This window comes from Pseudoliparis swirei, chromosome 23 (assembly GCF_029220125.1).
Source record: "Pseudoliparis swirei isolate HS2019 ecotype Mariana Trench chromosome 23, NWPU_hadal_v1, whole genome shotgun sequence".
Lineage (NCBI taxonomy): Eukaryota > Metazoa > Chordata > Actinopteri > Perciformes > Liparidae > Pseudoliparis > Pseudoliparis swirei.
Window position 1 is genome coordinate 9,768,292 of NC_079410.1, and position 65,547 is coordinate 9,833,838.

The following is a 65,547-nucleotide window of genomic DNA, read 5'->3' on the forward strand; positions in this document are numbered from 1 at the left end:
TAAATCTAATTGCATCTATATTATGGAAATTAAATCAACACTTTGTCTGACCCCTACAACTATGAACTGAGACTTGTGGATGCAAAACAAGATTTGACGGCGCATACTCAGATATGCAAATGTGTTCTGAGAAATGTAAATGTATACTCAAGCTGCAATCCATTTTGATCTTCACTAAGCCCAGATATAGCTGCCGTGGTGTTGTGGATAAGTCCTCTCGACGAATCTCCTTTGAAAACACATACATCAACAGGACGGCGTGGAGAGATCAAAGCTTTTTGGTGTTGTTTCTTGGTAGTGGGTCGCATTTAAGTGGCCACATTTTGCAGATCGTACACACTAAAAGTGTACCAGCGGAGAACCCAAAGTATACCCACTCAATATTCAACATTCAATGATAAGGAGAGAGCGGACAGTAAAATCACATGAACTAAAGTACACGATGTGTAACTTTGACAGTGCTGTACTCCACAAAAGCAGTTTACCTAAACACATGGCCAGGTGACACACAGCTTTCTGTATCTCATATTCCTCATATTTACTATGTCTTTGAAGAATTTGCACATAGGTCTGGTTCCAATAGATAGAAAAGATGGACGTAATAGCATGAACACCAGTACAGTATGCAGTCCAAAAGCACTGAAACCAATAATGTTTTATTAAAACATGTAGTATTAATTTATGTTTAAGATGGCAAGTTAGCCTGAGGGGGACTTTGTGTTTTGTGCTAATAAATGTTAGCATGCTAACTTTCTAAACTAAGATGGCGGACAGCTAAACTAACTTACATCAGCATGTTAGCGTTGTCATACTGAGAGTGTTAACATTTAGCTCAAAGCTCCTCAGTAGGCCTACTGCTTCACAGAGCTGGTAACCAGCACGGTGGACTGTTATTTTAATGCTAAATGAACTCCACTTACATACTTATATGCAGACAAAGCACTTTACAGGTTGCCTCTCATTCACATGCAGTTGACAGCAGATCTGTCATGCATGGAGCTAGAAATCAGAAGCATTTTGGGATTCACATGTGGAGAGAATGACCCCGACATCACCAGCTGTCCTGAGCCACAGGTGTCGTTATTTTGTGATTTAATTACATTGTAAAATTGACCAAATATTGTTTTACTCATTTTAGAATACATGTCATAATACACACAGTCATAATATAAAACAGTCATAATATATTTTTTAGACTTCCATTCAACAGGTTTTCAGCGGTGGCTGAAACTAGCTCCTGATTATGACAATTCTTTCCATTAACAAAGCCATTTCCTCTGGTAACAGCAGGGGCCTTTTGCAGATATGTACATCATCTGAAGCAACTTTGACTTATAAAAAACAATTTTCCTAAAATAGTTACAAACGCTTTTCAATAATTGTTTTTGCACAGACCAAGAAAAAAAGAGAGATTGGGGGTATAAACCGGGCTAAACTCTTCATTCCTGGGAGTTGTAGCACACTGGTACATCCAATCAATGCATGTGAACAATAAACTTGTTTTCAATCACAACTAGAATGGGCACTCGGTAGAGCGCATACCTTCGCATATCACAAGATTGGGCATTGAATTATGAACATTTTGGCATTAGTTGCATGCCAATTGGACAAAAATGTATCGTGCTATGGTAAAAAATGAGTTTGACCTTTCCATGACCTTGACCTTGACCTTTGACCCGATTGATCCCAAAATCTAATCAAATGGTCCCCGGATAATAACCAATCATCCCACCAAATTTCATGCGATTCAAGAACATTTTGACCTGTTCATGACCTTTGACCTTGACCCAAAATCTAATCAACTGGTCCCCGGATAATAAACAATCATCCCGCCAAATTTCATGCGATTCGGTTCAATACTTTTTGAGTTCTGCGAAAGATTTTGACCTGTTCATGACCTTTGACCTTGACCTTTGACCCGATCGATCCCAAAATCTAATCAACTGATAATAAACAATCATCCCACCAAATTTCATGCGATTCAGTTCAATACTTTTTGAGTTTTGCGAATAACACGCATACAAATAAATACATAAATAAATACACGGCGATCAAAACATAACCTTAAATATTCAGGTACTCGTTCTAGTAATCACGATACAAGCTATTATGTGCAGAGCCTATTTTGTTACCATACTATAAAATGTTCCTTGTATGATTTACAAAGATTCTAAGTTCTGTTTTAAAAGAATGTCAAAGAGCCGAAGCAAAATACAAATAAACGACACAAGCGAATGTACTAATGGTGTATTATCTATATATGTGTGAATATATAGTCTGAATGGAATTGCACTGTCAATAGCAGTGACCCACAGTAGATGCATATAACCTGATGCAGAAGGCTGGTACAATGTGCCATGTGTGCTTTCAAAAGGTCAATTTCACACCGTCCTTCAGAAGGCATTGAAATGCCTCGGAGATTCTCAAAGCGTGCCGTTGCTGCGTATCTTCAATGCTGTTGAACAAGGAGGCTGAATGCCATTTGTCACAGACACATGTTCACCAGTTGTGACTCGACTTATTTGCCCTAATTATCTGTTCACTTTGGTTTTGTACATCAGTAATCCATCTGATACCCGACGACACAGCTGGGGCAGGAATGAAAGAAAGGGTGTTCATGTTTCACAATGTTTGCAATAGTTACAACGATGTGAAGGTCTTTGTTGTCTGCACAAGCTGTACAGCCTGTGTTCCTGCAAGAGGCTGCCATGAACTGCAGTAGTCATGGAGAGTGTTGACATCACCGGTGATGTTTCAGCGTAGGTTATGTGTTTGGTTTCCTGATTAGAATGACAACCAGGCAAAGCTGCAAGGGAGGAAATACAGCGGGGGTTCTAACTCACAGACTCAAAGGGTCTGGACTAAAAACGCCTTTTCAAGGTGATGGTGTTCATGTAGGTTCATAAACGTCATCCCTTTTATTGCAAACTTATTTTGTTGTGAAAAGATATTTCTCAAGTGTGTGACGCATGCGTTGCTAAGCGTTGCAAAGCCACTGTAACGGTTCTCTGGCCGTCACCCGTGGGTTTCCCCCCCCAAAGCAACCAGGATTTGCCACCAACACCATGCTTTGATTTGGTAATGCACTTTATTTCGCTCCAGCAGACCGCAAGACTGCGCCTCTGCTCACTCTCTCTCCAAACTCCAGCTCTGCTGCCCTTTTATATGAGCAGCAGCCGAGGCCAAATTGGAGACAGCTGCCACAGCCACCATGAGGCTTCTTGTTACTTCCTGTGCAGACTAAAACAAGAAAGATTTTGAACTGTGACTACTGGTGAATACAAATTAAGGTTACGTCTTCCTAGATTATTTAGTTTGCTGGATCTTAACTTCAGTCATACAGGACTGTCTCAGAAAATTAGAATATTGTGATAAAGTTCTTTCTTTTCTGTAATGCAATTAAAAAAACAAAAATGTCATGCATTCTGGATTCATTACAAATCAACTGAAATATTGCAAGCCTTTTATTCTTTTAATATTGCTGATTATGGCTTACAGCTTAAGAAAACTCAAATATCCTATTTCTAAATATTAGAATATCATGAAAAAGTATACTAGTAGGGTATTAAACAAATCACTTGAATCGTCTAATTAACTCGAAACACCTGGAAACACATTTTCAAATGTTTGATTTTGTTTTGCTGTTATAAATCTTTTTTTTACTTGGTCTGAGGAAATATTCAAATTTTATGAGATAGGATTTTAGAGTTTTCTTAAGCTGTAAGCCATAATCAGCAATATTAAAAGAATAAAAGGCTTGCAATATTTCAGTTGATTTGTAATGAATCCAGAATGCATGACATTTTTGTTTTTTTAATTGCATTACAGAAAATAAAGAACTTTATCACAATATTCTAATTTTCTGAGACAGTCCTGTATGTTGTGTCTTATAATTTAAAGACCTAAAAAATTAAACAAGTCTCATTAAAATGAAGTTGTGATCTGACTTCCTGCACTTTATCACATGTTTATTGTCCTTGGTGGGAATTAATCAACATGACTGCATTACATGAGTCAGCTGATGATAAAATACTCATTACAAACATCCAGGTTTGTCTTCGTCGAGGCTTTCCTGGTATATTTGGTCATTACCCTTTCATAAAGATTACATTCATTTAGATTGGCTAATAGACATGGCTCCAGAACTTTGAACATTGTTTGCAGAATAAAAAATAATGCAATAGTGTAAGGATATCTGCAAATATATTTTCTTTCTATTTATACAACCTTCCCCACAGTAGCCTTGAGGTGCTGTCAGAATGATGATTGGAATCAGAATAGCTTTTCACTTCAACATTACAATATATCAAACAAGCCTGCGTGAAAAGTAAAGCCATCATATAAATGTACAACTCTTATTCAATTCCGTATCAAATGATTATGAGATGGAGAGGCAGTGAATCAAGTTGTCAATGTAGATGTAGTTTCACAGCAGCAGAGCTAAAAAATAAAAAAAAGAATATATTGTAGTGAATGTGATAACATAATTCACCCTTGTTCCTGGTGTAGTTCGTTACACAGTGATTAATGTAATGAGGCACACACATCAGTGTGACTGTTCCGGGATCGCGGTCCCTTTAAGTGTTGTGTTGCTGTTGTGACGTTGAGCCCCATGCGGGTTTGGTACCTGGGCAGCGCCATCGTGTATTCATTCGTTTTTGTGTTACGGAATAAACGAGACACACACTTGTGTGCTCAACTTGAGGAATTGTGTTTTGCCTTTTAATGCAACTTCCACACTGGTGACCCTGACGCCTGTTTGCTGGACGTATTCGCAAACACGACTCGACCATGGCCGCGAACGCTGTTACCCTCAAACTCCCCGAATTCTGGGAATCTTCAGCGTCGTCATGGTTCGCTCAGACGGAAGCGCAGTTCGCGCTGCGGGACATTACCACAGATACAACACGGTACTACTACGTTGTGTCAGCTCTCGGTAACTCAACGGCGACCCGAGTGGTGAGTCTCCTGAAGCATCCTCCAGCTACGGAGAAATATGCGGCGCTCAAAGCCCACCTGCTAAAGACTTTTGAACTGTCCGACGCTGAGAGAGCTAGCAGGCTGTTCTCCCTTCAAGGGCTAGGTGACGGCAAACCGTCCGAGCTAATGGACCGCATGCTGGATCTCCTGGGTGAGCACAGACCCGATTTTCTTTTCACCCAACTTTTCCTGCGTCAGCTGCCTTCCCAAGTCAGAGCTGCACTGGCCAACACCGCCATCACTGACTGTCGAACACTGGCTGAAGAGGCTGATAAATTTTTGCTGGCGAGTCAAGAGCACTGCATCATGGCCGCGTTCTCCCCACGCACGGCGCTCCGGTGACAATGGCGGATTCCACACTTGTCGCAGCAACCTCTTCTCGTCGGCAGCAGTCTTCCGGCCCACAGCAGTCTTTTTCAGGCTTGTGCTTCTATCACGAGAAGTTTGGACCGAAGGCTCTTAAATGCCGCTCGCCATGCAGCTTCGGCGGGTTGGGAAACGCCAGGGCCGGCGCTCAGTAATGGCCATGAGCGTCGGCCGCGTAGGCAAGCTGCTTTTTATCCGTGACAGCATCTCCGGACGACGTTTCCTTTGCGACACGGGTGCACAGAGGAGCGTCCTGCCTGCTTCCCGTTTGGACATGGTGACCGACAGCCATGGCCCCCCGATGGAAGCGGCTAACGGGACCCCCATCCGCACGTATGGAACGAGGTACATTGACTTGTGTTTCGAAGGGCGTCGATTTGGCTGGGATTTTGTCACGGCAAAAATCGCCATTCCCCTCCTTGGTGCTGATTTTTTGTGTGCGCATGGACTGTTGGTGGATGTTAAGAACCGCCGTTTGATCGACGCTGTCACATTCTGCTCGTATACGTGCACGCTCAGCGGTGCTAACTCCATACAACTGTCTAGCATGCTCTCACCATCGGATGACTTCCACCGTTTACTGGCTAGTTTTCCAGCACTCACTCAGCCCACTTTCTCTGCGTCGGCCGTGAAGCATGGTGTGGAGCACCATATCGCCACTACTGGTCCACCCGTCTACGCCCGTGCTCGGCGCCTCGACCCGACCAAGCTTGCCGTTGCTAAGGCTGAGTTTTCCAACATGGAACGCCTCGGCATAGTCCGCCGATCCGACAGCCCGTGGGCGTCACCCCTTCACATCGTCCCCAAATCTGGTGGCGGCTGGCGCCCATGTGGCGACTACCGGAGGCTTAATGAGGCAACGACACCTGACCGATACCCAGTCCCGAACATACAGGATTTTTCAGCACACCTGGACGGTATGGTGATTTTTTCTAAAGTGGACCTCGTCCGGGGCTATCATCAGGTACCCATGCACTCACTGGACATTTCGAAAACAGCAGTGATTACGCCGTTTGGTCTTTTTGAGTTCTTGAGGATGCCGGTCGGCCTTAAAAACTCAGCCCAATCTTTCCAGCGCCTCATGGACTCTGTTTTACGTGACCTGCCTTTTCTTTTTGTGTATTTGGACGACATTCTGGTCACGAGCACGTCCAAAGCTCAGCACCTGTCGCACCTCCGAACACTTTTCGAGCGGCTCAACCAACATGGCCTGATTGTTAACCCTACCAAGTGCCAGTTTGGTCTCTCCACCATCGACTTCCTGGGACACAGAGTCACTAAGGACGGTGCAGTCCCTCTCCCATCAAAGGTGGAGGCGGTCACACAGTTTCCACGCCCGCTCACCGTGAAAGCCCTGCAGGAGTTCCTCGGCATGGTAAACTTTACCACCGTTTCATCCCTCGAGCCGCTCAGCTCATGCAGCCCTTGCACGAGGCCTTGAAAGGTAAACCCACGCACGCTGTGGACTGGACTGAGGGCAGGGACAAGGCTTTTGCTGACACTAAGGCAGCCCTGGCGCAGGCCACCATGCTGGCAAAAGGTCGACACTTCACCGCCTTTATACCACACAAGCCACTTTTTTTTCCCATGCCAAAGTGGCCGAGCCCGCCCGCCGCCAGCAGCACAGCAGCGTCATTACATTTCCGAGTTCACCACGGATACACAGCGTGGTGGTGGACAACAAGGCAGGTGGCGGACCTGTCGTCACGGGCGGCAGCGGCAGTCCCAGACCCAGACGTGCACATCCTGAAGACCTCGACCTACAGGTCTGAAAAGAGGATGTGGTTTGGAGAAGCACCACCACGCGTGTGTGTTCCACAGGCAGTCCTCGGCTGATCGTTCCCACGGGGTGAGACGACCGCGTTGATGCCATCCCACACACTCCTCCCACACCCGGTCGCGCGCGCTGGGGGCGGCGCGCGTTTTTGTTTTGTGCGCCCAAAAGGAAGGGAAGAAGACTGGGCTACCGCTTGCTGGTGCCAACGGCCAAAAAAAATACAGCCCACACTAAAGCTTGTTTCCGTTGTTGTTCGGCGTTTTGAGGCGTTTACGTTAACGTCTGATTGGCCCTCTCTCTCCCTCTCTCACCTACCTGTTCCTTGACCACACCCGTTGGCCCGGAGGCTGTGCCACTGACATGGTTCATCGTCGATGATGACACGGCATTTATCGCGGCCTGGTTTGCCCGTTTGGCACCCGGCAATGAAAGCTTCTTCGCCGGCCGGCCTCAAGACAGCAACTGGGTCGAAGCCGTGGTGGTGCTGGGCATCAGGACTGCACGGGCGAAGACCCACAGTCCTCATCCGCCAGCTCGCCTATGGCCCCACCACTGCGTTCCAGGGTTTTTGATCCACACCCCCCCCTGTTCTGCCACCCAGCTCCAGGCCGCCACACAATGGGACAATGCGCGGCGCCGTCCCTACTTCCCATCACGCCTCCCTCAGTCGCATCCTCCGCCGCTGGGCTGGCGGTTGAATACGTTTTTATTCGCCACGACGCTACAGGGGACCACAGCTCCTGGACCGCCATTCCGTGTTTGGTTTTGGAGGTGTTGTTTTAACATTTATGACATGGGTGGGGTGGGTAAACCGGTGACTCCATTGACACTCTCCTCAAACCAGCTCTGGCTGCTAGCTGAGCTTGGCTGGCCCCCCCCACCCAGCGTCCCAGCCCCCTCAGCCAGCACCCTCCAGCTCCTCTCTCCTCCTCTCCCCCCTCCCACCACCCAGTCCACACACCCACCCATCATATGGTGGTACCACCCCCTGTGTAGTGTCCCTCCCTGTGAAGCACAGCCGCACCTGCCCTTACTACGACTACCTTTTCCCCGCACCTTTTTCTTTTCTGGTGAATTCTGGGGGGCGTGTGTAGTGAATGTGATAACATAATTCACCCTTGTAGTGTAGTTTGTAATATAGGCACACACATCAGTGTGGACACATGTGTGTGTGTGTCGGATCGCGGTCCCTTTAAGTTGTTGTGTGTTGTTGCGCTGTTGTGATGCGGGTTGGCCGGCGTGGAGCCATCCTATGTATTCGTATTCATTTTGTTTTACGGAACAAACAATGACACATGTGTGTGTGCTCAACTGAGGTGTGTTTTTGCGCTTTTACAATCCACACAATATTCCACTTACAATGTGGTTAGAAATTGTGTTTGTGTGCTGATTTAAAAGTGTATAAAAAAAAAAATATAAAACGTAGACATCAAAAAAAACAGAGACACACTGTAAAGGACAACGCTGAGGGGCTGGGACAACACACCACACACCACACACACGCCAGCCGGCCAGGAGCCTGCTCGGATGGGAGCTGTGGAGCTGTTTTATCTCTCTGACATTTGCAATGACTTTTTCTCCAATGTTCCAGCTGCCAACATATGACAAATATTAGCGCTATAAATAATGAAATCACAAAAAAAAAAATTTCACCTTACAAGCTTTGTGCATTCAATGATAGGCAAGCTTTTCTACTATCTGCTTCTGCTTTGTGTGTGTGTGTTCTGCCACACAGAAGTCATGAGCTCCACTTTCAAATAATATCATGAGTTTGTATTGAAAGTTATAAAAGGAACCGCTGCAGGATTGCCTGGAATAACTTTTGGACCTTTTGAGACTGGAAGAAAATAGAGAACCGAAGTGCAATTTTAGCAATTTTGTCCACTCTACTAAAACCCCTGTAGCCATATTTGTGTCAGTATTTTTTAGCATCAACCCCTCAAATAAAGTCACAAATCGCTGGCGTGAATCGACATCACTATACAAAGTGTGTTTTGTTCCTTTTCGGTTTCCCTTCCATTCAGTTTCATTAGCCAACCTGTCAGTCATGTATCTGTTCAATCATTGAGAACTATATTTTTCTTTCTCCATCTGATAAAGATACCTTTATTTATGATGTGGAAACTGCAAAGACTAGGCTGTGAAATTGGACTGCCAGGCAGGCATTGACCTGGCTAGGTATGTACATATTAATATGCTCATTATCTGCAGCGTGGAGGGACACATGGTGTGTGGCACATCAATGACATTCAAGAGGAGACAATGCAAAAGGCACATGTGTTTGCACTGGGAAATATGTAGTGAGTGAATGCTCGAGGGTCTTTGGCCTAAACACACTCAAACAACAAAGTCCACATTCACACACACACACACATGCTCATCTTCACGTGTTTCCGTTAATTCCCACAACAGAAGGTCTAGGACAGCATTATTAAATGTGTGAGGTTTTTAGCAGAAAAAAGCCAGAGAAACAACCCTCAAGTAACAAACTGTGACATGTTTAAGGAGAAAATTAATTCTCTGTCATGCACATATTGTTTAAGAATTAAATAAATTAGCCTGGGGTGAAGACGTAACCATGGTGCGTGGTCGACCTTGTCCTGGTTCAAACTGTACAGGGTTTATATTAGACTAAAGACTAAATAAATGTGCAGCAGCACTAATACATTGTTTAGAGCGCACCACGGAGGGTTTATGGGGTACGGCAAAATAAAAACAAGCAAAACAATCGAACAAAAAATCTGTTTAATTGATCATCTCACATTTCTTAAAAACACATTTTTTTGTGCTGCTTCTGTTGAGCCTTGAGAGTTATCAAAATAGATTTGTTTTTTAGAGTAGCACATCAGACATATAATTGCAGCCTGTGGTAATATATTAGTCAATTCATCTTTTTGGGTTTCTGTAGTTTAACTTATGTTATCAGCTGCTGCTTCATCACGGTTAATGATTGACCTAAAGGTTAACGTGTCTATGTGACTTATGGAAACAACACTTTTTTGATATTGGTCCAGTATTAAGGGATAACGCTACAGAAGGGAGCTGCTAAAAATGCTGCATTATGACCATATTGGACTCAATATAAAAAAATGGTGTCCCTATTTACACAAAAACATGAGAAAATTGGCTCTAGATTGAAAAAAACAACAACAAATGTACACTTTAAAGCTTGAGCATACGTACGCTTTTTTTTTTTTTTTTTTTTCCTCCCACAGCAAAGAATTATGGAAGTTTTAAAGAGCATTTAGTTCACTCCCGCTTCATTCCCCTGTCATGAAACACCACTCATTGTGTGGCAGAGTTATATAAGTGCACACCGAAGGCTCCTGGATTAGCACAATGACCGACTGCAGACTTTAAAAAGCTGTAATCAAGTTCCTCAATGAATCTTACATGCTACTTAGACTCATTGAAGAAGAAAAAAACACAATCTAATGTGCCTTCCAGCAAAGTTTAAGTGTAGAGTGGAGGTGAGAAAATGAATCTGAGGAGGCCAAACACCTACTTACATGATATGTACTTCTTCATCGAGAAAGCATTACTCTGCAAAAATGTTATGGAATACTCTTGTGATTATATCTGTCCATTTAAAGGTCCCCGTTTCTATTCTCAGAGTGGACATAACGACATTTTCTTATGGCCAGACTCATTGTCCAGTCCATCACATTCACTCCCAGTGGATTGGTGAAACATTAGCACAGCTCACTTTGTGCCAGAGGCGGCGGGACGGGAGCAACGGGACACAGAGCAGAAGGACAGCCTCCAGTGCCGGTGAATAAAGGCATTTACGGCCACTCACGGAGGACACGCGTGGAGGATGTTTGTGGGTGGAGGGCATTTCCCATTCTGTCAGCAAGTTGCATAAAGCTAATTTGAGATGCATTAGTGAATGTAGTACATGAAATATGTATAATGCACAGCAATGTTTGAAATATTAACAATACACGTTATTAAAAGCCTATGTATCATGTCAAAAATAATATGGTGCAGCGGGTGATAACATAGTTTGCTGCATGCTGCTATCATATGTTGACCTTTACAGTTACACAAACAAAAGACAGTGCATTTATGGGAAAAGAGATGTCGTCATATGATCCCTCCAAGTGGCCATAAGGCTGAGGTTGTAGCTTCAGCAGAAATTGCTCACAGGGAACATTATTATTATTAATAGTAGTCGTGGTAGTATTTGTATTTTTACTACACAATAAAGAAGAATAGGATATCTCTTGTTCAGTTACTCAGATATAACCGGGGTGATCACATCACCTCGGTTATATCTGTTATATCCTATATCTTCACTGGCTCCTCGTCCCACAACGGATTCAATACAAAATCCTTCTCCATAATCGGCCCCCTCCTCCTCCCTCACGACCTGCTCCACCACCACACTCCATCCCGTCGGCTCCGCTCCTCTGATGCCAATCTCCTATCCATCCCACATAGGACCAAGCAGCGCACATGGGGTGACGGAGCCTTCTCTTTTTCTGCCCCTCCCTCTGGAACTCTCTCCCCAAACTCATCCGATGTCACGAGTTCCCCGTCATATTAATTGTTTTCATTCCTGTTGCTGATTTAATGAACTCTCATGTCATTTCAGACCGTGCCAATCACACCTGATCATCACTCATTCCCTACACCTGGTTCTCACACCTGCAGCCCATCTCTTCGTTAGTGTGTCAGTATTTAGGTTCCCTCACTTGCTCTTGTCCTCTCCCAGATTGTCTTGTTTTATCGTGCCAAGTTCTTCAGCGTTGTTATTGTATATTCCTGACCTGCCTGTTCTGACCTCCGATTCTCCGCCTGCCACTTTTTGGACTTGTTTGCCCGATAGATTCATCCCCCAGTTTCGACCCTGCCTGTTTTAAAGAGATTCATCGTTAGTTACCCCGGTCTCAGAGTCGTGCTTTCGGGTTCCAGCTTGTTGATCCTTGACATCCGAGACTGCACCGACCTTTACATTTTCAAATCACGAATCAAAACCCACCTGTTCACAACTGCTTTTATTGTGTGCTCTATGTACTTATTGTTTTTATCTATTGTTTTATAGTAATTGTCGTTATTTATATTGCATAGCTTCTAGGGTGTTCTAATTATGTGATTTACAGTGGCTTTTTAGTACTTCGAAAAGCACTATATACATTTAATGCATTATTATTATTTTGCAGGAATATGAAAGGAGAAATAAAATGTTATTGCATGCTTCGCAGCTGTCTTTATGAATTAAAATGTAACGTGAGCAATGACAACACCAAATATAACTGGGGACATATAAATAATGTATCTTATGATTGTTCAATAATATGTTACTATCAGTAAGTTAAATCTTCTTTTTTTTAACACTTCTTCCTCCAAGATTTAGTCTACAGCACTACTGCTGAGACAAATACGTGGCCTGACATTCCTCTGCTATATCTTGATTTCAACTCCACACAATATCGTTTGTCTTTTAGGCTACATCAGTCCACACGTGCCAAGAAAACTGTAACAATCTGTCTTTATTGCCTCTAGAAAAGATAACTGATTCACAAATGTAAGAAGAAATGATAACACGTCTGACAACAGATGGTTAGATTATTTAAGGCGGAGATAGCACATTTGCTTTACATGTTGCTGCACTCTGTCATATTCATTGAATGTAGTTTAACTCTAAATCTGTCCTTCTGTACACATTACATCTATTGCACCTGTCCATCCTGGAGTAGTGCAAAAATGTCTGTGAAAACCTTGTGGAAAACATATAGACATGATGAAGAAGTCCAACAGGAAGTGCAAAAGTGTGGACAGTCAAGTGGAAGAAGACAACCTCCTTTGTTGCTCTGAAGGGTTATTTGGGAGTTTTTCCTGGTCCGATGCGAGGTTTTGGGGCAGGGATGTCTATGTGTACAGATTGTAAAGCACTCCGAGACAAATTTTTAATTTGTGAAATTGGGCTATACAAATAAACTGAATTGAATTGAATTGCGCTCCTATGATAACTGATATCTAATGTAGATGTGCAATAAACCAAGCAAAAGTTGGCGTGGGATATTTTGACAATTTGAGAAAGACAAAAATCAGCCAAGCCTGATATTTACCAAATATCAAGAGAAATGTGGGTAAGTGCTGAAAATAGAGCCCTCTGATTTCTGTGATTATGCATGTAAATACATTTCAATAAACAATTTAACTTAACTTAAGGCTCGATATTTGATTATTTATGCTATCATTTTGTTGTTTGTCATCAAATGTTTTTAACTATTTCCATTGCAAACTTCTTGATTTTTATGGAGTATTCGCGCTCGTGTTTAAAAGATTTATTTGAGATTGGGGAAATAAAATCTAAATATTCAGACTTCGATGGTGACAAAACGACACAGACCAAAGCAATATACCTCTATGCCACAATATGGACTATGGACTATGCACTATGGACTATGCTAAAACATACAATCCAATCCACTTTAATCAAGAATAAAATACACAAGTGTGTTTTCTTTGAATCCCTTCACACTGTGGCTTCATAATTTAAACGTGATGACTTTTCTTCTCAAAATATCCCAACTTAATTATCTACGTTGTCCTTAAGTAAGAATTAAAAGATATTGACTCTTTTACTACTTGCCTTTTCTCTGCATTTCTTTTTTTTCATTCATCTTTTGTGATTTGTACATAAACTCAAAACTGCTATAATTGTAATGTTGTCATTGCAAATATTGTTACAGAAAGCCCAACACATTTTCAGTCAGTCCTGGCGACATGAGATGAGGAAACCGTCACTCGAGCAAACAAAACACAGAGTGTTTATAACAGCTGCAACTTTAGAAAGAAAACCAGGCGAGACAATTCTATCTCTGCTGTGTTGTTTCAAAACGTAAAGCTTTGACTCATCACGTCCTGTCATATTGATGATGTGTAATATTAGAAGTTTATCTTGGGGTGGAATTTTCTTTTAAAAGCAAGACACACCACGGTTTTTATGATGTTGCAACAAACATCTTGATATAATCTGAAGTGGTTACATTTGTTTGAGCAGACACATTATGCAAATGCAGCATCATACAGTAATTCCTTAAATTGGCAGTGTCATACTTAAGCAGATTATATCAAAATCATTCTGTCTGTTTGAGTTGCATGTTAATTCGGTGACACCAAGCTCATTTTGTCTGTTGCTGTTGTGATAAACAAGCATGAATATGTATAAGGGACCGTTTATTTCAGTAATTTCTTCTGACGGTACACTAATGCCTGTCGGTGGCATTGCTGAGGAACGATATTGATGAGATGTGTTTAAACAGCCCTTCCACCCCCCGCCCCCCAGCACATACAGGCCTGATGATCTCCAAATACTGAATATTTCATCCTAACATGCGTTCCCACCTGAGACATGTAGCAGTCAACATTTTCTAAAAAAGCTCCAGGAGACAGCGAGCAACGGGCCCGACCAAACTTTTAAGACTACTTGGCACGTGCTCAGACACAACATGCCAAACAGACGCCCTTGTATTGGCCGCTCTGGGCCCCCGCCCCCTGACTAAAACCACTTGTTTACCTAGTGATTCCATGTTGGCTTCCAGACCACAGTGACCTGGGAGCAGGGTGACTTTCCACGGCCTTGCCTGCCCTGTAGCCACCGTCTCTGGCTGAAGATCAAGGTTGTCTGGGTTCACAAGCGGCGAGACGAGGACTGAAAGACTGGATGAGAAAGAGGGTGAACGGGCAGCGACACAAGGTGTCGGTGACGGCACAAATCTCATACGTAACTGCGGTTCCAAAAAGGGCCCGCTCTATTATTTCTGATGATTTATACACTTGTGGTATTTACTGGCGCAGTATAACATCCGCTGTCAGGATATGTTATGTGCTCTTTTGGTTTCCTGCTCTTTATTGTTTTTCTTTTTATCACGCATGAGTTGAGGTGTTTATTGTAAAACTGATTAGGCGTGGGATGATGAATATTGTGAGCAACAACAGTCAGCACAACACATATTTTACGAGTTAGCATAAGGTTTCGTTTATATTTCTTTACAGGAAGGTGGGAGATTGATGGACTGGTGGTGCAAGGGGAATTGAAAGGCAGTCAACAGTTCCCCGAGTTGACCCAAAGGTCACAAGGAAATCTATCGCTCATATTCAAACTCAAGCATAATTGGTTCGCATTGAAAAAACTGGAGGATGGATTGCATTCAATCTGTAGATATGCATCAGGAATAATGAGGAATACTTTACACAACGACTGAAAAAAAGTGTCAAATGATTTGCAGCGATACAGCTTGAAACAACTTTCAGAGCATTGAGGCTTAAACCGTTTCACGCCTGACACTCATCAGGGACCGGGCTCACCTCTGCCGTCAATAGGCAATTATTCTAATGCAATTAAACATGACTCTGCTCTGCCTCTTACAATCGATACTGATCATGTCCTCTAATCACAGGAAACGTGTCATCAAAGTCCAACGGGGGTGTCACTTCTGTAATTAAGCCTCGAAAGCTCCTCATAGTTTGTGAAAACAGGACACGACTCCCACTGCTAACCTCATCCTTCCTCACCAGCACCCAGTGCTGTCTAATTATGGGCTTCCAGGATGAAAAGTCAAGGCCAACACAACATATCCCACAAGCAGGAGCCGTTGCACACACACACACACACAAACCCACACAGCCTACACACAAACACACACGCTGGCACTGTAATGAGAAGAGAAATGTCCGCCTGTTGCTCACTCGACAAGCTCAGCTCAGCGTGTGCTTGTTTTCCTATATTTGTGTGTCTGCCATGTCTTTTTAAATCTGAATGTTTGGAAGCACAGCCAACGCCCTGCAATGACCTCTGTGTCAACAAGCGAGTGGGTGCCGAGCGGTAACAGGATGTGGCCCGTGAGGGGCGCAGCAGCAGAACTAGAGCCATGACAAACTCTTGGAACAAACAGCCCGTTGAATCAGCCAAGAGGAGGAAGTGAGAGCCAGTTGCTGCCCTGTTGCAGACAGATCCCGCGTGTACGGTGAAATCGCTAAAGAGGATTGCCACATCATCGCACTGGCCTTCTTTTGGTTGCCCTTTTTTGGTGACCCATAATATGTCAGGCTAACCAGGCACCGTACTGCATCTATTGTTTTTACAATGGGGGGTGTTTGTGTTGGTCAGTCCGCTCGGTTGTCTATTTACCTTTAACATCATTTAATAGATTACCTTTTTTCTCAGAATTAGAAATACCTTCTGATCTGATGCCACTATCGGCAGGACTACATCACAGTGACCTACCTGTTACACATCACGGTTGTGTGTGGCGTGACAACAGTATGGTTACGGTTGGGTGAGGTTTGGGCATAAAAAGTCCTTGGTTATGGTTACATTACATTACATGTCATTTAGCAGACACTTTTATCCAAAGCGACTTACAATAAGTGCATTCAACCAAGTGTACAAACTAAGAACAACAAGAATACAGGAAGTAACATTTCCTCAACATAGTCGAACTACAAAAGTACCACAATAAGAGCCATTCAAGTGTCACTGAAGTGCAAATCTGTGTTTTAATCCAGATATAGTTGGAAAAGATGTGTTTTCAGTCTCAGGCGGAAGATGTAGAGACTTTCTGCTGTCCTGATGTCAGTGGGGAGCTCGTTCCACCACTGAGGAACCAGGACAGCAAACAGTCTGGAATCGAGTGATTAGCTCGAGGTGCAGGAGGCACAAGACGATTGGCTGTTGCCTTTTGGTTAGCGAAACATTATAGTTTGGGTTAACATTAAGCTTAGGTTAGTTAGGTTATGGTTGTTACAATAATAACCACTTGTTCAATGTTATGCAACCTTCGCGGTCATGGTTGTGGAACCTTCGTGGTCATGTTTATGGAACCTTCGTAGTCAAGGTTATGGAACCTTCGTGGTCATGTTTATGGAACCTTCATTGTCAAGGTTATGGAACCTTCGTGGTCATGGTTGTGGAACCTTCATGGTCAAGGTTATGGAACCTTCGTAGTCAAGGTTATGGAACCTTCGTGGTCATGTTTATGGAACCTTCGTAGTCAAGGTTATGGAACCTTCGTGGTCATGGTTGTGGAACCTTCATGGTCAAGGTTATGGAACCTTCGTTGTCAAGGTTATGGAACCTTCGTTGTCAAGGTTATGGAACCTTCGTGGTCATGGTTGTGGAACCTTCGTGGTTATGGAACCTTCATGGTCATTGTTATGGAACCTTCGTGATCATGGTTATGGAACCTTTGTGGTCATGGAACCTTCGTGGTTATGGAACCTTCGTGGTTATGAAACCTTCGTGGTCATAGTTATGGAACCTTGGGGGTCATAGTTAGAAGAAACTAACGTTGGCTGTTGGTTGGAAACAGGAAACTAACAACAGACTCCTGCTGCAAAACGGCAGTATGTTGTTAGTTTCCCATTCCTCGTTGCCCCTACCATCCGATAGCCAGAGCATAGGACAGTGATATTGCATGAATTTTATGATTATCAGAGCGATACATAATTCTATTCTATGCGCTGCAATTTATTCACATAAAATACCCCCAAAAAAGGCTGATTTTGTAACACTATGGCAAACTAAAGGCTATGTCTAAATTATGTAGTATTGGAAGTGAAACCTCACTTACAATATCATCATTATTCACTCATGCGCATTACTTTGTGTTTGGTTGAGCAGTATTCCAGCTCCAGCCCCGCTGGAGGAGATACAGCCCATGATCTTCCTCTGAGGCATCCCACTCTGACATCCAGAGAGCTAATATGACAGCATATTACCACTGCAGCCCAGCTTACCAATAACTTTGCTGAAATATAAGACTCTGCTACAGTGAGTGGTTGCAGGCCTGTCCTCTCTTCCTGTTAGTGTATTGTTGCCACAGCTTTGGACAGGGTATTTATTTAACCTTCCGATCCACTGAACGTGATCTTCAGAAATTGTTATTTCCATGTTAACAATATGCATTGTGAATGAGGAGCCGGAGGTGCAACTATAATAAATCACTTTCTCCTATGTGCTCAAGTGCAAAGTCATTAAAACAGGTTTCTGTGATAAGCGTAATGACTAATAAGTCAAATTAAAATTGAAAACATATTATTTTCACCTCATGTTCATTGTTGGTTGGCAATGTGTTTAATTGAGGGCATAGGTTGTCGGTTCCGACTAAACTCACCAACTCTTTGTCGTGCAAGACCACATCCACACACAAGCAGGCATCACAAACCAACAAACACACACTGAAACGTACAAATGTGAAACACTAGAGGAGATCAAATTTTGAAAAAAATATAAAATATGATGTTTTCGTTCTTAATTAGTGTGCTATTAGATGGAACATTTTGAGACGATACGCTCTTGGGAGGCAGACTTGATGTTTAATTTCAAACAATCAGAAGGTGCAAGTAACAATAAACAGTGTTACAAATTAATTGTACCTTTCTCTGATACAGCTTCTCTAAATCAAAACAATATCCAATCTACATCAGCAAGGAAAAAGGTAACACATACTCAACAGCATATCGTCTTGCACCGAGTTCTATATATTCAAGGCAAGATCATGAACACTGACCAGCACTTACTTCACACAAAAGGTTTTGGGTCAAATAATTCACATAATTTTAGACTCACTAGCTCCAATGTCTTTGTGTTTGTGTTGAGCAGGAAATCAGGAAGGAAAACTATCTTAGCACTGAGAGTTTTCAGGTGCTACAAGCACAATAACCAACATGTCTGTCTGAGCCGTGTTGCCTGTTTAGATGTCTTTAGGGGTGAGTGGCTCAGCAGAGGAAACGCCTTTAGGCATTATAAAGGCATTGGCCTAAATCACAACCAGAGGCTACAACGGAGAAGTCTATTGCCTAAATGTATCGTGTATTGCCTAAAAAACATTTCAGCGTTGAGTATGTTATTCTTGAAGTAGAACATTTTAAATCAATAGCACAATAGAAACCAGGCGTCTCAGTGAAGAAGCTCTCCATAGAGTGGGAGGTAGACTCGAGATGTTTACCTTTGTTGCACTTTTGGTATCTTGTGTTAAAGAAATCTCTCAGCAGGGTTGGTCGACATAAGTGCTGCACACTTTTTTTTTAATTGCATAATTTCTTCTTCTCCATCCATTTGGTATTATATTGGAGCATATCCCAGCATGCCCTTGGTGCAGGCAAGGTAGCACAATGTCAACGGTTTACACACAGACATTAACGTTCACATTTACGCATGCATGCTATTTAAATCCCCAGTTTACCTGAGATACAGTTCATACTGGGAAATGAAGAGAACCAACTCCACTGAGAAAACTGTGATTGACATTTTATTTGCATATAAAATGACATAAAGTGTCATCAATGTGGAAGAAATGGGATCTTGGGTGTCGACTTCTTTGTCAGCAGATGATGGAGAAACAATAATTCACCACCTGAGCCCTCTGATGCTAGACGGGCCGGCAGCTGGCGTACCATTGCCATGTGTCTTTTAGGAATGGTGCATTCACACACCGAAACACACAACGCAAATACAACCATCCCTTCGGTTCCTTAACTTCCAAGGTCACGACCTACCACCCCATTGTTTAAAATCCCCAAGCTCAATTTTACTCGTTGAGTCTTTGAGATAAAGAGATCAACACAGCCGGACCTCTGTACCGCTGTGCATGACGCCGTAGTCTCATTATTCTAATTCTGTGTCGTGCTGTGATTGGCACAGGCTCCAAATGAAATACTAATACAGCCCATGTGCCAGAGCGATGCTTTGTACTGAAATGCATATTACACATAAAAGAAATAGTATTGCTCATAACATCAGTGTATTCAGAAAATTCCACTAGACACTATTGTACTGGAATTGAAACTGAAAGCATGCAAACGTAGCAATTTAGGTGGAAATATTTTCGACACTTACAGTCAGTGATGTGCTCTTTTCAAACAATGTCCTTCACATATCCTCAAAGAAGTCCATTTTCAGCCTGTCAGTCAAGTTAATAAATGTGTTATTACTCAACACTCTCCCTCACACCCCTTTCTTCTCTCTCTCCCTCACTAGTTCTCACTCGCTCGGCCACACCATCCTTTATTTTACCATACCAGCGTTGTACAAGCCATTGGTCAAAATAACATTTGTATTGTTATTATTTGCTCACATTATTCCCCAATAATAACATTTATACTCACCTTATACTCATCACGCTCATACAACTGGGCTTGATGTGAGTTTTATGGAATGTAGAAATAAAATAGATATCATTTTTATTATTAATGTTTCCCCCGAGTGATATTGTGAATATTTGATTCATTGGATTTAGAAATGTGTTTAGCCTTAATAGTGCTAAAGTGACATTGCTTTATAACCTTGAATCCTTCTGACTAGTTTGATTTGGTGAGGTCTGAAAGCTCAACCTGAAGTTCATGAAGTCTGCTCCCAGCCTGGTGAACAGACGAGCCCTGGGGTCAAACATGCAGACCGATATGCCTCAGTGGATACCGATGGGCCCAGACCTGAATCCAAAGTTAATATTGATTTTTGTATCCTTACTGTAGCTCATGTGTTTCTCCCTCTCCTCCCTTCCCATCTTATTTCAAACTGAAGATAAATCATCCTCTGATACCCAAGGCTAATCAAAATGGTTTGAGACCAGCTTCGACTGTCAAGTGCAGAAAGACTTTGGGTCCCCATCGAGCTGAACAGCTCCACTTCATTGGGTCAAAGGTTCCCGAGAGACAATACATTTGATGCAGATAAATTGCTCTGGGAATGAAACTCTAATTGTAAGTCACTATTGCCCGAGTTGACTGATATGAAGGGCAACAAAATAAAAACATTTTATTGTTATTAACCACAAAATATCCAGTGAAAAATGTGATAATTTTGTTCAAAGTATATCACACTGTTTCTTTTTTTATCAATGTATCGAGTTACTGCAAAAAATTATTACAAAAGAAATACATTCTCATAAATATTAGTGGATTATTACTGAAGTGAAGGTGTAAATATATTCTTTACCTTTTCTAGAATAGTCAAATACATAGTAAAAAATACATCAAAGACAAAAAGCAACATGTGTATTTATTGTTTTGCAGCAGTAAGTAGTGACTTAAAAAGAGCACCCACAGAGTGGCCTCACTTAGTATTCCTGGATGTAAAAAGCTATTTTCATTTCTCTCCTGATGTTTTATAAAATGTCAAAATAGTTATGGCTCATTCTGGAGCACTTTAACTTTTAAATGAATTTGACTCCAGGGCCTGAATCCAAAGCGAAAGGGATGTTGTTGCCTTCTTTCGGCCCATTTATTGGATGCATATTATTATTATTTTTTACTGCTTTCTGACATTAGGATTCTACATGCATTATGATAAAAATGCCACCCAATCTGAGTCTCTCAATTTTCCTTTCCATAAGTGCTCTTAATTGCTTTGCTTCAAAGAGCACGGTAATACGTCTTCATAATCAACACAAATGCTCTTTAAATAAGCATTTTTAAATACTCAATTCTGGAACACTGTCCAGGAGTAATGACCCAAATGGTTCAGATAGGCGATAACTGCAGTTGTTAGCAAACAATTAGAAATATGCTTTGATCGGCAATATACGTGAATGGGTGCCAAAAGCAACAGTAGCATGCTCACAGGCTCAGACTTTATTCCGACATGTCTGAACGTGCCAATTTGTTTTGTTTGGAGCGCAAGACGAATTGGGACAGTTGAGCCGCCTTTGGGAGAACAATCTGTTTGCTTGTTATCTTTAAGATTCTGTTTTATTTACATGCACAAACCTGGCATGAACTCCAACTCAGGGCCTCTGGGAGGAGCGGCGCACACCAAGTGAAGCTCTTCCAACCGGGCCCACTTAGTGAGCCGTGTGCAGCACACACGCAACACAAGACAAAATAGTATGTATCATTTGTTAATTGTATTACTGTGTTTCCACTGAGCTGACATTACTAGCTTCCCATCTGACATTGTGACAACATGGTTAAATAGATGTTCTCCGTGTCTTTGTATATTTCTCTCTGGCAGCTTGAATGAACTCCATGGCACTGCTCATTTAATCCTGCAGAGTCTCAGAGAAAACTAGTCAGCCTGAGCTATAAGTGCTGGCTTCAGTAATTGCTGTCAGTTTCCCCCTGCCGTTAACAGTAAATGAAAGGTGTGTTTCACTTCATCAGCAAATCAGAAAAAAATAACTTCTGAGAAGACAGATAGGTGTGTTTGGAAAAGCAAAACGTCCATGAAAGAGGATTAATGTTTGTGGACAACAAATAACCTTATTGGAAACCCTTTGGTTACAATGTCAGTGTTAATGTCTAAAATATAGTTTGGGTGCATAGCATGAAGAGATAAAGATACGAATAAACTCACAAAATATCAAATATTTTTGATATTACCAGAATCAAATGACTAATGTGAAATGAACTCACAATTGACACGCTTCAGATACTATGTGTGTGTGTGTGTGTGTGTGTGTGTGTGTGTGTGTTGTGCTCACATCAAGGAAGAATCTTTCGTAGGTAAAGACACACATATACATTAAATACTGTATATAAATATACAGAAGTGTTTTTGAGTACATTGCCAGTCATACAGCCTCACAAAGCTGCACAATTGAACAATTGATCCTCCACTTCCCAGTGATAGGCCAACGGCTGTCGGCCTCGCCGCTGAAAGAGAATCATTTTTACAGGTTAGGGTTGCCCCCCGCGGTGGTGCGCAATATCCAGAGAGTGTGTTATGCTGGTATACGTTATGCTTTTCAGTGCTGTGTGTGAAGAGAGGCTCAGTTCATGCATCATGCCTCTCGTGTTAGCCTATCTTCAAACATTTGTATCTGATATATCTCAGCCTTCCCTGACTTATTTAGTGTTGAATGTGCCAGACAGCAGATGAAGTGTTGCAGGACTGCTGCTTGCACACACTTGTCTAAGGGTGTGCCTCTAATCTGACCATCACAGATAAGCGAGCTACACGGGGACCATTATGATGCATATCCGAAATCCCACTTTTCTGCAGCCACAGTGCAGTGTGAAGAGAGTGAAACATCGTATTCTTCCACTCAAGGTTGACGTGGTGTTAATGTGATGCAGCTAATGCCTCCCTCTCTTATATGATGTCTGCTTGTGGAGCTTGGTGTCATGGTGGGGCATAGACTACATCAGCTTCACCCTCATCCAATAGTGAAGCCAATACTATTATTACATAGTGTAGCTTGGATTATGTTCTCTAAGATGTGGGCCTCTATAGCTCCACCTACACTCGCTAAAGTAATGGTTTGGATAAGGAGCAGAATGGTCGCCTGGCTGTTGTATGTTGCAATTATATGCAGAACACATGCAGGGTGAGAAAAGAAACTTCAGGACTGAGCATGCACACAGGGATGAACCCAACAGCGACAGCTCTTGGAGACTCGGTCTTCTGGAGTTACATTACATAACTAAAGTTTCTGTGGTTCAGTTTGACTGTGTGTGAGAAGGAGGACACTTAAACACACACCTGGCCCTTTACATGCATTTCTGCTTATGTGTATACGAGTTTATGAATCAGCTGCCTATTCTCTTGGGAGCTTGATAGGGCCTATAGGTTCCAACAATCTATGTTCATCAAATCATGTCGGTGTGTCGGTGTCAGAGAGTGTGTGTGCGCTTTGGCCAGCATGTTTTATTTTGTCTCAAGAAAACAGACTGTTTCAGGTACCACTATAATAGTCTATATCTGTCATATGTCCTTGTGTCAGCCGCTCATAAATGCTGAATGAATTCCAAGTATTCCTGGTTTTCTGCTGAACCCTTGAACCCCCACCCCCAGAGCCCACTTTAAAAAGCTGAAGTGTATTGAGCACTTGCGTGTAGTATACATACTCATTGTTCTTCCGATCATATATCACAGACAGTCCAAAGCCAGCATAGTACATCAGGTTGTGCCAACGCCCTCTGGCTGCGTGCAGGGGAGCTGCAGCCACAAAGGCTCCCGGTCCACACATTTTGTTTATCCCCGAAGCTCATGTCCCTATCCTACAGTACTTGTATGTGCAGACGCAGCCAACGCATTCCTCGTGACGCAACCGAGGCTCAGAGGGCTCCGATCACAGTATTTAACACACCCACCGTGGGTGAACACTTGGAAGGTAGACAAGGCGATGTGAAGGGAGGGGTGGATGGGGGGGTGGAGGGGTGGACAAATGACAACCAGGATCCCTACACCTGCCAGCCAGTCTCTGATTTGACTTCAACGAGGCTTTGCACACAGCATGAGCGGGACAGCATCCAAGCATCTCAGCGGATCAGCTGGTTTTTTTTCGTTTTTTTAAATGGAATTTACACTTTACCTTCTTTAATTCTCAATTCATCATTAATACGCGGAAGGCTGTGGACTATACCAATCTCATCTGTTACTTATTTCCAGTCCTGACACAATTGACATCTTACTCCGCGCTGGCAGCAACACAAGGAAGCAGATTTGAGGAAGAATATCGGTACTTTTAAAGAAGACAGCTCCCTCCTCGTTCCTGTTATTCTTGACCTGCTCTTAACGATTGATTCAGGGGTCCGTCCTCCTGACACGACATCCTGTTCAACAAAGCAATGAATGAAGAGCACTGCTTGAGCCGCTGCCAGTGAGGTGTCCAGAGATCACAATGTGTCGGTCCGTCCACCTGGCTGGGAAGGAACAATTTGGACAATTGTAATTAAAAAAATATATTAAATTAAAATATATATTTATATATATATGTGTGTATTCAAATAAAACAGGTCACATCACGGAGTTCCTAATATAGGCTGACACGCATTATGTGTGCAATGATCACAGTAGATCTTCAGCCTTTGTGTTGGGCATCGATGTCGCCGCTGTAAGGTGCGCTGCGCTTACATCGTATTACTGACTGCGTAAAGAACAGACACTAAATATACAAAGATGATATTGTTCCGTAAATTCAGAGTGTTGATACTCATGGTGTTTCTGGTAGCGTGCACCATGCACATCATGATAGACCTGTTACCAAAACTAGAGAAGCGGGCGGCGGGAGCGGTCAACGGGGACGCCGGCTGTCAGTGCGCTCACCACCCGGGCGAGCAGTCGCAGGGCTGGGGGAAGAAACGCGCGATGTCCGCGGCGGAAGCTGGCTGGCCTAACAAGCACACGCTGAGAATCCTGCAGGATTTCAGCAACGAGCCGAGCTCCAACCTCACATCGCATTCGCTGGAAAAGATCACGGCAGCCGGGGACAGAGCGGAGTCCTCGAGGCGGATGAGACCGTCAGCGGGGAAGGCGGAAGACCGCAAGCCGCTCATGGGAGACGCGGGCGGGGGTCGGACAGCCCCTGCCCACGGTGTATCCCGCCTGTTTGCTCTGTTTGAGCATCCTTTTTACAAGGTGGACCTTCCTCCCATCACAAAGGATGACACTTTGTTCAACGTCAACTCTGACATCAAGTTGTATCCCAAAGCAACCGGGAACCAAGAATGGTAAGCTGATGGAGATGTTTAAAACTTAGAGGGATACAAGTGGGACCTTGAACAGACTGCTTTAACCTATTTGGCTGTTGATAATTAATGGCATGAAAGATGAGCACCAAAAGCAGGTGATAATACATGTTTGCTCCTCTAAGAAATAGAAGAAACATGATATTTACATTGAATAACTTTAATTCCTTTAGCTTTGTCCATGCAGATGCTCATATCTGCATGTCTGTGTGTCTGTCTGTTTAAATATCATCAAATCAACCAGCGCAGGTTCATGCACCTGTCCGTATCTCTGCCTCGACCATAATGTCCAGAGATGCATTTGCTGCCTCCACCCCCCTATTATCATGGCATACCTTTAAGGCACGTAATGTATAAGCTACTATCATGCTGGATTTGTTTTTAACCTGTCATTAAGGGTGCATTGTAACCTCATAACAATAAATAAAAAATCCAAGTTGTACTAGATGCTGTGCCAAAATATTCAGCATGCTGATACAGTTAGTCTATTTTGAGACTGCAACAAATACTGTAACCATCAATAACAATGGCTACACTTATGTTTAAAGGGATACGCTTGCACCACAATTTCTTGTTAAACCTCCTCTCCTCTGTCTGTTTTCCAGGCACAACGTGGAGGGGAATGAAGAGGAGGAGGAGTACCATCCAACGGGAGAGGCAGAATCTTCCCCTAACTGGTTACGCTTTCACATCGGCATCAACCGCTACGAGTTGTACTCCAGACACAGTCTGGCGCTGGACGCCCTCCTGAAGGACCTGGTGACACAGAGAATCACCAGCGTAGGTGAGTCAGTCACAAAATCGTAAATGTTGAATGAGAACTTGCGCTGTGGTACTAACTTGGAAGCTATAGGATGGAGAACAGATGAGTATAAAAGAAGGGTTTTACTACGGAAAAACGTGACTTTGAAACATCTTCTCGCAAACGTATCGCAGGAAAAATCAAAAGAACATTAGAGTCTAAATGACTAAACATTGCTTTCATTCCTATGTATCATCACTGTTTTTAATTTGTAGACACTTTACTTTTAGACCCGATTAATAAGTGCATATTATATGCAACAGTAGATGAACTTGCACAAAAAAGTACAGCATGTCAAGGTGCAAAGATTCCAATAAGAAAAAGTATTGTTTGCACATTATTTGTCAACCGTCTGTTTTTTCTATAATGGCTTCATATACTGGACAGTGAACACCAAAGTCTCCTCCACTGGACCGCGTTGTTATCTCTATCTCTTTGTGCATCAGTGTCATTGTATTTCTTATTGACGCTGTCTCCATATCTCTTTGTTATGAGTCCCTCTGGCAGCTCACAATCATGCATCATTCATGCTATCATTCAGCATAAACCTAATAATGTGTGTGTTTTTGGTCGCCTCTGTTTATAATAAAAATATGAAACATCAATCTGCGCCTTGACACACCTATGAAAACACACGTCTGTCTTATAAAATGAAATTCTAGTGCAGTGTGTGTGCCTGGAAGTACACGTTAGAGATTGTGTGCCCAGTAATTAAAGCACATGCATCTCTCTCACTAAAATTACAAAGGAAGAAGTTTCTCTGTTCAGCATTTTCCCTGCAATAGCACCTCCCATCTCTGTGTCGGTCCCTCCGCAGCCTTTTGTTCAGTCTCCAGCTGGACTCATAAATCATACGCACAGTGCCATGAGGTGGCACAGGTGAGAGCAGGGGGGGATTTATCATCGTGGGATGAGAGGGCAATGTGATGGTGGTGGGCGAGCGAGGCCTGGAGCTTCCCGAAAGACCGGAGAACACGAAGGTTTCTCAGAGACTACATCGATCCGTTTGTGGATGCTTTGGGGAACAGAGCAAGAGATGGATGGTTAGATCAACAGAGGCCACTACATCCTCGCACAGATACCAAGACAGATAGCCTTTAGGATAATCAAAAGAATCTCTTGTTGAAGTTTGCTGTTGTTCAAGTCATGTTTGATCACATGTCAACGCAGATTCAATCCAGAGAAACAATCAGCCGAGCTCTGCCAGGGTGTTTCACAGGGGATTAACTTTTTGTAGTATCCAATTAGAAACAACATTTTATAAACGTCCAGCGTAGAGTATTGAGGTCAGTTCCTCAAGGATTGTGGCTTATGGGTTCAAAGTCACAGTATTAAAACATAGTCCAGTTGTTTGCAATCTCTCAAAGGTTTAGGTTCGCTGTTTAGCTGGACCAAGTTTAAAGATTACTATCCATTTGACCTGGCGTCAGCAAATCAGGCACATGTCTCGGCATAATGCCCTTGATGCATTCTTTGGCTTTGTTTGTAATCTATTTACAATGCCCATCCTCCGTTGTGAAGACGAGGCGCTCACTTCAGGTGATGTGGGTTTAACTCTGTGCAACAGTGGATGTAAAATACAGTAGCTTTTGAAAATGAGTCAGGATAAATGAGGAGGCTTACCGGCGGTGAGGGAAGCAAAGTGAGACAGACAGAGCACAGCAGAGACAATAGGAATAAAGGGATGACATATACAAACAAGGGAGGAGAAAAAAGGGGGGGCGGACAATATGAGAGAAACACCTAGAGTCAATAATCACAAAAGAAGGTTCTGTGTAGCGGGTAGAGTGCAGCCAGCTAATCAGCCAGCAAGCCATTCGGTAAGTGGGTCCACTACATTGGGGCTTATGTTGATATAGAGGTTAGGCAGAAGCGCTGTGTTGTGTAATGTGCTCAAGTTAATGCGCTGTAATAAATGGGCAAATCCCACGAAAGCCTGTCCATTATGACGGAAACACGAGGCATTTAGACCGGCCCGGCCGTGCCTTTGTTTGAGTGCTAGGCAGGCAAGAAGCTAAGGCTCCATTAGCCTCGGGAGACGCTGTGGACATGACTGATGGTCCGAAACATGTGCCCTGGCTCATGCTTTGATCATGGAGATCAGTTTGGCGGAATAGCTGTTTTATTTGATTCAGGAAATGAAGATTTAAAAGGATTTTCTAAATGTAATCGCAGAATAACAACACGCTGCTGAATTGTTGTACTTAATTTGCCACGAATGAGTGTACTTCCTTCACTCGATCACTGTGCGTTTTGTCACTCTCTCAAACGGAGACATGTTGTTCTAAAGTCCCCATTACATTCATTCAAATGCTCCATCTCCAGTTTCATCAAACTCAGAACTAGCTGTATTTGTCAGCAGATGCTTTTCACGCCACTTCTGTCTCTCAGTCACACCCACCTCCCAACTGCCACTTTGATTGTACAGTGTCTGGCAAATTGGTCAGCAGATGTGATAGCTCTATTATGTAGTCATGCAAAATTGCATCCTCCAAATTGGCAAATAATGAAACAGCTGGGCGTATGTGGAAGTGTATTTCAGTGTGTTTGGCTATGTGTGTGTGTTGGTGTGTATGTGTTTGATTAAAATACTCATTTAACATCTCAATTGTTTTTCTCTCAGCCATGAAATCCGGAGGCACCCAGCTGAAGTTGATCATAACATTCCAGAACTACGGACAAGCTCTGTTCAAGCCCATGAAGTAAGTAGCACAGACAGGCTACATGTACACATGTCATCTGGGTATCGCAAGTGTCGCACTACGGTTTCTCTGCTTTAAATGCATTTCTCAGGTTTGAGAATGTCTGCTTTTCCCTCTCAAAATAACGAACATAGAAACATCGGTTTGATACACTCGGTTTGATGTGCCCACTTGTAATGCATACGTTTCAAGAGGACTACATGAAATCTCCTCTGAATAAGTGCCAAGTACTGCCGCTGCATGTTTCGGTGCGTTCAGATATACAGCTCTCCCCTCTGCGTGATCTTTTTTTTGGTCTGCTTTTTAATTAACATCAACGGGCTTATGTGTTAATTAAAACGAGCATCGAGCCATCGTCAAGACATCTTTGGGGAGGCATATATGCTAGCAAAGGCGCTTGGCACATGGAAAAGTAATACCCTCCTCCTCCGCTGTCTTGAGTTTTGCCCCATGTATTCCCATGCCGACGCAAATAAACACCGTCCAGGACGACTGGAAGTAATTGCGCAGGAGCCTGGTGTGATTGCTATGAAATACATAATGGGTTTCTACGTTGGAGCCTCGGTGGAGAGTGTACGATCCTGGGAGAGGGAAAAGGAGACAGACAGAGGGAGTAGCTGCGGGATTTCTTCTTGCAAAACTGGTGATTAATACTTGTGAAAGCTCAAAGTGTCACATCTGACAGCATGCACAGGTATACTTTGTGGTGATTCTTTTTTCAAGTAAACCAAGGGAATTACCATACCAGACAAAGCAACACTAGTGGGCGAATATGAAGTTCAAGCCTGTTAGGTCAACATCAGTGTGGAAATGATTGATGAAACATATATCTTTTACCTGTCAGGGCCTGATTTATGGAGAGGCTGCAACATTTTTCACAGTTTATGCACCTAATAGTTGCTGTTCAAATCCCTTATTCAGCTCCTCTTTACGGGAATATAGTGCAATTGTATAGCTCCCATTATGTATACACAAAAACAGCAGCAGTGACAGTTGAGAGTAATTTTTCTGTGTCCTAACTTGGCATTTCATGTCACGGTCAATAGGCAGCTACATTTTTAGAACATGAGGCATTGTTTACAAACTTGGCTGCAGAGACTATGTCGACCAAACAATGACGAGCTGGGCATCTACTGTATTGTGGATGTTTGTGTGCACACATGTGTGTGTTGAGGTTAGAATAGATGTTTGCTTGGACTAGGCACGCATGAGTCCTGTGATGTCAGGACGGGTTAAAGAAAGAGTGTTGTGAGGTGTGGTCACGTGGGCCGATGCTCTGAGTATCATCTAATATTAATAGTATCAGAGGAGAGTGAGATATTATCAGTCATGCAATTTCTCGTTCTATAGACATTGTCAGTTTCAGAACACAGCTAATGAGTTCCTTCGGAGTAAAGGTCGTCAACGTGTGAAATGTGAGCATTAGAAAATATATAGTGTATGTCTTTATGTATATTTATGTCTTGACACGTAATTTAGTGGATGAGAAATCTTACTTTTATGCCTGAGAATGAGAATATTATGTCTGTTGTTACATATATTTAGCTGATTGACAGATTAAAGCCTCAAGTTCAGAGTTACGAGAATCTAGAGAAGTAAATGATTTAATTGTTCGTGTTCAATTTCATATTCAAATGTAAATGATTTTGCTTAGCAGAAATTGGTATTCATAAAACTTCATTAAAATGAAAAAAGAGGAGTGCTTATATCTTACAGTAGATATAAGTAAAATGTATTTTAACTATATCTAAATCTTTCTCCGTTGCTTTCAAAAAACTCTTTTGATGGTAATTATATGTCAATTTCTGAATTATATGCTACAGATTTCTGCAGCTCTTTATGTAGCCTGACATATTTTATTCAATCATCTATCTCCAGTGTTTACAGATATTATACAAAAGTACGCAGAGCGGAAATACAAAAATATCTTTTTTCTGAGAGAAACAGTGGAGAAAGATAATCTTTGTTCTTATTTTGTTAACGCACATCATTAAGTGTTGTTGTTTCTATCATGGCACTGATGTGTCCCACTTTTAATATTTTAGGATCTGTGGTGCATTCTGGGTACGGTAGTTCAGAGCCTCGTTGTGTTACATGGTATTTTCTTCACCTGTCCTATTGTGCAGCGTCAAGTGGTGCTTCAAAGACACTTTGATGTGTCAGGCCCACTTTGAGCTGAATGCAAATGTGTACACTGGCATGGACCAGGAGACTGCGCGAGCTGACAGCTTGCCAGACACCTCCACACGATGTTTTCTCTGTGCAGCTCTGGAAAGAAAGTTTGTAGCTCGGTTTTATTTGTCTGACAAGCTCTGAACGTGATTAGTGATTTAAAGTGTGTGCCCAGAATAGTGTAGAAAATGCTTGTTTGGTTTTTCAAATTGCAATTCGGTTAAGTAATTTAGGTCACGACGGCCTACAACAAAAGTATCTCCTCTGATATTGGTGCCAACAACATTTTTCTGATCCTCCCAAGAATTTGAATTGTAATCACATAAGTTCAAATATAGTTCCTTAGTTGTGGATATTGTAAATCGTTTTTAGAGGTCAATTCGTGCCAAACGGCATGTCTTTGCAGTAATGCCTTGACTACCTAAGAGTAAAAAGTCAATGAATTGTGTCACTATGAGAATATCTTCAGCCAACAAATATGAATGGAAATTATATGTGAATGAAAGATGTGGCTGTGAATAAGGATGAGGAGGAATGAAGTGGCATATGAAGAGAGAGAGGGCTGCTGTTGGAAGACAGATGACAGGCAGAGATAGACCAGAGGGTAGGGGAGCAGTTAGCACTGCCAACCTGTCAAGGAACTGGGTCTTCTAGCTGGAGGCATGTTATAGGCGGAGCGGAGACTCTCCATTGCCAGTGTCTGTCTGGCTCAGGTCCCTGGTGCCCCATCCTACCCATCCCCTGCCAAGATCCTGATTGTGGTGTGTATACAAAACCACAATGTCCATGTCATGATAATTGGATTCGTCAGAACGAGGGTTAAGGGATTCAAAAGAGGAAGGGTAAGCATCTGATATGCAAAGAAATAATGCATTTCTCTATCACACGTTGTTTGACAAGCCTGTTTCCACCCCCCTCACTTTGATTTTGTTGATAGTCTGACGGTTACAAATGGTGTATACATTGCAGGAATAGCAAAAATAACTTTAATTGGCCCTGTTTGTTATGTGCATGTCCCAGTCATGCCAAGAGCTGTTAAATCAACGCTCAGGGTTTTTTGCATGTAAACACATGTGCTAGAACATATATACACTACCGTTCAAAAGTTTGGGGTCATCCAGACAATTTTGTGTCTTCCATGAAAACTCACTTTTATTTATCAAATGAATTGAAAATTGAATAGAAAATATAGTCAAGACATTGACAAGGTTAGAAATAATGATTGATATTTGAAGTATTAATTTTGTTCTTCAAACTTCAAGCTCAAAGGAAGGCCAGTTGTATAGCTTATATCACCAGCATAACTGTTTTCAGCTGTGCTAACATAATTGCACAAGGGTTTTCTAATCAGATATTAGTCTTCTAAGGCGATTAGCAAACACAATGTACCATTAGAGCACTGGAGTGATAGTTGATGGAAATGGGCCTCTATACACCTATGGAGATATTTCATTAGAAACCAGACGTTTCCACCTAGAATAGTCATTTACCACATTAACAATGTATAGTGTGTATTTTTGATTTATGTTATCTTTATTGAAAAAACAGTGCTTTTCTTTGAAAAATAAAGACATTTCTAAGTGACCCCAAACTTTTGAACGGTAGTGTATAGATATATATATATATATATATATATATATATATATATATATATATATATATATATATATATAGGGCACACAAGGCTGTCCTTTAGAACCGTGGGAAATCAAGAGACATGCACATCAGATGAGATCAGATCAGCAATGACAAGCTCTAGCGCTGGTAAAGCCAGTGGGGATGGATTCTTAGCTTCAACACCCAAGAGGCTGTTACGTTTTTATCATCTGGAGGCTGTTTCATAACCAAAAGTAGATTTGAGTGCCTTTTCATATCCGCTGAGCATCAATTGGGGTATGACTGACATTCCCCCAGGGATCCTCTCTGTAGATGGGGAATTATATGAGGGCTGATGCCATGTGATGTTCTCTGGAGGTAACCTCTCCCTGCTCTGGTTATTGATTTTATTATGAAAGATTGATGATTTTATTAGTGATTTGCATGCATTTGTGTAAAGTGCAAGAGGAAACAGCTGTTCATGAAGTGTTTTTGCTGGCTGGTTTTTTTTTTATGGTACGATTGATATCAGAGAATCCACCTGCTGCTTCCAATTAGTATCACAACCCAAAGCGTATGACCATAGGTGAGGAACAGAACATAGATGGGCTCGTACGTTTAGAGTGTTGCCTCGTGGCTCAGCTCCCTCTTCAGCACAAGAGGCTGGCACAATGCCTGCAGCACAAAATATCCAATTGTTTGGAACATTAACATCTCATTTCAAGGACAAATAGGCCATGATTACATACATACACTATACATGCACTTAAGCAAAATGTGAATATACATATACTGTGCATGTATATCTACGCATACATGGCATGCATTGCACATACACACAAAATCCCTCTCGGAATTCATCATCATCATGTCTTAACATCTTTTATTATTATGTTTGAATTTTAAGACAAACGTATTCCTCTTCTTTGGTAGTTACTTGAACAGCACTGTTTCCCTAAAGAGCCCCCCAAGGATCGTTACTATAGACAGCTGTTCGCACAGCTGCGGCTCACTCACACACACACACACACACTATATATATATATTGTATATATATATTGATATATATATATAGTCTATATATATATTGTCATGATGTATATTCTATTACACTGTTTTATATATATAACACACATGCAGACAAACACATACACTTACATGCTGCACACTTGCTGCAGAGAGAAGTTAACTGTGGGGGTTATGGAGTTCATGCACCCTCCATCACCCGGGATTGGTCCTGGAAAATCCGCGAGCAGCGAGCCAAGTCGCAGCTGTAGCCGCTCACTCAGAACTGTGGTCTTTTTACACAGTAGGTGATGACCGCAAGCCCACACTTTGCCTGCACACATAATAGAAAACTAGCTCATTCAGGACCGACCGCTCACCATTTAACGCTTCCCTAATGATTTCCACCCTGACGAGTCAAAGAGCCGTGAAGCAAATAAACAAACTTAAAATGTGATGAAACATCAAATCTTTTCACTTTAACATCCTCGTCTTGTAGACCATGATGACATTTTTTGACCTCAATCTTGCATGTTATTAAAAGCTGAGTTGCCACAACTATCTTTTCACGTGCTGATATGTTATGTAAACGGTAGCTATACGGTCGCAATAGCCTTCTGGCTGAACGAACCTTAGCAACGACAGACTTCTCAGGTAGTCACTAGCCCTGGCATCAAGTTGTCCTCGCAGCCGTCAACATTGAGTCTTACAAGCACACAAGACCATTCACCTGTCATCGAGGATATTTCCGAAAGCAATTATGTATAACTTGTCATGCTGTTGTATGTATCCATGTAAGTATGTATGCATGCATGTATGTTTGTATGTATGTATGTATGTTTGTATGAATATATGTATGTACATATGTATGTATGTTTATATGTATGTATGTATATATATATATATATATATACATACATATATTCACGGTGCCAAGCAAGTTGTCTGACCTGCTGACATAAATGACAAGCTGTAGCGAGGAGGTGTGGTTTGTTGGCAGAGAAGTGGGAACGTCCAGTATGTCTGCCCCCATAACTTATTTCTGTTCATCTAGAGAACTTTGTATTCTCTTTTGAGTGTCCTCACTTCTATTCATACCTCAGTGTTGATATTTTTGCGAGTGAGAGAACAATGTTTGACTTGTTTTCATATTTGCCGATGTGCGTCGGAAGAAATAGAAAAACAAAGGAAAAGAGAATAACAAATGTGTGACAGAGGTAAACAGAAAAACAGTTGTACGTGTGTTGTACAAGACTTCACAACAAAACGTAAGAAATCAGTTTGAGTATGTTGACATCGGTGTTGTGGTTAGTCTTTCCTTTTCCTTTATTTTATTTATTTTATTTATTTTATTTATTTTATTTATTTTATTTATTTTATTTATTTTATTTATTTTATTTATTTTATTTATTTTATACAATTTCATCTGCTGTCTCTGGCCAGATTTTGTGAAAGCAGCATGGTTATGTTATAATGTCATTTATTTATTTCAAAAGGTTACATTTTAAATGCAATTAGTGCATATTTAGAGCAGACATCTCATTATTTCAGCTGACAGTGAAGATTATGACTTGTTTTTTTATTGGATTTATTGTAAGAACATTTCAGAACTTAATGCATAATGAAGAAAGGGGTGACTGTTTATTTTATATCGGACATGATTCAATTTAGGCTAAATCTTGTTAATTGGTGCGATAAAAGCTTGAAATAACATCATATTTTCCCATTTCTAAACTCAAAACGAATGTGCAGTACAGGAAGGAAGTAGTGTCCGCTTTATACGGTGAGGCAGGAAGTCAGGGTGTGGTAGATGAGTTTGCATACCATCACAAACATCAACATTGACCTTTCAAGCCCGAACTACAAAATGTGCCAAATTTAAAGTCTGGCCTCACATGAAAAATACCTTAACCAGAGTTTATTTTCCATATAGCCACAATATTTCCCCAAGCGTATCCATGGTTATACTCAGATGTTTTGAATTAATCCGTTTCACTGTTAACAGACTGGTATTTACTCTAAGTAACGGTTCTTTGCAGCAGTAAAAGTAGTTGTACGGTTGTAATTTGCTCTTTTCAGAAATAACTTTTGCTTTCTGGGAAATAATGTCTGCTGTCAGATATTTTCTGCTGCGTCCCTCCCCTGCATTTTATTGTGTCTTTATGTCTCTCACACACACACACACACACACACACACAGTGAGAGATTCGCGGTGTCAGGCGTTCACAACATCTGTTTCTCATGCAGCTTTGTACTCTCAGCCAGGCAGCCGCAGAGGGCTGGACCCAGAGGTTCTTCTTTATGTTTTGGGCACTCGCAAGTCGCAACTCCCTCTGCAGGTCTTTAAGATTAATTTGTTTTTTAAGCTTCTCTGATGTGGCTGAGGACTGCTCATCTTATGCAGCCTCGTTTCTCTTTCCCCCTCCCATGCACCCTTTCATCCCCATCCTGACCTCTCGCCACCTTTATTCACTCTCGCAAAGAGTGTGATACTGACGTCAATAGCGTCAGCGCGGCGTTCTACCATGTCTGTAAATTCTCACTGTTTTTATTTTTTGTCCTCATTTAAACTCCAATTCATACTTTTTCGGTTTCAGACATCCATGCTAACAAGCCCAAGTAATGACATCCTGGATCTCTCAGCTCCACACTGTGATGTTTCATCTCAAACGATGTGGGTTGTATGCATGTATTTGAACGTGTGTGTGTGTGTGCGTGGGCGCTGTGATGCGTTGAACTCTTGGAGGCGTGTGAGATCAGTTAATAATTAGTCTGATGCTTTTAACCAGCTGGTTTGTCACATCTGTTTCGTCATCAGCGCAGACACATCGTTTGAGAATGTGCGTTCGCGAAGACGTTTTGATAAAGCGTGGTGAAGTCTTCATGAGGTCTACTGCAAATGTGCACTGCGTCATGTTTTAATTGAAGTGCCAATCATTTTGTTGTGTGTTCTGCTTATTATCTTAAATTTCTCAGATTTAAAGTGTGCGTTTGGATCTTCCGCAGTCATTTCATATCATTCACATGTCATACAGTCATTACCACTGACTTATTTATATTTCATTGGCTTTATGTTCTCAAAAGAAGTTTCATATTTTCCTGTTCGTCTTTCCATCTGCGTGTCTCACTCTCGTCTGTGTCTCAGCTCGTCGTCTATTCTTGATTCGAGATGTCGGCATCAGGCACTCAACGTGCCTGTCTACTCAAACTCAGATCTCAAATCTATCTTGTCTTATTTTAGACTCCTGAGTCCTCCTGACTCCCCCCACATCCTCCCCACTCTCACACACTTCACATGAAGACATCTCTCATGAATGTTCTACGAGGTCAGTGCCTGAGGAAGTAACGTTTTCTCTTCACCATCCGTCCCTTCCTCACTTCTCTCCATCCATCGCTCTGTCTCCACCTCCCGTTGGTGCTCTTTTTTTGGACTTTGTTTGTTTGATTTGCCGGCGATACTAATCCTCTGCTTGTCCCTCGCCTCGCCGCTCTGTATTTTTAGATTCTCCCCATTTTCTTTCTCGATTTAACAAGTGTTTATGCACTCAGTGTAATGTGGCCATGCTGTGAGGACCCAAATCATAACGTGATTACAGGCCAGCTGAGTTGCTCGTGATGATACTAATTGTGTGTGTGTGTGTGTGTGTGTGTGTGTGTGTGTGTGTGTGTGGTTCTGAGTTAACGGCAATGACCCCAATCATCAGCAGTCATACCTCATTGTAGCATCTTATTACAAAATAATGTGCTGCATCATGTCAGTTTCCCTTCTTTTTTTAAACCTGGGTTATTTTTCTATAGTTCAGGTCATTGTTGCTATTATTTATAACAATCTAGTTATGGACATGGAGTTCAGAGATGAGAAACATGAGCAGTTTATTGACACTTATTTGAAAAGAGTCTTATTAGTGTAGATTTAATAGATTTTTACAGATTTAATGGTTACATTTTTGCCATCATTATGTATGTACAGTTTATATGACAAATGTGAAAGGAATAGTTTGCAGTAGCGGGAATAATCTGCGCAACAACTTTCTGTTAGACTCCAAGAAGTCACTGACCCTGTCCAAGAAATAGTCAGGCCCAGAAAACCCCCACAAAATAAAAAAAGTCCGTAGTTAAAAAATATATATATAACATTTTCATCTGTGCGCTTTAGAGGTGCTGATGTGTAGTTTCTGTTCATTTTAAAAGAGCAAGGCTAGCTGTTTCCCCCTGTTTCCAGTCGTTATGCTAAGCTAACCAATGTTTTAGATTCGCATTTTTCCCAAATGTCGAACAAAATATAATGGAGACCGGGTTATGAAACAAACATTTTCACTTACTTGTGATTGTCTTAAAAAAAACATTTTAATAATCAGAATATCCATTCATAATGTATACTTATGGGCATGCGTGTAAGTATGTTTTTTTTTTTTTTTTTTTTTTTTTTTAGACTTTGTGGTGAGAACATGGTGGTTGGTGATGTCGTGGTTTGGAATAGTCCAAACAGTGAATTAGCTCAATACAGTAGGCTGAAAGGACGGATATTGGATGACTAGATAAATAATATTTATGTGTCTTTGTGCATTTGTGTCCATGCCTGTGGCTCCGTGGTCGGGACCAGAGCGTGTGTGCTCCTCGGTGTTACACCACATCCAAGCGAATCGCATTCTTGCAGTTGTGGATGCTTGTTGTGGTTCCTGGACCTGTTTTTCTCACTGCTTTGTGTAGTTATGTTGCTCAGCCATCCTAACATGTAATTATAGCCTAAAATACTGTCGGGGGAAAGCTTCCCGATCGGAATGTCGCTGCCGCAAATGTCTGGAATGCTACAAAATAATGTCCCTCCAGGAGCTGATTTCTAGACATCCAAACGACACGCGTATAAATCCCTTTTTATGGGGCGAGGAAAGCAGGCCAAACTTTGACTTACGAGGAGGATCATTTGTGTACCTTCAGCAGAAACTTCTGCTGAAGGTACACAAATTATCCCCGATCGTGAAAGTGTAGTCAGGAATGCTGCATTTGCTTAAACGGAATATTCAAAGGATAGTCGTCATCTAAGTGCTTTGGTGAGTTCACTATTTGCATTAAGACCTTGCGTTTTTATCAATTTACCCTAACAAGTTAGACAACTACTTGCTATGTTCCATATGATTTTGTTCATGGCCTTGGTGTTTTTAAATTCTATTTTCTCTCAGAAGCTACAGTATATTGAGGATAATTGTTTGGCCCGACGGACCAAAAGGGGATGATTATTCTCGTTTTCCTTCTGAACACATGCCTCCTTGTTACTTTGTCACTAAATCAACTGTTGCCCATTAACAATGGGACCACACGCACTGCACTAACCCCTACGACTGAGCTCAGTGATTAGATAACAACCTTTCCCAGGTAGATCTATCACAGTCCACCTGAATGTCTCTCCAGGACGAATGAATGAAACAACAGTTCTTCGACGGAGAGAAAAAGGGAGAGCATTGTGACTGAAACTTGGGCCTGTGATAACATGAAGAGAGGTTAACATACCCATTGTGGGCCAGGCCCTTGCATGTCCGATGCAAGGTGGCAATTAGACAGTGTGTGTGACTCATCTATCCCCCTAACAGAGGCCCATGGAAGGGGGATGAGAATGCAATCATTGTATACCAATTAAAGCAGTAGAGGGTTCTGCCTCAGTTTGCCCATTGTCAGGGCAGGATGTGGGAGGGACTGCTGTCGCCAGGTCTGGTATTACCGGGCCACCCGATCCAGGGGCTTCCCTGGGTCACCCTTCGCCTCCCCTCCCACCCTACTTTTTGCAGATCTGGCAGCAGTGATGCAAACAGAAGAGCCTCTGTGTTGGAGGTGCAGGGAGACTCTGCTGCTGGGAAGATTGTTCCCCAAAGGAACCTCTGGGTTTCACAAATGTGTCAGCTGGCTGGTGGCCCTGTAAAAAAAGTTTAGATCACTAGAATCAGCGGACCTTGCGCTTTGGGATCCACAAATATCTTTACAAATGTCTCCGTCATTCTATCTTGCCCCTCTTTGTGAGGTATACTGAGTACACAAGGAGGACCAATGTACCAACTACACATCATCATTACAGGATGATGAATCGGGACACGGTCTGCAGTGACATTAAAGGTCACATTACAAAATGCAGCCGCCACACGATGATGCACAGACGGTCCTTCATGATACGCCGTATGAACAGTAACAGTAAAGAAAAATAAATTGCCTCTCAGATTCTTGTTTTTCTACATTTGGACCAGTGTTTCATTTGGCCTCTTCTCATTGGGAGCATCTCTTAGTGAACTAGAATATGTGCTGCAGTGTATCTTTTGAGAAATGTTTTGATAGATACTGATCAACATCAATTTGTCAGAAATATATACTTGGTTGCAGTAAGCAGTCTCCTGCTTATTCCTTTCACATATATATTAACTCGTAATACCCTCAAGTGCTCTGGACTCGTTCCATCCCATTTATCTCTTACACAAGGATAAATGCAACCCGTGGAACGTATTTTCCCAGCGGTTTCATCACTTCCTCCTTCACCGCCGTCACCCACTCATGACCACAATGACATCTCTCAGCCACCACTTAGCCTCTGATAGATGGTTTCTATTTAGGAAACGGCATCTGACCACAAACCACTGAGCACAACAAGCCTGTTGACAGGCCTAAATAGAAAAGTTCAGCCGTGGGAGAAGCAAAGCACAAACATCCGTGCCTTGATTTGGGGGCCTCGTCGGCAAAGTAGCTTTCTGGAAAAACTCTTTTGATTGCTTTCTTGGGTTCGAGGTATCGAAGTTTTTTAGTTTTATTTAGTTTGTTTTCACTCGGTGCTGTGAAATCCATTTTGGGACGGTGAGGAGAAGCAGCGTTGAAAGTAACTGACAGCTCGCTAAAATTGAGCTGTTTCCTCTCTGAGCTGCATGTAGCAATGGATAAACTTCACAGGCTGTTAGACTGAGCAGAACAGGTTGTCAGCACTCCCCTAAAACTTCTCAATAATTATTAAACACCTTTAATAGGGAGCTAAAAACAAAAAACAGCGCTACTAAATCAAATGTTATGCACTGTTGGAATATGGCATTTTAACAAGACTCACATCCGACTAATTAGAGGAAAAGTGTTCAGATATAATCCCAAATAAACGAAAGCCTCTTTGGATCTGCCGCTGAGTTCTTACAGTATGTGTGTGGCCTTGAGCGTGTGCGTGCATGCGTGTGTGTGTGTGTGCATGTTTGCATCCGACAGTCTTCGTCTGCTTGTGTGGTTTGTCCACGTTCAGTTAAAGTAAACACAGATGGGGAAGGGAGAGACTCGGCAGCGGCCACTTTGCCCTTCAAGGAAGAAGGAAATCAGAAGGAAGGAGGTGAGAAGCGGCACAAGAAAGAGGGGGAAAGTGATGGAGATGTGTTTGTAGATACGTGGCTGACTTGTTTATACCCCGGGATCCTTAAGGGGGTACAAACTGCCTGAGAAAGCGCAGAGAGAGAAGGGAAGATCATGTTGGGAGCATTAAAGATATCTGACAGGTGCAGCAAGTGATTTTCTCCTTGGTTTTAAACAGTATGCATTTTGGAGAGTAGGTGTGTGTGTGTGTGTGCGTGCGTGCATGTGTGTGTGTGTGTGTGTGTGTTTCGTATCTTGGGTCAACATAATGGGATTGTCTTTTTCCCCCTAACAGATGGGAACAGATAAAGGATGTCCACAATGCTTACTCCATTCCAATTATCTTGTCTTGGCTCAAAGCTACAGGAACCCTCCACGGCCCGGCTGAGAGTGGTGCATGTGTTTTGGGATGGTGGGTCTGGGAAATTAATTCTTCCCAGGATTTAACATAAACTGCTGTAATTGCTGTTTGCTGTTCAGCAACTACTTAGCAATAATCAAATAAATCTTAATGGCTTTATACCACAGGCTAGATTGGAGGATGGACCTGCGTGCAAAGCCTCTCAGTAAAGAATCTCAGTTTAGGGATGATTTATACAGTTTGGCAGGTATTCCAGCCTCCTCTTCCTCAGCACTCATCTGGCATTTTCAACTCGGGGGGGGGGGTCTGCTTTGAATTTTATCTGAAGGGAGAGGAGAACGTGATTGTTTTTTTTTTCGCCCTGGTCACAGATTTCTTATTTCCTTTTATAACCTTACATTTATTTTACGACTAAGAGAAAACATGCAGTTGTCCTAGAAACAGAGCATTGATTCAGCTTTGGCAGCATCCACCCTTTAATTTACCCGAGGTTTTTCAGATGCCTGGCAAATGCCAAAAACAATCAGAGTGAACTGAGACTGAGCGCAGAAAGCGAAGCAGCTTTCAGTATCTTTTCCCAAATCCTCCTCAGTCTGAGTGGAGAGACTACGTTTTGCTAAACCTGCAGTTCACTGACACACTCATCAGCTTCAGCTTACATCTCATGCTGAAAACCAGCGCTTGTTACTCAGTCGCTGTTTAGTTTAGTTTAGTTTAGTTTATTGGACATAAATACAATACATGAAACAAAAGGTCACGCATCATAAAAATATCAAGGATAGCACAAAAAGTCACAGACTTATTTCCGTTGTGGTCCTTGGTCTTGGCACAAAAAATACACACATTCACACATTACCAACCTACATCATAAAAAGCAATACAGTAATACACATAATACTACATTGACATACAAGTTTAATCATGGACTTTTTCTAGGAGCCATTTCCTAACGTTCCCCTTGAAACTAATTGGGTTCAGGCATTGTTTAATGGCCAAAGGCAATTCATTCCACTCTTGAGCTCCTATGTGAGCAAATGTGCTTTGCCCCATCTTTGATCTACACCTTGGTGGATGCAGGTTGGCTAAGCTAGATCGTGTTCCATAGCTGTGCACTTCCCGAACACTAGGAAAATAGTTATTAAGATATTTGGGGCCCTATTGTTGACTATTTTGTGCACCATGTTGAGCCTAAGCTGAGCCACTCTGGCCTCAACTGGAAGCCAGTTAAGTTCCTTAAAGTGGCTTCTCCCAACATGATCACAGGGCCGAGTCCCATCACAACTCTTACCAACTTGTTTTGTGACACCTGCAGTTTTTTTGGATGAAACTGACAGCCCCCCAAACCATGATACACTAGCATAATCAAAATGACACTGCACCAGGCTGTTAGCCAGTAGTTTAAGACTTTCCCTGTCAAGCAGATTGGCCTTTCTAGCCAAAAACCTGGTGCGGGCATTTACTTTCCCCAGCACCTGTATGGCCATTCCCTCCCCAAGACTGTCCTCTAACCAACAGCCCAGGTACTTCACTGTTGTTTTTGCTACTATGACCTCACTGACTAAATCCACCTTGAGTCTCGGAGCCTTACGTAATCTAGGTTTCGATCCGAACAAAATAGACTCAGTTTTCCCTAAGTGAAGTGATAGTCTATTGTCGGACAGCCAGTTACTAATCTTGGAGAGCTCTTCTCCTAACATTCTTTGGAGCGTATTCAACTCTTTATGCGAGATGAGCAAGGTTGCATCATCTGCATATAAAACAGATTACAGGAACATGCATCACTCATATCATTAATATACAGTAAAAATAATAATGGTCCTAAAACACTTCCTTGCGGCACCCCGCAGTCAATTTGTCTGGCATCCGACATAGAGCCATTGACCTCTACTTTCTGGTCCCTGCCTGTCAGATATGAAGCAATCCACCTGACAGATAAATCGTTCAGACCCAGAGCCTTCATCTTACCAAGTAATAGACCATGGTTTACTGTGTCAAAGGCCTTTTGGAGATCTAATAAGACCATTCCACACAGTTTCCCATCATCCATCTCCTTTCTAATAAAATCAGTTAGATACAGGAGGCATGTGTCTGTAGAATAAGATTTCCTAAACCCTGATTGAAACTTGTATAAAAGGCTTTCTCTACCTACATATTCCGATATCTGCTCGTGCACCACCTTTTCTAAAATCTGTGAGATGAAGACTCATAGTAATGCCTCTTGGTTTTGTGAGTTGTCAGAAAGAATCTTGCACACACACACACAGAGACACACACACACACATACCGGGAGAGCTCTTAAAATCCCCGTTGATCCCAGCAGGCGGAGCGCGATCGAATTTGTTTTCATGATGGAAATGATGTCGGCCTTTGCAGACTTTTTCTTGATCTTGTGTTCCCTCTGTAAGAACAGAAATGTTTAGGTGGGAAACGACTTTTACTGTTTCCCACATTGTGTAGTTTGAACTTGTCTGTGGGTTCTTTCATTGCCCCCCGCCCTCCCCTTGACGACTCCCTCCTTCTCTTACTTCTGGAGCTGTGAGGGATAGAAACAACTGGCAAAAGGAATTTCCTTCTGGAATAGATTGTGCAGGGACCGTGCTCCTCAGTGCATGTTTATTAGTGGCGTCACGATTGCTCTTTGTAACACTCTTGGGTGGTTGGGTGTGAAATGTGTTCAAAACAATCCACAATCTTTACATACATCGTGTTTATGGTGGATAACCTGGTTAGTATGTTCAGTTTGGTACTGCTGTCAAAGTGCTTGGCCTTAAAGCAAATACTGTTACTGCTACTGTAAAAACTGAGCAAAGCTTCAAGAGATAATCACATTCTGTCATCATGCAGCGCCAACACACATTTTGAAGCTTATTGTTCTAAACATCCCCAAGCGTGCGCATTCTGACATCTAACCGCTGTTGACCCATGAATACCCTTGATGTTTGTGTATGTTCTGCATCATTCATAGTTCGTATTCTGTGCAAAGCCTGTCATGAATTGCGCACCCTGTGAAGGATTGCCACCGACCAGCGCTTTTGAAAGTGGCTAATCCTCTGTGGATGGATATGTAAATATAAATGCCTGTGTTGCTCCTGATTGTTGAGGATAAACCGATGTGCGTTGTGTTTGTTGTGTGGGATGGTGTGGGAGAGAAGGGAGACAAAACCATAAGCATCAAGATCTGTCCCATTCGTCAACTATATATAATCCCCTTATTGAGCACACACTCCACACATGGCGTACATTTATTCCAGGATATGAACCTACACTACGCTGCACCATCAATACTGTTTTAATCATTATTTTCTGTGTATTTGATTCACTCTTTGGTAATTAAGTGTCGGCAAATGTTAGATGTCGGTCGGCGCGTCAGAGTATTTGTGAGATGTTAGAAGTCTGCCAAAGCCACGCACCATCCTAAGTTATTTTATGCCTTTTCTGTCTCTCTCCCACTCTCCTTGATTTTATTTGAAAAGACATAACCACGAATAGAAGCACTGCATGGCTTCAGTTTATCATGCGAGCCAAACAGACAGATGAATTTCCGCCCAGTTGAGGAGCGGCCTCGGTCCGCTGAGACGTCTTGCTCGCCTTGTTGTGGCTCCCTTGGATCCAACTCCTTCAAACCGTCGCCAACCCGCCTCTCTTTCACAAAGTGTTTGCGTTCTCTGCATTTCGCTTCCATCCATCAGCACCCTCAAAGCTTCAGCTCGTCTGATGAAAGTCTGCCAGGTTGGAGTAATGTTACGTTCTGAAATGCAAATGTCCCCTTGTGCCAAGTATTCTCTTCGGATGCCTCTCACGTACCTGGAGCTGCACTCACTGACTCAGAAGCTCAAAATGACAAAACAAGTATGAAATGCTTCATTCTTGTATTTCCTTTGTGACCATGAAATGAATACATTTAGTACATGCATCCATTTAATATATTTACATTGAATTTACTAGATATATAAGCTATAGGCAATCTATAGGCTTTATATATATACTTTTTTAATATATATATATATGTATATATATATATACATATATATATATATGTATATATAAAATGTATATGTAAAAAGCAAGATTTAAAAAATTAAAAGATGTACATTTTCATAACAATGCAGACTAAAATAATCTTTTTTGTTCTTTTCTCCAACATCTGTTGCTGTGAAAAAGTCCTCTGTATGTTAAGATCTTGCACACTGCACGAGGTTTACTTTATCATTACTCCGAGTGAATGAAATGCAATTTAAAAGCGGAGTCAACAAACATTTGGTCCATTGATCAGAACAGAGATCTGCCATTTGTCGCGAGTGAAAACATTTATCTAATAACAAGTCAAACACTTGTTTTGACATGAAGAAGCATTAAGGCATTGACTAAAGTGTGGCTTTGTGACAATTAAAAATATGCAGTGATACGAATTAGACTCCCAGTTGTTTTTGTTCACACACAAAGTGCATTCACGACTCAGGGGAGCCCGTCAGGAGGATCCCAAAAGCCCAGTTATTATTCTGCACTTTGCATCATGGTTTACAGAGTTCAGGTCTTTAAACACGGAGCTCTGTGGAGTGATGTGTGCTCAGAGGAATACGACTGAATGTGTCACTCAATGAAGGCCAGCAGAGTAGGGGAACAAATAAAGTTTGCAGCCATTTCTGAAACGGCTCACGGAGTAATGTAGAGCAGAGGAGAAGGAAGTGGGATTCAGCCTCACTGCTGTAACTTGGGGAATTAGTGGCTCCGTACACAATCCTTCATGTTGACCAGGCATTAGGGATTTTCTGAAAATCCTGACCACATTACTTATTACGAATCATCCAAACGGACTACATGCCGACTCTCCATCTGCACCGACGTCCCAGAAACGTCAGAATATCCTCGTAAAGCCAGACTCAATGAAGCTCAGTGTACACAGGCCTGTGTAAGGTGAGATTTAACATTCACTCGGCAGTTCAGTGACCCGAGGTGCACTGGACCAGTCCGGGTGTGAGATGATGGCATGACTTGCAAAACCTGGACTTCATAAACTATTTAAAGCCTCCCTCTCCACTTTTGCTGATCGTTGAGGTTTGAGCCTCACTGGACAGAATGATGTGTGAGCTGGTTTGACACCAGAAGGATGTTTTCACATTCAGCCGATGAATGTTCATTTTGAATCTGTGGACATACAAGCAGGTTGCAATGAGTGGAAAGCCAATCAAACTTACACAAATGTGATTAGTAAAGGTGAAACCCGCATGAGTCATCTTGTGTTTGTCAACATTTGCATATGGATTCTGGATTTTTAAAAGAGGGACAAGAAGGAGATGTAATTAAAAGAGCAATTCTTTTAATTACATCTCCCTTGTGTCCTTCTTTCACATATTGCGCTGTTTGTCGTTAGGTTTTTGTGAAAGAAACATATTTGTCATTATTCATTATGCAAAAGGGGGATTTTTTTATAGACTAGGTGTAAATTGTAAACCAAGTGCTATCGCTTGTCATATTTATTCATTCAAGGGTATTTGACATTTCCAGGCTTACAATGTTTGTTTTTTATTTCTCTGAACTGGCAGTGATCTATTTTACTCTCCCAGGCAAAGCACTTGCAAAACGCTCCCAGACTAAAATGAATGGAGAGAAATTGTGGGCAGGGATTGTGAAACACTAGTGGTCTTATGTAATTCTGTACTGTGTCGTTTATTTTATTTACACTAATCCCCCTCTAGGCATTACATCATATTTGGATCAGGTCTTTCAATGTTCATATTTTGAAGTTGACCTCATGTTGGAGTCCCTGACCCCCCACCTGTCAGAAGTAATATAGTATGCAATGTGTTTTATTTCCAGCGCTCTGTGCAGTCTGCATACTCAGAGGGCAGTTGGAGAGCAGCGGGGCTTTGCAGACCCGTAAGCCACGGTCTGATCCCTGACATATACTGACAGGGACTCCCAGCCATCTGGCCAGATGAGGCAGTTGGATAGGCACATCCTCTCTCTTTGACTCTCAATCGTGACTCAACGTGACTCCACACACACATTTTACACTTGCTCTGAGGGGTTTCAGTGATCTCAGGGGTTGCCGCAGAGCTCTGGTGGTCACAGATTGTGACCTAGCCCACAGCATCTTCCCTCAAAGCCGTACATTTAGATTCCAAATTCAAGTTCTCAGTTTCTGCCTGCAGGTTTTATGATGGACAGAAGGTCAGAGAGCCAAGAAAGGCTGAAGGAACTGGCGATAATTGTGAGAGAAGGAATAAGAGAGATTCAAACCCTGTTTGAGAGCATTGGAAGATAGAGGACCGAACACACTGGATCATTTTTAAAGAGAAAGTCGGGTTACATCAGCTTTCTTTGTAGCTTTGGGACATACACTAGCTACACATTTGTACGCAAGTAACGATTCACTTTTCTCTATCTATGAAGAACAAATTCCTACTAACATGTAATTTATGGTGCATTTCCTTTAACATGGTCCTAAATGTATAAATAATATACCTTTATTTTAATAACTTGTATCTTGAATCCACATAATTCATTTACCTACATCACTCCCCAGGGCCCCGTCCCTGATAAAAGATCAATCAACAGATAATTGCACCTCTCCACCGACACATACTGAATACTTTATGCAGCAGAAAGGTGATAATCTTGCTCTGCCTTCATACCAATGCCACACTCTTTCCCAGCTCATGAGTATCTAATAACTTTGAAATTGAAGAACTGACTGAGGCCATCATCCATCTTCTTCAAGGCAAGTTTTTTTTGTTGCATTCTTATGATAATATCACCCGTACCGCTTCCCACACATGCAGACAACTTGCCTTTTCCTTCTGGCGGTGTTGAACGTAGCGGAGGCTAAAACACAACTTGTGTAACATTGGTTTGAAATGCAATCTAGACAGCTACCTTGGAGCCCTGGGACAATTCTTAGATCAATCACCGATACAGATGCTGCTAGAAGCGGAGAGGGAAAGAAAGACACACAGTCAGGAATACACACAAAGTGTATAAATACACTCACAGCGTGCTTGCAGGTGTAAACACAAGTATGTACACACACACACACACGCAGCTCTCTCTGATACTTCTGCATGTGTTGCTGCTGACAGACGAGCGCCCTCTGACACAAATCACCAGGCTGAAGAGGTTTTATCTTGCAATCTTGTATCTGCGCCGCCATCACTCCACCTGTCTGTCACCTTGAGAGGTGATGGGAGAAGTCTACAAGGTGCCATTTACCCAAGTGCGACCTGAAAGTATTGCACTAATCACTAGTTTCTTCTCCAAAGCCCTCAAACACAAAAAAAACAACAACAACCTGTCAGCTACTCCCCGGTAGAAAAGGCCATAGCGCTGCTTTCCCAGTGTGAATAGGGAGGGGAACGTGTATGTATAGTTCTACTTTGGTGAAATTTGTTTAATAAACAATAATGGAGGGGGAAATTGTTCATGAGAGAGAAGAGCAAGAGAAGGACGTAAGTTGTGTAAAGGAGAAGCTGTCGGATGCTACGCAGTGTAATTGGTGTTAAACAGGGTCAGGCTGACAGGGGGGAATTTAATTTGGCTGCACGGTGACCAAACAGAATTAGTAAATCCAAGCAGGTGAGAAAGAAAAACAATTTAGGGTTTAATATTATCGACGGTTCTTTTATTCCTCCTTCTCCATGTGGGAAACTCGATTTTGTGGTATTGTTACCTGCATGACAAAATATTCTTATTATTCTCAGAGTTAATGTCTTTTTGTAGTCATTTGACTTAGTACAGGTACGCTTCAACCACTACAGTCTTCCTCTTATTTTGAGGATGGAATAACGTGCTAGCAGAACAAATTAAGCCCCAGGACGCATTAGATTAACTTGGAGCTTGGAGTTATATTCACATATTTGGTATTATTGACGAGATGAGCGCACTAGGGCACTGTATTGTTCATGTGGTTGTGGAGAAAACATATTCTAAAGTTGAGAAATAGGGATCAAAATATAAAAGGCTTCACATTCTATTAAAAAAGCAATTGCATAAACCTACAGTATGTTCAATAACAAAAGATTGCCATCAATGGTTCACTCTCCATGTTCATAGATACTATTATCACATCATTCAAACCTGCAGTATCAGATTGTTTTTAGCCCCTTACAGGCAGCAGAATGAAGTTGTGAACACATAACACTTACGTATCATCACCTCGATGGAGACATCCAGCAGTTACAGAGCCATATTATTTTTCACATGGTGTCGTGTTTTATTGTTGCTGAAAACAGAGTGAACCAGAACTGTAAAGTTGTGGCTTAGGCAGCTAAACAATGAGCCTAAACTCCCTAGGAAGCTCCAAACAGCCGAGAGCAGATTCTTCATCGCTATGAGCGACCCCTTTCACAATGACACGCTGTTTTCACATGTCAATTAATACATTATTATTAAAACATATATAGTTAATTGTTTCTTGCAAACTAAAAAAATGTTGTAACCACACAAAAACGGTTATTACATAACTATTTTAGTGTGTGAGTGTACAGATGTTGCAGTTGCTTCGACTCAGATCTCACAGAAAAGTACTCCCCGTGTCTTCTTAGGCACAAACACACACACACACACACACACAGAAGACTAAAATAGACAAGGGGGTGGGGGCTGCAATCTGCTGTGGATTACCAATAGATGACAGATCTCCCAAGTACCCTTTCTGTCTCACTCTCTCATTCTCTGAGTTGGATCAGTAGCAAAACGCCTTTACAACTTCAAGCCAGAGAGACAATTGTTTTAATTAAAAGATTACATGCGCACGATGGCTGCCGTCGGTTTGGAGCGTTGGTTGTTCAAGTCCTCAGAATTGAAAGCCACGTGGCACAAGATGCAACACACACATGAGCGCTAGGGGCAGGAGCAGTGTGGTGATGTGACAGGGTCAGAGGTCAGGGGGCTGTAGGCTCGAGCACATGGGAGAAGTTGCCTTCACAGCTTTCTGCCGGAAATCTCGTCAGGTTTAGGCAGCAAGCCTACTTAGTTAGGTTTAGAAAGAATTGTGTTAATTTAGTTAATTTAGAGTAAAATATACTCTGAAGCAGTGTGTGATTTAGGGCCTGGCTACCTTGTGATTGACAGGTCACGATCACGACGTATTCATACAACTTTAACCCTTTCATAGTGTATGTTTAGTTCATGAAAGTTAATTGTAATGTAAAATGTCTTACATTACCCGTAGCTCTGCCTTCTCGGGTGTGTATGCAGAGTCTGGGCCACAGCTGCTGTTGCTGTGTTTGCTCCCCTCCCTCTCCTATCCTTCCAATAAAGCCCTCCCCTCTGCAGGCCTCAGCTCATAAAAGAGCATTAAAACTGCTGACTCAGCACAAATTGAGTTCACATAGGCAAGAGGTTCGGCTTCCTCACCTCACAAGCGCACACTCCTGAAGACGTTTGCTGAAGCCTAATCGCACTCTACTCCAGATAAAGTGCCTTTTATTGTCAAGGACACTCGTTCATAAATGGTGTGTGTGTGTCCATATTTGAGAGTGTGTGTTCTTGTGTTATAGCTTCTCACAACCTGCAATTGCCGTACATTTGAAATCCCAGACAGGAAATTGCATTTTACATCGTGGTGACCATGGCAACCAAAGCCTGTAATGCCTGTCAGTGAGGTTTATGTTACACATTCTCCAAAGCGTTAAGTGCAATCAGGAAGGAAGAAAATAAAATCATACACGGTGGGATAGCTTGGAAGAAACAGCGTCATTATAGCAACTGTCTGAAGGCAGACACGCTTCGACTTCTTTTTTACTGTCTTTCCACAGAGAGTAACGTAGGAGTTTTGGTTATTGAGACGATAAAGCCTCCATTTCACCTCTCAGTTTTCAAACGTAATTGTCTTTGTGCCACTGAGCCCTTTTTAGCAACACTGATTCCTCACGATAAGGCGCTTTGATAAAAAGGCTTATTTGAGTGATAACAAGGTGCGTCACAGGTGCACTGAGTGCGTTCACTCGTAAGGTCACCTTTTTAAAGCAAGGGCCTTTTATTCTACCCCTATTCATCCACACGGTATCTTCTATCCCCTGCAACCTGAAATCTGAAAACGAACACCATTAGTCCGCTCCTTGCAGAGGAATGAATAGTGCACCCTGAGGTCCAATCCACACTAATGTGAGGTCGGAGGGGCGGAGCAGGAGGGGATACATTGTGTGATCATCTTTGAGTAAATGTGTGAGGTTTAGCTGAATCTGTGCACGCAGAGGAGTTAAATGTCAGGTGTGTGTGTGTGTGGGGGGGGGGGGTAGATAGACAGACAGACACAAAGAGGCTTCCAGCCGTTCCTGACTCAGATCCATGGCTTGGTTGGCACGGATTCACATCGCCTGGTTATCTGTGTGTGTGTGTGTGTGTGTGTGTGTGTCTGTGTCTGTGTGTCTGAATGTGTTTGCTTGGAGGAACTGCAGGATGTGAGCAAGACTGTGATCCAGCTTGTCCACATAGACTTTGGTGAATGAAAGCTCGGCGTGGAGAGGAGCAGAAGGGACTCAAATCAAAAGATGCCATATTAAACATTGCAACACAGTCATATAGGGATATTGTTTTGAATAAACTTACCTACGCCTTTATTACAATATTGTTTATGACATCATCCCATTTTTGAATTCACTTTCTCATCGTTCAGCCTCCGGTCTAACAGATCTTTTGTACGTTTTGGAGCGGATATAAATGTAGGAATGTTCGTTCTTATCATGTCTCCTCTTATCTACAGTTTAGAAATGAAAGACTGAAAATGATCCCGCCGATGTTCTGTTTCATGTTTTCTTAACCGCTATCTTTCAGGCAGACTCGGGAGCAGGAAACTCCCCCAGATTTCTTCTACTTCTCCGACTTTGAGAGGCACAACGCTGAGGTTGCCGCTTTTCACTTGGACAGGTGAGTTTTATCATCTTGAGATTTCTGTTTCCTGTCCAAGCGCATTTTTCAGATCATCTTTCACAGTCTGTTCCAGGAAGGATGACCGGCCGCACATGATTAATGATGAAGGGTCGTCTGGAGGTCTGCTGAGGCCGTTCTAATTACCTCACACATAATCACAAATACACACTCTCGCTCTCTGTTAGATGAGGTCAGCGGCGTGTGTTTGCGTGGGCAGGAAGATGGAGCCAAACAGGAAATAACAGACACACCATTACCACCAAGGGATGGTTATCGAGCCGGGGGGCGGGGAGAGATGGGAGGGGGGGAGGGCGTTTTTAGATTACATGCACCACAGCAGCCTCTGGATGCCAGTCTGAGCTATTAGTCCGGCTTCATGTCGAACCAGGAATAAAGAGTAGGAGGCTGCAACTTTAGTTCATTAGATTTGTGCAATATCCTGAAGATTTAAGCTAAAAAGGCAGCATCGCTACCTCGGGGGGTTTTACCATCTGTTCTTCGCCACACTGTATTTATCATCCTTGTGAACTCATTGTGACTCATAGGTGTGTAATAGGCAAAGTGCACACAAATAAAAGCTTGAGTGTGCAAATTCACACACACACATACAAACACACACACAGGTGCTCCTTTGTCGCCAGGGCCCCGACATGACGGTGCAGTTTGCTGCTCCTGAATGCGTTCCTCTGTAGGCTAAAGTTTCGCCAACTCTGTCCCATTCAGCCGGTGTGTGTGTGTGTGTGTGTGTGTGTGTGTGTGTGTGTGTGTGTGTGTGTGTGTGTGTGTGTGTGTGTGTGTGTGTGTGTGTGTGTGTGTGTGTGTGTGTGTGTGTGTGTGTGTGTGTGTGTGTGTGTGTGTGTGTGTGTGTGTGCATGCTCCCAGGAGGCTTTGCTTCGGTCTCAAACGGGTCAGGGTCATTTGGACAGCCGACGTATAGTGGGGCAGGCTAAGGAGGGGCTGAATCGGTGTAGTATTCAGACATAGGATTGGAAGAAAAGAATGAGAGAGAGAGAGAGAGAGCGATGGAGATAGAAAGGTTGCACAAGAGTCTGGGACCATAAAGTGTAAAATTAGCACAAGCATCTACATATAGATGAGAGACTTAAGGTGTCTTTGTCTGTGTGAGTGTGTGTTGGTGGAACAGGTGGGAGGAAGACACACACACACTGTGACACACACACACCTTTGTTTCGCTTGTTTTGACGTGGATGTTGGGAGACAATAGATGCTGCTGAAAGATAATGAATAATTAAATATCTAGTGTGCTGCGATGATACAGATCAGAAAGTATCCTGATGTCTCACTGTTTCTTTGAGCCGTCTCCGATTCGAGAATGATGGACGTACGCGGCGCGCAAGTATTTCCTGTTGCTGAGCAGGTGATGTGCTGATGGATAGATCATGCCAGCAGGACAGGTGCAGAAATCTAGAGCACTGGGTCAGAGCAGCTCTCAGAGACAGTGGAGGTGCTCGGTGCTCGCAGCCCTCCTGGCTGGCGGGGAGCGCCTCTTTAAATCTGCTCCACCTGAGCTGGAGGCAGAAGATCTGTTGCATCTGTTCACGGCGGAGGAAAGTTTAAAGCATTGCGTCAAACAGTGAACGGTGGAGATCTGACTTTCCAGTCTGTAATGTTGGCAATCCTGATATAATTGACCAACATCAAGTTATCTTTATTTTAGATGTAAAATATATGTCATCACGACCCGTTTTTCCATGTGTCCTTCTTTCTTTAGGATCCTCGACTTCCGGCGAGTGCCCCCCGTGGCAGGCCGACTTGTGAACATGACGAGGGAGATCAGGGATGTGACGCGGGATAAGAAGCTGTGGAAGACCTTCTTCATCTCACCAGGTAGAAACTCTGCTGCTCGGCACGATGATGCAGCTGGTTGGTCCTCATACTTAAGAGACAGAGCAACACTGGCTTCACCTGTAAGACACAGCTTGAAGTACTCTGCTTTATTTACAAAGTGGGTTCTGTGTTTGTCGTCCTATGGTTCTTTACGTGTGGTGATCAAGAAAGCCATAGCCGGAAGTCACCACCGGGTGGCACTGTAAATCAGTTTATACACAAAGCTCAACGAAATTAAGCCTGACAAGAGTTGTAATAAAAAAAACTAAACACATCCATATACAACCATCTATTTAGAACTCAAAATAAATGGCACAAAAGAGAATATCTCTTTTGTTGCGTTTTGTTTTCCTCTTTGACACAATGGAGTTTTTCCTCTCCTCAGCCAATAACATCTGCTTCTACGGCGAGTGCTCGTACTACTGCTCCACTGAGCATGCTCTGTGCGGGAAACCGGACCAGATCGAAGGCTCGCTGGCGGCCTTCCTGCCGGACCTGAGTCTGGCCAAACGCAAGACATGGAGGAACCCCTGGAGGCGCTCCTACCACAAACGCAAGAAAGCAGAGTAAAGAAACAACACACCCGCCGCGCATCCGTCCGCACACGTCAGGGCTTCATCTGGGCCGATTACTCAGACTAAATAAAGACATATATTTGTATGCGTTATCAGGTGGGAGGTGGACCAAGATTACTGTGACGAGGTTAAGCTAACTCCTCCGTATGACCGAGGCACTCGACTGCTGGACGTCATGGACATGACCATCTTTGACTTCTTAATCGGTAAGAAGAAAATGGAGTATGACATTACGTGTAAATATATGTCAATATACCAATGGCATAGTTATGCCTCTTTTTAATTGTATGCTATTTAACTACAGTGTCCTCACATTTACTCCCCACTTTGCTCTCTCCTTGTTCAGGTAACATGGATCGACATCATTATGAAACTTTTGAGAAATTTGGAAATGACACCTTCATTATTCACCTAGACAATGGAAGAGGGTAAAGACACTCAGCTTCTTTTGAAGTGTCTGTCCTAACATCTGCACTATATTTGACCCACTGAAAATGGTTGTGTTGAACATCAGTTCATTTATTAGCATGTGACGTTGCGAATCCCGAGCTATTAATTGATTGATTTCATTCAAATGTGCTGCATCTACACACTTTATATTTCTCATGAAGCTCAAGAAGCTTCATCGGAATTAATGAAGCAAAAGGATGAATAGCAACGTTCAATATTGTGTGTGTGACGGTGCATTTTTTCCCTTTATTCTCTCCCTTATAGTTTTGGAAAACACTCCCATGATGAGCTGTCCATTCTGGTGCCTGTCATCCAGTGCTGCAGGTCAGAGTTGTGCTGGTTTGGGAATGTATAGCTGTACTTTGAGCTCGTCTTTCTTTGTCCTACTAGTCAGTCAATCCTTCTTTCCTTCAGCCTTTACACTCGAAATCCTCTCATGGGTGTGTTGCTGTGAGAACAATGCTCCGAGAGGATGTAACTCTTTCATTTCTGAACAACTCGGGTTTCTTCAAGGACAGTGAACTCATTCAAGCACCTCTACGACATCTAGTTCATCTGCAACGTGTGTGAATTCCAAGTTCATGTTGTAATTTATTAACCCTTGTGCGGTCGTGAACAGTAGAAAAATGACCTTAACAGCAGAGGAAAGCTCCTAACGGGCCTTTCACATGGAGAGCCGTGGAACATTCAACCAGACTGAACTTTGGGCGCAGCGCTTGGCGAGGGGGCGCGAGAAAATGGGTGTGAGAGTGCAGTGGCGCCGTTGTTGCTTTTTGTGTTAAAGGCCCATAAATCATCTTTTTTGAACTTGCTTTCTTTTGCTAAATTGATCATAACATTAGAAAAGGTCACACATTGTGTTTATGTTTCCCTTTAAAGCTTTTCACCACCAGGGTACAAAGATTACCGTCATCACATTTTTAACCCAACGGTTCTAAAATAATCTACACCCCATATGGCAAGAAATATACACTAATATATGTATTATAACGTCACGATAGCAGGAATAAATACAGCAATAATATAGAGTTGAGTTTAATTTAAAATAACCTCTTCAATTCCCCTTCTCCAGGGTGAGGAAATCGACGTACCTGCGTCTCCAGCTGCTGGCCAAAGAGGAGTACCAGCTGAGCTCCCTGATGGAGGAGTCCCTGATCCGGGACCGACTGTCCCCGGTCCTCCTCCAGCGCCACCTCCAGGCCATGGACCGCAGGCTCCGGCGGGTTCTGCAGGTCCTGGCAGGCTGCATAGAGAAAGAAGGTTACGGTAACGTGGTGGACGAAGATGTCGTCGGGAACACGGCCACCCACAGGAGCCCAGGCCACAGGTAGTGAGGGCGAGACTCTCAGGTGACCGAACCCACCATTGACACATGAACAATGGACCATGTCTGTGGCTGTTCGACCAATGGGATTACACCAAAATTCCCACTTCTGATATCAAGCTGAATTCAGTGAATTCCAAGACTTGCCATCATTGCCTCTCTGGGAACTGCTTTTAAGTGTGTTTATAAAGAAGGAACTGACCACCGATGCCATGAAAGACTCACACACAGAGGCTTTGTATTAATCAGATACAGATGTATTTTTGTTGTATTGGGACAGAAAGGAACCGCTGCTGTGTTCGGATTTTATCCCGTTTTTAATATGGAGGGTATAATTTTGTTTGATGTGTTTTATTATATTAGTACCTAATCAAATGAGAACGTACTCTCACAGCATATGGCCAGACAAAAAGCTTTACCAGTTATGACGATGGATGACACGGTTTGTATTTTCTCTTTGTAAAACATGTCAGTGACCAACCACCGACAACCCGGAGAATAAGAGGTTCAAAGCAGTGGACTCTGTTCACTAACTTGATCTGCTTTGTTGTCTTTGCACCGACTCGGAACCGACTGATTGGAAATGTTATCACATACTTCTGAACAGCAGCGATCTGAGTGCGATTATATTTGACACTGTAGTTCCAACAGTACGTTCACTTTGCCTTATTCTGATTTGTACCACTTTTTAAAATATATTTTTTCCCATCTCCCCTGCAAGTCCAGCTTGCGCAACATGCAGCACAACAATAAAATAGTATTTTCCAAACCAAAAATAATGCAAAGAGACCAGTGTGCTGGTTCATGAAATGGTCATTTCATTTCAATTTAGTACGTTTCTCAAATGAAGACCTGAAACATCTCAAGCTGTCTCGTATTATATTGTTTTACAATGAATGCATTGCAAAATGTTACAATTTGTATGTTACAGTTGTTATGAGATATATTGTCCAAATGACTATTTATTGGTGTGTCACAAAGAATGAAAGCGGTTTCATAAGTTGTTATGTTGCTTTATATTTTGAGATTTATTTACCTACAATACCAGAACATTTTGGATGCCATTTCAATTATCATTCCTTCAAATACTTTTTTTTTGTACACATGACAACAAAGGTATTTGATTTCTGACATCAGGTGGTGCCATGCAGTTCCTCCCTCAGAGTGCTGTGCACTGGCTGACCAGGCACCCGTGCAATGAGAGAATTACAGTACTTGAATGTTTTTTGGGTTGGAAGTATGGACACGATTCATAGAGCTACAAATGGTGTGAAGCCCGCGTGGATGGACTCAAGTCAAAGAGGTGCTTTGAGGCTGATACAGGGGCTATAAAAGCCTTTGGCACTGTTCTTTGATTTTCACATTCTCAGTGTACATTCCCATAATTACTTTGAAGAGCTAAAAAGCTGCACAGTGATTTGCTTCTGTTTTCTGCTTTTGCATTGTTACTGTGAAGATCTGTTTACTAAATGATTAAAGTGTGCAATAAAAACAAAAGTGGGGAGGAATGTCTGATTGTGTAGGGGTCTGTGGACGTGATGGGAGGGTGGAGGTGGAATGGGTGCTGTTTTTAGGGTGAGTGAAGATAACAAGTGAAGATAATTAAAGCACACGGAGACCAGGTGGAAACAGCACCCTTGCTCAAGCTCCTTGTCCACTTCAAGTTCCACTTCTCCTCTCCTCTTGTATTCAAACAACAGAAAGATGACAATGTCCAACTCTAAACCCCCAGACATAAAATACATAGAATGTGAGTGATCTCTTTAAACATAATCTGTTTTAAGTTAGCTAATGTAACGTTACAATATTGGATCACTTTGTAATTTTTTTTTTTTCAAAATGTCAAAAGAACTATGTAAAAAGTCAAAGTATGCAATAATAAGTCATAATCGGTCCAGAAAAAATGTATGGTATCACACTGGTATAGTATGTTGAAAAAAAGTAGTACGAAATCGTATGTCAAAAACGGCATAGTATAAATCATAGAATTGTTTGTCAAAAAAGTCACAAAGAGAAATTTATTTTTTGAATGAGTTGTTAGGTCAGCTTCAGATATTCTGAAGTTCTGAACATCAGAGTTAATGATAATCTTGGAAATTGTTAATAACACTGAATAATATCTGAATGTGTCTATTACAGACCATATCATATACTATGTATGTGTGACTGCTACCAGTTAGTAATACAGATTAAACTGCCAGCAAATGCACCCATGACATTACTTAATATGATCGATGCAACAGTGTTGAAGAACAGTAAACTCTCAGGCCTTTTTTCGCACTGCATTAATTTTCCTGTTTACAGTGAAAGATGATATGTCGTTTCTTATCCAGAAGAGGGCGCCAGAGTACCGCAGCTCTGATTGGAGAGCTCGGGGCCCAAGAGGCTTTTACGGCTCACTAAGCACTCAACATCTTGTGGTCATGTGAGAGGCGTGCCGCTCTTTGGAGAAGTATTGATCTAAATTAAGGTTATGAGCGGGTTCTTAAGCAGTCTCAAGAGTATTTTGACTTAACCTTCACCAAACTACACCGAGGCGACACACTGGGCGTCCGTGTTATGATGAGCTGTAACGTCATAAGCGAATACTTCAAATAAATGACCACTGGGTTGTGTACTAGTATTGGGCAACACTAAACAAGTGTTATTAATTGATTTGCCAAAATTGACCATAACACAAGCCATTGCCGTCGAAGATAGATTTTTTTTTATTATTCCAAAACATTTTTTTTAAATAGACCACACTTTTAAAAAATAGTTTACTCACATTTTTTTACCAAATGTAAATATATATATATATATATTTTAGAAGAAATAATCGAAGCAGGAATATTGACACTATATTCCCGAGCTCTCGCCCTCAGCCCAAATGTTGTTTACCTCCACAGCAGCAGACCACCCCTCATTCTCTCTGCCTAGTAACAGTCTGCAACACCGCTGTCCTCCCGTCTCTATGGCAACAGAGAGCAACCCCCCTTCCCGCCCTGCCTCCCATTGATCTAAGGTGTGTGGTTGAATCCTCGATGACCCTGAACCTCACACCTCCGCCACTCTCCGATCACCGAACACACAGACGCTTCTTGAAAACAAAATAGCTGCAACAAACAAATTCTAAAGCAATTCTAAAAAATAAAAAAGATAATAAATTCAATTTTAAAATCTATTGAAATTCAAAGAAAATAAAAGATCATAAATAAAGCAACAAATTAAAATGCACAGATAGTAGCCTATACTTACCTATAATCGTTGAAACACGTTAATATTATGACACTGACATCCAATGAATGTTGTTATTGTGTAAAGAAAGAAACTGAGTAAAAGTTTGTTGTTTAGAAGAACACCTCTTAGTATTTATAAGACCTCAGCTCTCCTGCTGCTATATTTAAGTGGCACACACACACCTGAGAACATGCAACAAACACCCTCACTCACAAACAGGCCTGTGCGTCACAGCGAGCTGAGATGAGAGGAGCTTTCAAACGCTTCTTCAGAGGAGTCGGTTTTAACCCCTGGTCATCGCCATTGATGTCAGCGCTGTAGGCAAAATCACGCTTCACTCAGATCCGCATTGATCAAAACAAATGCTTGGTGGGGAGGACAGCTCACCGAAATGTTTTAAGCATGTATATGCATATCTGGCTTCGTGCATCTGGTGGTGCTTATTTAAAAACTGTCAAATACTAATAGTCCTTAAAGCATCAGGTGGGCATGAGTGTGATCATTTTGACTGAGAACTGTACAAGCTGAACCCGATCTCATGTAAGATGAAACGGCTTTCTGTAAACCCAGGAGCAACACCCTGGCGATGCGCGTGCCAGGAAGGAGCAGGCTCTGTGTCTGAACTCGTGAATTATTGAAAGGCGACTATTTCACGGCTGCTGCAGCTAAAATTAGGAATAGACTTATGTTGGCTATAATTAGAAAGCAGATGGAAAGCGTTCATTAATAATAGTACAGGATCTGACGTTTTCAGGTGAAGATGCTGTGTGTGTGTGTGTGTGTGTGTGTGTGTGTGTGTGTGTGTGTGTGTGTGTGTGTGTGTGTGTGTGTGTGTGTGTGTGTGTGTGTGTGTGTGTGTGTGTGTGTGTGTGTGCGTGCGCACGCAAGAGCAGCTTCAGAGTCAGCCTGGCGACAGAGAAAAAACTCTCCCTGTCTGCCGTCAAGGTCAGACGGAGGCGCATCCTTGTTGCGTCAACGGGGAGAGAAATTAACTCCAAATCAATTGCCCTTGAACCACCGTGTGCGCGTGTGCGCGTGTGCGCGTGTGACTGACTGACTGCCAATGCGCGCCGGCACAAATTTGTTTGTGGAAAGTGAGAGAGAGAGAAAAGCAGCCAAGGTTGCGTGTGCTCCGCTCTTCCTGGCGTGCGTGGTGCGCGTGCATGCCAGGAGCGATCACGGGCCACTGCGTGTACAGCATGGAGGAGAGAGAAGGGGGGGGGGCGCTCGTAAAGCCCATGAAGCACAAGAGAAATTCAAAGTGACCGAGACGGGCTGCGCTCGGGCGGCTTGGTGCGCTGCGACAAAGCGCCTGAAAACAAGGAGAGGACGCTCATTACTGACGCGCGCCTGGGCAAGCTGCTCGTCGTGCCTCATCTGTCACTCAAGAGAAGGAGGAGAGGAGGAGAGGGGAGGAGACGGCTGAATGGGAGGAGAATCAGAGTCCCCCCTTCCCCCTCCTCCTCCCCCTCCCCTTCCTCGCTCCTTATTTTCATTCAGGACACAATCAGTGACACACGCAGAGGCCTCCACGTATCTCCTCCTCACAGTGGCCGGCTCAGTCCTCTCCATCAAAAGACTGCCCTCTCCCTATCTCCCTCACACACACTCACACACCTTCACAAACACAATATGTCCTTCTTCCTTTTGTTATCTAATTTTCTCATAAACACAAAAACACATTGTCCCCCCCCCCCCCCCCCCTCCATCTTTTCCTATTGCTGTCTTACACACAGAGAGTTTTGGTCCTCTCTTTTCAAAGTAAAGACACTCAGAGTAAAGACTCACAACCACACACACACACACACGCACACGCACACTGTTGTGTTTCTAGACACACATGCCAGTTGCTCGCCACCCACTCAGAGAGAGACCGACGCAGCAAGGGAAAGTGAGGGATGAGAGAGGGAGAGAGGGAAGGAGGAGGAGGGAGAGCAAACCTGAGACAGAAATGGGATTTGAAGCTGCTGCTCGCCCTTTCTCTCTCGTGCCTGGTGCTTCTGAGAGCAAGAGGAGGGGGAGAGAGAGAGAGAGAGAGAGAGAGAGAGAGAGAGAGAGAGAGGGAAGCAAGGAGCAGGTGGTCCCACAGCTCAACAACTCCTTCCCTCCCATCAGAACATCAGAAATCTCTCTCTCTCTCTTTCTAGCCCTGACGCTCAGTGCGACGGCAATCACTCCACACCACCACCCCCCATCTGCGCTTCCTCTCTTCACACACACACACACACACACACACACAAACACACACACACACATTTGCGCGGCGGCTGTGGGACAAGCTGCTTGACTCCGCAGCAGAGGCTGCATGGACCAAGCACCCCAACACCCCCCCTTCAACACCCACCACCATCGTCCCCCAAGCTAATTCCATTATACATTCCCGACTGGAAGGAAGAGGGGCTGTCTTCTAATTGCTTTCTTATCCCCCTGAGTCCCCCTCACTCCCTCCTCCTCCTCCTGCTGTCCTCTCCTCCACCACCATCAACCCCAACCCCCCCTCTCCCTCTCTCGTTTCATCACGCCCCTCGCCCTGCATGCACTCAACATGGCAGCAGACAAGGAGAGGAGGGAGGCGAGCTAGAGAGCAGGAGAGAGAGAGAGAAAGGGAGGGAGGGAGGGAGGAAGAGAGAGAGAGCGAAGGGAGAGAGGCAAGCAGGCAGGCAGGCTGCCGCTATCAGGGAATACTGGTGCCATTTTCAGCATCGCAGGGTAAAAGGATTGAGCCTTGCTGCTGTACGCTCGGCTCGGCTCGGCTCAGAACAGCTGAACAAGAGGGGGATTGGAGGGACCACAAAAGGAGGAGAGAACGGTTGACCCCTCACACAGGTACCATGCTTTCCCTCCTCTAGCAGATATTCAAGATGGACAGCGGTGCTGTGCAGATGGAAGTGAGAGCGAGGAGGAATGGCAGAGGGGGCGTGTGTGTGTGTGTGTGTGTGTGTGTGTGTGTGTGTGTGTGTGCTGTAGTGTGTGTCCATGCTGAGTAGAGGACAGCAGGCACCCTCCTGGGATCGTGTTCTATTTTCACTCACTGGGTGCTTTTCGTTGGGAGAGGGGGGGCCGGCATTCGCCTCCCACACACACAAACACGTCCACAATACCATCACCTGCTTCAACCCTGATTTCCACCAGCATCTGTCCAAACAACAGGCGAAAATAACACACTGGAGAACATGGAGGGAAACACGAGCTGCAACCTCTGTTGTTTGTCTGTGGTTTGTTTATTGTTTTCCTGCTAAGCTGCATTCAGCTTCCTGAGCCCAAGGATGTGTTACGTCGTGCTATAACAGGCAGAACGATAAGTCAGACCAACGATGTGTCACGGCATGCTGTTTACTCTGCTTATTGCATAAGGAGAAATATGAAAGACACGTGCACATCTTATGAAACTAGTGACAACGATTCTGGTTCTTCTAAGTTCTTGACTTCTTGTATATGGATCCATTACTCTATTATATTACTGCATTTTGAATGTTGTGCTGTGTGAGGAAGTTGATGCAGTTAAAAATAATATGTGATCAACATCCTGAGCAACTTCTGCATCGCGGTTAAAGCTTTTAAATGCTATTTTTAGTTTGGCTTTGCCTGATGTGTCTCGGAATACATGCTGAATATATGCACACTTCCTCTGTGTGAGAGGGTGGGTGTGTGTGAGCGTGTGTGCATGTGTGTGTGTGTTTAAATGAGAGCAAGAGAGAGTGTGTGTGTGTGTGTGTTTGTGTGTATCTGTGTCTGTTTGTGCGTCTAATATGCTGCATAGGCTCACTTCAGAGGCGGCTTTACTACAGTGTGTCATTAAAAGATGCACTGAGACTGCAGTGTCACTGCTGACAAACGGATGCTACCAACAGCCTCGCTCGCCCTGAGGAGAGGGAGAGAGAGGACGAAAGAGATGATGGAGAGAGATTGAGACAAGGGGAGGGAGGTGGGTAGGAGGTGTGACAGAGAGGGAGAGGAGGGGGGAGAGTACAAAAAAAAGCAAAAGGGAGGTGGAGACACAGTGACGTATGTGAGTATGGTTGTGTGTGTGTGTGTGAAATTACGCTGGTCTGTGAGTATATATTGGAGAGAGAGAGAGAGAGAGAAGGGGTTTATGACAGAGATAACGCAGAGAGGGAGTAGAGAGGTGTCAGAAAAAGAACACAGAGGTGAGATAGAGAACAGCAGCGGTGTTTGTGTGAGTGTGTGTGTGTGTGTGTTACCTGGAAAAGTGTGCGTGTGACAATGTGCACAAAAGAGAAAGAACGAAAGAGCAGGCGAGGGAGAGTGATAAGGAAGAATATATAAATGGAAGATGAGGGACTGATCCCCGTTTGCAATGCAGCGGCATGGCCGCCATCAACACGTAAACATCGGCACCGGGATGAACAGTGTGTGTGCGTGTGTGTGTGTGTGACATCTAACTTTGCATATCGTTAAAGCAAACCATATTTATTTATATTTAGAATTTCAAGTACAATAGTACAACAATACCTACAAAATGTATATAAATAGAAAATGCAAGTTCTTTGTATACTTCACTGCATCTAGGATTATTGTTGTTGTTGTGTGTGTGTGTGTGTGTGTGTGTGTGTGTGTGTGTGTGTGTGTGTGTGTGTACTTCTAACTATGTGTGTGTAAAAGCAATATTTCTGCAGTCAAAAGCAACAGATAAGACAAGAGCCAGCCTGGCTTGGCACAGCATGGCCTGGCAAGGCGACGTACCTCGACTGTGCAATTGCTGCTACAGAGACAAGAGACTGGCGCACACACACACACACACACAAACTAAAGCATGCTCTCCTTTTCCTCCGACTTTTCTCCTTCACACACACATATTCAGACGAGCAGCAGGTTTCCTGCATGATGCAACACAATGAAAGGAAGCTGATTATCATGGAGATTGGGAGGCGTGTGGAGAACAGGTTTTTGCGTGTCTGTATGTGTGTGTATGTGTGTGTGTCCGTGTGTGTGTGTGATGGTCAGTAAAGGGCACAGTGAAATTGGCAACGCGTTGCTGTGGTGAAATGAAAGGTGAAAGCTCCCCTCTGTGTCTCTCCCTCTCTCGCTTCCTCTGCTTTCCCCTTTCTGTCTCTCGGTCTCGGACCAAAACAAATACAGGAAGTCACAGAGAGGATCGGAGGAAACACTGCCAGAGCAGGCAAAGCGATGAAGAGATTGAGAAACAACCGCACGGATTAAAAGCAGATAAGAAGGAGGAGGACAAGGCCAGACCGTCATTTGAGACGTAAAACATCACATCGTCGTCTTTCTCTCTGACTTTGAATCTCGCTGCCTCTACATTAATCCGTCCCTTTGTTTATATCCAATTCCCCAATTACTCGAGCGGCATTTTTAACTAGATCGTCGTATTTTTCTGTTTGTGTGTGTGTGTGTGTGTGTGTGTGTGTTTGTGTTTATGAGCACCAGACTATAAGCCTCAAGAGCCCACCTAATTGCCCCGGAGGCTCATGGTTATTTACTGGGGGAGAAGGGGGTGGGGGGGCGGGGGGGTGTTCTTAGGGAGACAGAGGGAGTGAGATGGAGAGAGAGACTGTATGTCCCTCATTAAAGAGAACTGCCACGAACACAAGCAGGGCTGGAGGGAGCAACCGGACCTCAGCACCGTCATTAAGAGCTCTCACACACACACACACACACACACGCACAGTTGACTGCTGCTAATGAATGTGGACACCCCGCCTATGACTCACATGCCCTTCCTATTCATATTGGATGA

At 42.9% G+C, this 65,547-nt stretch overlaps 1 protein-coding gene across 2 annotated transcripts; it reads left to right on the plus strand.

Annotated features, from left to right (window-relative positions):
- The first annotated feature begins 24,269 nt into the window (after positions 1-24,269).
- Positions 24,270-58,121, plus strand: fam20ca (FAM20C golgi associated secretory pathway kinase a). Of its 2 annotated transcripts, XM_056407872.1 has the most exons (10): positions 24,270-25,525; positions 26,149-26,327; positions 28,969-29,047; positions 52,317-52,409; positions 54,145-54,260; positions 54,646-54,826; positions 54,932-55,041; positions 55,182-55,263; positions 55,550-55,609; positions 56,358-58,121. In XM_056407872.1, exons 1-10 carry the CDS (start codon positions 24,975-24,977, stop codon positions 56,614-56,616), a joined length of 1,710 nt encoding a protein of 569 aa, XP_056263847.1. In that variant the 5' UTR covers positions 24,270-24,974; the 3' UTR covers positions 56,617-58,121. The 2 variants fall into 2 exon arrangements, with proteins under 2 accessions (XP_056263847.1, XP_056263848.1); XM_056407873.1 differs by lacking the exon at positions 55,182-55,263 and having other exon boundaries at positions 56,358-56,445.
- Positions 58,122-65,547: the final 7,426 nt, after the last annotated feature.

Bases quoted from the DNA above. Each gene is read 5' to 3' on its own strand.
- fam20ca (XM_056407872.1), top strand. From the start codon at position 24,975: ATGATATTGTTCCGTAAATTCAGAGTGTTGATACTCATGGTGTTTCTG. The intron at 29,048-52,316 runs GTAAGTAGCACA...GCTATCTTTCAG, and splicing joins GCTCTGTTCAAGCCCATGAA to GCAGACTCGGGAGCAGGAAA. The intron at 55,264-55,549 runs GTAAAGACACTC...TCTCCCTTATAG, and splicing joins CACCTAGACAATGGAAGAGG to TTTTGGAAAACACTCCCATG.